The sequence below is a fragment of the Lutra lutra genome, chromosome 8, assembly GCF_902655055.1.
Source record: "Lutra lutra chromosome 8, mLutLut1.2, whole genome shotgun sequence".
Lineage (NCBI taxonomy): Eukaryota > Metazoa > Chordata > Mammalia > Carnivora > Mustelidae > Lutra > Lutra lutra.
In genome coordinates, this window is record NC_062285.1 from 47311946 (window position 1) to 47384034 (window position 72089).

Sequence of the window (72089 nt, forward strand, 5' to 3'; positions counted from 1 at the left end):
GCAGCCACTGTGGGAACAGTATGGTTCCTCAAGAAATTAAACAGAAATATCATATGATACAACAATTCCACTACTGGGCATTTATTCAAAGACAGCAAAATCACTAATTTGAAAAGATATATGCACCCCCATGCTTACTGCAGCCTAATTTACAATAGTCAAGATACAAAAGCAGCCTAAGCGTCCATTAATAGATGAATGGATAAAGAAAACATGATGTATAAATACAATGGAGTATTGCTCAGCCATAAAAAAGATAAGATCTTGCCATTTGCAACAACATGAGTGAACCTAATGGGTATTTATGCTAAATGAAATGTCAGTCAGAGAAAGACAAATACCATATGATTTTACTTATATGTGGAATATAAGAAAAAAACAAATGAATAAGTAAACAAAAAGCAGAATTAGATCTATAAATATAGAGACAAATGGATAGGGGAAGGGGGTTGGGAGATGGGCAAAATGGGTGAAGGGGAGTAAGAGATACAAGCTTTCAGTTATGGAATGAATAAGTCATAGGAAAAATAGATAAAGAATTGGGAAATAATGGTATAGTATTAGTATTGTATGGTGACAAATTGTAGCTACACTTGGGGTGAGCATGGCACACTGTAAAGAGAAGTTGAATCACTGTGTTGTATATATGAAACTAATGTAACATTGTCTATCAACTACACTGCAATTAAAAAATTATAAAAATTTTTTAAAAAGACAAAGATTGTCAGTCTGGCTAAAATAATCCAGCAATATAAGGAAAATATTGAAAATACTAGGAAACAATAAAGTTTCACTAAAAACATGGCTTGTGTTGTTCAGTAAAAAAGTGGGTTAAAGTTAGTATTAATATAGAATATTTGGACCATACAATTAATGTTTGACTAAACTGACATATAAAATACAACACAAGCTATGTGCATTTCAAGTGCATATAGAATATTTATAAAATTGGACCACATAATGAACCATAAAGAAAATTTCAAGCAATTTCAAGCATTTGAATCAGCTAGAGCACATCCTCTAACCAAAATATAATTAAGTCATAAACCATGACATAAAAAGTGTTTTAGAAAAGCCTTGTGTCAAACTTTTTTTTTTGAGTAAATGCATTTTATTTTTAGACAACCTACATGACTTTTTTTTTTTTCTTAAAAACAATGCCTCCACTCTAGATAAATCAAGGTCAAAATAAATGAAGAGCTCAAGATGACATCTGTCCCATTTGTCTAAATCCTGGCATCTGGATGAAAAGCAACAGCCAGTTCTGACAACAGGTGGTACCTTCAAAGTTAACAGCCAAATTAATGAACATTTTTCCATTTCTAAACCATCTTTAAAGAAAATCATATATGGGGTCACACCACCCTCACAGAGTCCAACAGAGCAACCATGCCATCTAGATTCATGTTTTCACCAATAAAGAACTGGTAGTTTTTGAAATTAATGAGGATGTGCTTGATTTGTTCTGTAATCCCGGCCGCAAGAGATTTTACTCTATCTGGCCTCTTTTCTTCAAGTTTGACTTTGACTGATTCCATAGAATCTTTGTTGTACTTCTTGTAGGCTACTTTTGTGAAGCTGGTTTCCTGCAAGAGCTGGTTCACAATGATATCAACACCAGTGACTATTGTGGTTTTGGTACTTTGGTTTTGTCTCCTTGGACCTTCCGTGGAGACATTTTCATCAATGAATGAGTCATCAATGTTACCCTCTGTCCTACTGACCATCTTTCCCTCCACCTCCAGGCATAGGCTGTCTGGGATCTCCCAGATGTTTTAGATGTCGGAGAACATCTCACCATGGCTCATGAGGTCCTGGTAGATCATCATACCTGCTGCTGGAGGGAGATGATGGTGGTGCTAGTTTTGCAGGAGCCTGAGCTCCAGCCAGAGTGGCATTCAGCAGGGGGTGGGAAAAAGCTGTGACAAACGTTTTAAAAATATACTTTTAAGTAACTTGTGTGTCAAAGAATACATTTTAAAAAGATTAAGAAAATATTTTAACATAAAAGGTAATTCAATATAGTTCATATAAAACCATTTGAAAAAAAATCTGAATGCTCAGCAATATGGAGTAGATTGTAATAGCTCAACCATTCCATTGACAACAAATAGGAAAATCTGGAATAATTTTCTGTATTTATTTATTTTTACAGGTGGGTGGGGGGAGGAGCAGAGGGAGAGGGACAAGCAAGCTCCATGCTGAGTGCAGAGGCCAGCCAAGGGCTTCATCCCACCACCCTGAGATCATGACCTCAGCTGAAATCAAGAGTCCAAGGCTTAACTGACTGAGCCACCCAGGCACCCCAGAAAATCTGGAATAATTATAAAAATCATATATGTAATGTCTACACACAGCTGAAGGAGAAATAAGGACTACAAGGAGTAAAACTCGACAGAGGTGATAAACTTTGAGAGATGAGCTGATGTTCTGCAGCTGTCGTTGGAAGCATTCTGACTCTTCTGGTTGCCTATCCTGGCTGCATGTTAGAAACTGTGAATCTAAGCTTGACCCAGGCATAGGGCCACTTACAGGAGCAGAGAAACCAGCCATGTTTCTGGTGGTCACACAAGGCAGGAGTGATATATTGAAAACTCCAGGGGCTTAAACCTCTTGACTGATTACTATCTCTATGAGGATTGTCAGGGAAAATACAGGACACCCAATTAAATTTGAAACTTAGGTAAACAGAAAATACTTTTTAAATGTAAGTATGTCAAATTTTGAATGGGACATACTTGTAGTAAAACTTTAAATGGCTATTTATCTAAAATTCAAATGTATTGGGTGTCCTGTCTTTTTTTTTTTTAATATTTTGATTAATCTGGAAACTTTTAAGACATTTGCTGAATTCCTAAGAGCTGGGAAGACAGAAACAAAAAGAAAACACTAACTAATACACTAGGTGTAAGATAATTGTTCATCTTATTTTTGTAATGTCTGAAAATCTGAACTTGCTTAAAAAATAAGTTTAAAGAAGTGCAAAAAGAAAGAATCATTAATCATTTCACAAGTCAGAAATTTATGGCACCACATCCATCTTAATAAACACACCCAGGGACGCCTGGGTGGCTCAGTTGGTTAAGCAGCTGCCTTCGGCTCAGGTCATGATCCCAGCGTCCTGGGATCGAGTCCCACATCGGGCTCCTTGTTTGGCGGGGAGCCTGCTTCTCCCTCTGCCTCTGCCTGCCATTCTGTCTGCCTGTGCTCGCTCGCTCTCCTCTCTCTCTGACAAATAAATAAAATCTTAAAAAAAAATAAAAATAAAAAAAAAATAAACACACCCACCCCAGGTAATGTCAAAATTAAGCACAACAAAGAGAGAAAATAGAGTGAAGAGTGCTGAAGCTAGTCCAACTAAGGATGTTGGACTGAAACAAATATTCAAGGTTTCATTCACATTTTTTTGTAGAATATGACTGAAATGGAAACAAAATAAATATTTTACAATTTACATACTACTATTTATTCAAGAAAAGTTTTTATTGTAATTCATTTATAAATAAAAAATGAAATACTTTTATTTGAATATAATTTTTAACATTAAAAACAATGGAAGAGACATTTATATACCTGTATCAGAAAATAGCTGAACTCTTATTACCAGGAGTTATCGTCATAATAGTTCATTTTTTTTTTCACTCTTTAAACACCTTAAGTGTAAGAGGCCTGTTTTTTTTTTTTTTGTTTTTGTTTTTGTTTTTTTTTTCCCCCTAATAGAAACAAGAGTACCATATTCAGGTACTCATAATAATATTTGTAAACCATACGGGACTCTTAATCTTAGGAAACAAACTGAGGGTTGCTGGGTGGGGAGGGGTGCGGAGGTGGTGGACATTAAGGAGAGCATGTATTGTAATGAGCACTGGGTATTATTTAAGACTGAAGAACCCACACAACTGTACCCCTGTAATAAATGCTACATTATATGTTAATTAATTGAATTTAAATTAAAAAATTATATTGGTATCCTATCTGGCATCTTCCTGTACACACACACACCCACACACAGCAAGAAAAATTATAATGGCACAGAAATTGCCAAGTAAGGATAAATAAGAAGGAATGATCTTTAAACTACATTTTAACTATATGTGTAGTCACAGATTTACAGATACACTACTAAAATGGTCAGTGGCACTTCCAGAAAAGAACAACATATTTATATATTTAAGCAAACTTCAAACAAGGGAGGTCATTCTTTACTAGTTTCTTGGCATTTTATGTGGTTTTACAATTTGGATCAAAAATGGGGATGAGGGGCGCCTGGGTGGCTCAGTGGGTTAAGCCGCTGCCTTCGGCTCAGGTCATGATCTCGGGGTCCTGGGATCGAGTCCCACATCGGGCTCTCTGCTCAGCGAGAAGCCTGATTCCCTCTCTCTCTCTCTCTCTGCCTTCCTCTCCGTCTACTTGTGATCTCTCTCTGTCAAATAAATAAATAAAATCTTTAAAAAAAAATGGGGATGAAACAAACATCACATGTTAATTAGATTTTCAGGAAACATTTTATAATATTTGGCACCAGAAGTTGATGAGTAAGATGTAAAGATAAATAAGATGTAAAGTCAAGGAGTCAGGAAAATTGACAGATTAGATTGAAAGCTGATGGAGAGCCAAAGAACAAGAGGTAAAGAAAAGATCAAATTTCTTAAAAGTCACCTTGAGGTTAGTTTGGCTAAGGGGCTGATATTTGTAACATATAATATATAATTGTAAGACCCAAAATGACATTGATATCAGTTAGCCCTGATTTATGCAATCTAAGAAAAATTTCCTATAATATTCTTTAAGAATATCTTATAATAACAAATTCCATTTATTAGTTTCTTTTTTTTACAATAATTTTTGAGCTCCTCTACCAAAACTAGGCCCTATTGTAAGCTTTGATCACAGCAGTGAATAAGTCGGGAACATTCCTGCCTCCTTGGGGCCCCTTTCCATTGAAGACATATATATATTAATTTTTTATATTTTTAATTTTTAAAGAACATCAAGAAGAAAATAAAGAGCTAAAGGAGAAAGCACTGGACGTGCATCAGGTGTAGAACATTACTTTAGATGGTGTACTCAGGGAAACTCTGTGAAGAAGTAAGTTTGGGGTTGAGGCCTGAATGATGACAGGTGCTCAACCATGAAAAAGTTGAAGAAAGAATTTGAGGGGCAGAAAAATTAACTGGTCCTTAGCCACTGAAGTAGAAATGATCTTGATATCAAACCACAACTGTCCTATATTTTTCAAAAGATTTTATTTATTTATTTATTTGAAAGAGAGGGAGGTGGCGGGGGGAGAAAGGGAATCCCAAGCAGGCTCCATGCTGAGTGCAGAGCCTGTCTCAGGGCTCAATTGCATACCCTGAGATCATAACCTGAGCTAAAACAAGGAGTTGGACACAACCAAAGGAGCCACCCAGGTGCCCCCCTGTTCTACCTTTTCATGAGGATTTTTACCTAAGAATATTCACTCATGATAGTTATTACTACTTGATTTCACATAAATTTTGTGGACTTGTGACTCTAGAAATGCAATTATAACTCATACAGTGACAGCTGCCTTGTCTGTCTTGATATTCATCAGACAGCATGTCTTGATTTGATGACTGGCTGCACTGAACAATCTTAGGAGAGATTTTCTGTACTAAAAGATTACTGAATATCAAAATTAAATTTTATTCTCCTTATAAAGACATCTGAAATTTGAGACCAAAAAGAAAATATATAGATTCACAAAAATGACAGAGATGGCAGTCTAATTTAAGATATAATTTTTATTTTGTCATTCATTTCATGTTTTGTTTCTCAAATACAATTTTTCAAGGTACTTCTTACTTAAAAATAAATAGAATACCCATATCTTATAGAAATGAATATTCAATGCTTATAATCAATTTCCTTTCATTTATAAATTTAATGAACAACTCATTTATAGAGATAATGGACAAATCTACATAACAGCTACTATATTTTTAAGTAAAAGGACATTTAAGGGTTCAAATTTATGGCAATGATTTTTTTAAAGATCTCAATAGTCTGCCCATTATATGTATTCTCTAATTTCCTCTTCAGTCAACAAATTTCATTTATATGTCTCCAACTTACATGATTCTAAGTCAAATATTATGACTGAAATAAAATAGGAAAATAAAGAATAGTTGGCACAAAGAGATCTGGAAAACCCTCGCCTTTCATTATCTTCTATAAAAAAGTAGAAAAAATTTTCTCTGAATATCCATCACTGCCACACAGTCTCACACACATGAAAACAGACAACACTGTGTGATGATTCTTCATTTTCTCAGTATAATCGAGGACGCTGTCAATCTTGTCTCTTTCATCTCTTACCTTTCACATATGGTTAACTATTAATTATCAATATGTTTATCCCCTATATATTTTTATTCTGTCACTTTTTTTCTACCCCTACTTCAGTTGTCCTTATTTAGGAACTTACCATCTCCCATCTGTTGGTCAACATGCTTCTCATGTTGTCTTACCTCCCTATTCCAAATCTGCTCTTTGGAGCACTGTCAGAAGAGTCCCTCCATATGAAAAATTATTGTGTTTCATTCTTGCTTAAATTCCTCCAGTAGTTTCACAAGCTCAAAGACTAAAATCCAGACCTTTTAATGTGACATACAAGACTATACAGAATCTGTAAGGAAGCACTGCCTGAATGAGTTATTTTTTTTCCTCTCAAATTAAGGCCTGTGATTGATCCCCTAAACATTCACAGGTAAATACTCAGAGTTCTCTAAGTTCAAGGCAAGTTATGAATTTCCTAGATGACAACTTAAAAGCATATGTTGAGCAGAAAATTCAGTATCATGATCTGTGTGCTAGAGGATTTAACGAATACATCAGTGATAGGGTCGGTGAAAGCCCTATGGGAACACAATTCTTGAATTGGTACTTCAGATTTAAGGGATCAGAGAGGCATTTGGAGAAACTGTATTTAAGCTGTAATCAGAAAGATATTTAGAAACTTTTTAGGAAGAGTTGAGGAATGGTGATACAATGGAACAAGTTCTAGAAGACGAAAAGTGTATTTTCAAATAAATAAGAATTTAATATTTATGCATGTGCCCAGGTTGTTTTTGTATTTATACCTCCAGAAACTTTTTATCTTATAATAATTCATATTACTATTTGCATAATTATAGATTAAATGTTTGAAATTTAAAGCATTGTTTAGAAAAAGGATATAGAGATTCAAGCTCAAGTCCAAGAATCCTCTTTGTAAATTAGGAAAACATTATTGAGCCTTCCTACATTGTTTATGTTATAAAATTTATTTCTAAATAAAATTCCACGATAACAAAATATTTGAAAATATTTGACTATTAACATTAATTTTTATTTATTTTTTATTTTTAAAAGATTTTTAAAAATTTATTTATTTGACAGGCATAGATCACAAGTATGCAGAGAGGCAGGCAGAGAGAGAGGAGGAAGCAGGCTCCCTGCCGAGCAGAGAGGCAGATGCAGGGCTTGATCCCAGGACCCTGAGATCATGACATGAGCTGGAGGCAGAGGCTTTAACCCACTGAGCCACTCAGGTACCCCTACTAACATTAATTTTTAAAAAGACATCAGATTAATAAACATGATAATAACACTTAGGAATCTTTCAAAACTGAAAATACCTTCTGAAGGGATACTAAATACCTCTTCATCTTTGATCTTTATTCTATTATTTTTCTATTTATGATTTTTCAAAAGTTAATTGTAGTTGACCAGCTGCAAAATCATCAGAAAATATTTAGAAAGAAAGGCAATTTAGGAAAAGACGTGTAAAATATAAAAATACTGGGTGGTCAGAAGATACGTTCTAAAATAGTAAAGATAAAAAAAAGTTCTCATAATTGGACTTTACCTTTGAAAGGACAGAGTCTGATGAAGATGGTAAAAACCCTGAGAAGTACAAATGGAGAAGAAAAAGAAGAAAGGAGATTTGTAAATCAACTAATTTACTTTTCAAATGGAAACTAATTTATTTTATTTAAAGTTCTCAGGCACCTTTCTTCTACTGGTATTTGTTTTTCCAGCTCATTACATTTCTGAATGATTAATCTTTGCTCTCTAAGGAAAGAGAATGAAATTATTTGGTGAAGTGTGGGAGAGCTAAAACCCTCAGGACATGGCTTAATCCAACAAGAAGAAACTCAGGGCTAAGGCTGTCATGACATTCTTAATAAAAAAACAATGATAATATTTCTCACTTAGTTTTAGTACACTATAAACACAGAATGAGACATGCCACTTACCTAGTGGTCTGGAGTACACATACATACATACATATATATATGTATCTATCTATCTATCTATCTATCTATCTATCTATCTATATTCTTTTTTTCAATATAATTAGCTCTATTGGTTCATTCTGGAATTGGAAAACCAATGCAAAATTCTCACAGAAAATACACTAGAATTAAGATAACCTATTATTGTTATGCCTCATTTGTAGGGAAAAAAAAAAATCAGGAAGTCAGATTTTCTCTCAAAGTGACATGTTCAGGTAATTAAGGCCCAGATCTCTAAGTGCCATATAAAAATGCAATTTTACAAAGTAATTATTCCTAATACAGTAAAAATTACCAGGCCTTTTTTGATAAGTCAAATTGAAGAATTTAAAAATGTATTGAATTATCAGAAGTTAAGATCTCCTTGCATATAGTTTAAGCCCGCTTACACCTAGTTATTATCTTAACCACTGAGATTGTGGGGATATACAACAATGGAGAGGCCCTTAGCTAAATGCATATTTAACTGCCACCTTTAGGATGTTCCATCTGAATACTTTTATCTTGCTTCAACAATTCTCCATAGATGACAAAATTCTTTAGGGTCTCTATCTCTGTTTCTCTTTCTCTTTCTTTCTTTCTCTCTCTCTCTCTCTCTGTCTCTCTCACACACACACACACACACATCCCTAGAAGAACTGCACATTACAGAGTAGCCCTAAGTAGCTTTTCTCTGGGCTTTATAATGATTACTACTAGTTCTTTAAGTCAAAGACATCTCTCAAAAAAACAGCACATTCTATCCAAAAATTTGTTCCTAAAATGTTTTGGCTCAAGCACCTTGATGGCATAGGAGTTAAGGATTATTTTCTCTCAACTAATACCTAACAGAATTTCAATTCCCTGAGATTTATAATAGAAGATTATATGTTTTATTGATGCAACTTAATGAAGCACAGACTACGTATACTGCAAAGTGTCTATCAATGACTGGTAAGAACACACTGGTTTATGGGCTGGGTATCAGCTTCATGATATTTATTGTTATTTTCCCCATTTCAGAGATGAGAAAACTAAAGCATAGGTGATTTATTTTGCTCCAAATCAGAAATTTGGCAAGTGGTAAAACAGGAATTCAAACTAGTTAATCTGATCCTAGAGCCTGTACTCTATATCCCCACATTAACCCTTCATTCCCCCTCCTAGACCTGGCTGTCAGAAGCAGGGACTAGAGTTGGGCAATGTTGAATATCTTAATTTGTATGGAAAGTCTTGTCTAATATGAGTTTTGCTGTCTGATGGCATCTTTTCTTACTGAAGAAATTGATTTAAAGAGCATTGAGAACCAGGAATATGATTATACAATTTATTGCTTATACAGTATAAATTAATGTTTTCTTAAATAATTGAAATAAACAATGAATAACTACTGAATTACTGAAATTGTTAAAGTATATACAAATGCAAGGATATATAAGAATATAAAATCAATGTTGCCATACTTTCTAAAATCTTTTCTGAGTTTTTCCTTTAAAATCTTATTTATGGGCATTTAGCAATCAATAAAAGTGTGGTGTACTGCAGGTATCTTTTCCTGATCCTTCAGGCCAATGGTAGGAAGTTTCTCATGGATGGAATTCCACAGACTAGTAAATTCCTTGTATCCGGAAAAGAATGGATATATTGAGATAAGATTTAGAAGCTCAATTTCATCTATCAGATCATCATTGTATTACCATAGTGTGATTTTATTTGTCCAAGGAAGGCATTTAAAGGAATGTTGAGAGCCACCAGGTGACTCTGGGACATTAAAAAAATACCCTCTATGATGGAGACTGTTTTCTGACTTGTTATGGATGATTCATTATTTTTTTACATTCCACTTTTTTTTAAAGATTTTATTATTTATTTGACAGAGAGAGAGATCACAAGTAGGCAGAGAGGCAGGCAGAGAGAGAGAGGGGGAAGCAGATTCCCCCCCAAGCGGAGAGCCAGATGTGGGGCTCGATCCCAGGACCCTGGGATCATGACCTGAGCTGAAGGCAGAGGATTTAACCCACTGAGCCACCCAGGCGCCCCTACATTCCACTTTTTGATACTTGACACATGGTATTGTTGTCATTGTCAAGTTTCAATCAGCAGGAGGATAGTATATATAACAATCTGAAAGACAAAAAAAGCGTGACTTTCAACTTTCCTTGTAGAGTTAAGTAGCAATTAAGTTATTTCAGCACTCCACAAATAATTTTAGGATTTTGGAAAACTTTTGGGTGCTTTAAAACTTACGTGTGAATTGTGTTTCATTTTGTGATTGTATTAATAAACTCTAGGCTTTTCTATCTTATCCTTCATGAACAAAGGTCCTTTATTATTTTTAATGGGTCATAAAACTGGAGTCAAAATTCACTGGAATATTTCACAGAAATCAATGGAAGACAAAATGGATTCCATATCGAGTCTGATCAGATGTCTCTCAAACCTCTCATATAGTCTCTTCTGCTGTGTTGAAAGGACTAATTTTAGAAGGGGATATAATTGTTCCTTATGATCTTGACCTCACAAAAATGAAGAAAGAGCCTGCGCTTTTCTATTGTGCTACCAGATGAACACAGAAGTTTTGTCCTGATGGTCAAAAGAGAATTTTAGAATTGAGAGGAATATTGAGAAAAATGTAGTCAAGAACTTTCTGATCAGTGTGTCTTGGCAGAATACATCAGTTGGAAGTGCCTAGATTAGAGATATGCCTGAAATTATTTTCCCTACCTGTGCCATTGCAGGGAAGCAGGGGTAGCCAGCAGCTCTTGGCCAGGTGTTTCTCACACAGAATAGCCTGTTCAATTATTTCATTTTGCTGTGAAAATATCCCTACTTTCTACATGTGTCATGAGGAGAAAAAGATTGGGAAACACTGTCTAGGTAATTCCCTCTTTATGTGGTGAAGCTTCTCTGTTCTCTGAATGTTCTTTTAAAAGCTATTTCACAGATCTATCATGCATGAATTCATATAAATCCTTTTGAATGTGTTTGCATTTTGATGTTTTTACATATACTTCTTTTTTATTTACCAACATTCATTCCACTTCTCTCTTTCTAACGTCACACTTCGGCACCTGCCAACCTCATCCTTATGTCCTACTATAGTTTGTCTGGGATTATCCCTAAGCGTACTTCTTGGGTTGTGTTCTTACTGCCTTTAAGCTAATCAGATCATCATAGCCGCCTGCTCATGGCAATGGGTACTAATAAGTCATCAATTAGGGTGAACTTGAGAATTTTGCTGACAATAGTGGTGCACAGACCTCTCAGATGGTTGTCTAAAATGTCTAAAACCATGTTTACTACCATTGGAAAAGAGTAGAAGACAGAATCAAAGCAATGACAAAGATATGAACCTTAGATCAAATAAAGTTAATCCCATCTTGTAATTTTCAGTTACTTGTATAGATAAGTTTTCTTTTCACCAAGTCACTTTGTTTTACATTTCAGTTTTTTATAAATGAAATATATTTTAATATATTTTAATATGTGATCTTTTATTTCCTGTTTAAATTCCTCATTCTGTATTAATAAAGAGAGCTTGGATAGGATTAATGGAACACAGGATTATTAACTGTTGTCTTAAAAATCATATATGGCAAATATTTTTAAGAATAAGAATCTTGCACCCTGAAAGTCAGTCTTCCTTAAGTCTGGGGAGGAAATATAAACACAAAGGTATGCTAGATCAAGTATGGAATATTTTAAAATGTAATTTATATTGTCTACCAGGCTTAGAGCCAAAGTAAGCAATCTGCGTATTTTCCACAACAATTAAACCAGAATAAAATATTAAAAAAAAGAAAAAGTGATGAAAGGTAGAACATTCCTGCCAATACTAGACAGGATCTAAGAACAAAGACAAAGAGAGCTATACTCAAAGCCTACTATGAAGTTATCTTGTATGACCTTACTTAGCAAGTATCACAAAGGGGAGCTTTGGAGCAATATCACAGTAAGCAGGGTGACCAAATATCTTTTTAAGTAGAAATGAAGGGCCAGAAAAAAAAAAATGGCTAGGAATTCCCACAGGCTCTTTTCTCTTTCTCTCTTTTATATGGAATGGAGGAAAGAAGAGTTCAAACAATGAAATAATTGAAAAGAGAGTCCTGGATTTGTCAATTAGAAAGTCATTGATAATGTTAGTAAGAGTAATTTCAAAAGTAACATACCACAGTGAAAGAATGATTCAGATTACTATGTATACAATGATAAATGAGCATATGTTCATAGTGCTGAAGGTACTAATAACTCAATTTCTCTCTCCTCTGGATACCAAATCTTAAAGAGTAATTACAAGAGGATCAAAGTAGAATATTAATTTTATTAGTGACATAAAAATGGACAGTATAACTCATATATAGAACAGAGAATAAAATGAGTTTTCCTAATATATCCTCAAAAGTCTTGATATAGGCACCTGTCAATAAGAAAATATGGATTTGGAATGGACACTCCAAAGTCCTTATCAACCTGTGGATGGTCCAAATCATGGAGGGTCATGATTTTATTTTTAATTAATAGTATTTATTTCTTAGGACAACTTTTGGTTTACAGAAAAAAAATGAACAGAGAATAGAGTCCATATACTCTCTCTCCCTATATCCTATAACTTCCCCCATTTAAAAAAAATTATTTATTTATTTGAGAGAGAAAGAGAGAGAGTATGTGTGTGCAAAAGAGGGAGGGGCAGAGGCACGGAATCTGAAGCAGGTTCCACACTGAGCATGGAGCTCAGCACCAGGCTCTATCCCATGGCCTTGAGATCACAATATGAGCATAAACCAAGAGTCCATTCAATTGATTGAACCAACCAGGCACCCCAAGCTTCCCCCACTTTTACATCTTGCACTAATGTGATACATTATTTCTAATTGAGAGATTAATATTGATACATTGTAAACTATAAAGTTATGGTTTATACTAGGAATGATTCTTGGTGTCAGAGTTCTTTTTCTTTTTATTTCAGGATTTTATTTATTTTTTTGAGAATGAGAGAGAGCACGAGAGAGCAGCAGTCGAGGGAGGCAGAGGGAAAAGGTAAAGCAGATTCCCTGCTAAGCAGGGAGCCTGACTTGGGGCTCCATCCCAGGACCCTGGGATCATGACCTGAGCTGAAGGCAGACACTTAACTGACTGAGCCACCTAGACACCACCATGTCAGAGTTCTGTGGGTTTGCCAAATGCATAGAATCCACCATTACAGTAACACATAAGTAGTATCATTACCCTAAGAGTCCCCCATGTATAACTTTTCATCTCTTCTATCCTCTCTGTCCCCATAATCCTTGGAATACACTAATTTTTTCTGTCTCCATAATTTTGCCTTTTTTCAGAATGCTATATAATTGGAATCATAACATCTGAAGGGCTTATTTCACTTAGCAATATGTATTTAAGATTTTCCCATGCATTTTCATTGCTTGATACCTCATTAATTTTTATTGTTAAACAATATTTTACTGTATGGTTGTACTAAGGTATATTTATCCACTGCCCTATAGAAGGACATGTGGTTGATTATAATTTTTGGCAATTATGAATAAAGCTGCTACAAATACTCATGTATGGTTTTGTGTGGGTCTATGTTTTCATTCATTTGGGTAAATACCTAATCGTGCAGTTGCTGGATTATATTGTGAGAGTATGATCAATTCTGTAAAAAATTACCAAACTTTGGCATTCTCAGCAACGATGAATAGGAGTTCTTTTTGTATGACATCCTTACCAGCATTTGGTCTTGTCAATGTTTTGGATTTTGGTCCTTCTAACATGTGTGTAGTCATATCTCATTGTTTAATTTGAAAATCCTTATGACATATGTTGAGCATCTTTCATATGCTTATTTGCCATCTGTATATCTTCTTTGATGAAGTGTCCATTCAAATCATTTCTGCCTATTTTTTAATTGAGTTGTTTTCTTTGAGTTTTAAGAGTTCTTTGTATATATTGAAACATGTCTTCTATTCGTTTCCTACTCTGTAGCATGTACTTTTATTTTCTTTACAATATATTTTCTAGAACAAAAGTTTGGTGTGGGTGTGTGTGTTTATGAAGTCCAAATTATACATTTTAACTTCATGGATCATTCCTTTGTTGTATTTAAAAATCTGTTGCCAAACCCAAGGCCACCTAGATTTTCTCCTATATTATCTTGTAAAAGTATTATAGTTTTCACTTTACATTTAGGCTAATGATTCATTGAGTTAATTTTTTTTTTAAGATTTTATTTATTTATTTGACAGAGAGAGATCACAAGTAGACGGAGAGGCAGGCAGAGAGAGAGAGAGAGGGAAGCAGGCTCCCTGCTGAGCAGAGAGCCCGATGCGGGACTCGATCCCAGGACCCTGAGATCATGACCGGAGCCGAAGGCAGCGGCTTAACCCACTGAGCCATCCAGGCGCCCCTCATTGAGTTAATTTTTTAAAAAGATGTAAGATCAGTGTCAATTCCTTAATTTTTTTTATTTTTCATGAGACTGTTCAGTTGTTCCAGGATCATTTATTGAAAAGATCATTCTTATATTTTGGATTGCCTTGGGCATTCATGAAAAATAAGTTGAATATATTTGAGTATATTTGAGTAGGTCTACTTTGGGGCTCTATGTTTTGTTCTGTTGACCTATTTGTTTACTCCTGAAAGAGTACAACATTGTCTTGATTACAGTAGCTTTATAGTATGTCTTGAAGTTAGATAGTTTCAGTCCCATGAGTTCATTCTTCTCATCAATATTCTGTTTGTTGTTTTGTCTTTCCACATAAACTTTAGAATCAGTTTGTTGGTATCTACCAAATAATTTTCTGGTTGTTTGAATGGGATTGCACTGAATTTATAGATCATTTTGAGAAAAACTGACTTTTTAAAAAAAGATTTTTATTTATTTGACAGACGGAGGTCCCAAGTAGGCAGAGAGGCAGGCGGGGGCGGGGGGAGCAGGCTCTCTGCTGAGCAGATAGCCCAATGTGGGGCTTGATCCCAGGACCCTGGGATCATGACCTAAGCTGAAGGCAGATGCTTTAACCCACTGAGCCACCCAGGCGCCCTGAAAGAATATTGAGTCATTCTATCCATGAACATGGAATATTTTCCATTTAATCTTTGATTTCTTTCATTGGTTTATATAATTTTATTCATATAGGTTTTATAAATATTTTGTTAGAGTTATACCTATGTAGTTTATATTTTTGGTGCTAATGTAATGTGTTTTTATTTCGAGTTGCAACTGCTTGTTGCTAGTAAATAGAAAAGCAATGGACTTTTGTATATTAACCTTGTTTCCTGCAATTTTGCTATAATTGTCATTATTGCTAGGATTTTTTTGTTGTTGTTGATTCCTTGACATTTTCTACATGGACAACTATGTGATGTATAAACAAAGTTTTATATCTTCCTTCCCCATCTGTATACTTTTTACTTCCTTTTATTTTCTTACTACATTAGCTAAAATTTCTAGTACAGTGCAAAATAATAATGGTGAGAACAGACATTTTTTTTCTTTTGATCTTTTGGGAAAAAAATATAGTTTCACACCATTACATATGAGGTAAGCTATAGGCTTTTGTAGATGTTATCTATGAAGTTTTAAGAGTTCCCTTATAATCCAGGCTTCATGAGAGTTTTTACCATGAATGGGTGTTGGATTTTTTCAGACATTTTCAACATCTACTGGTGTGATAACATGACTTGTTCTTTAGCCTATTGATGTAATGGATTACATTAAATAATTTTTGAATATTTAATCTGACCTGCACTTGATTGAGGTATATAATTCTTTCCATGCAATGTTGGATTAAAATTGCTAAGATATTATTGGGAACTTATTAAACTTTCATAAAAGTTTCATAATGTTTATGAAGCTTTCGTAAAGTTTCATAATGTTTATGAAAGATATCCCTGATAATTTTTCTTTCTTGTGATGTTTTTGTGTAAAGTATTAGGTTAGTGCCTCATTAAATGAATTAGGGAATATTACCTCAGATTTTTATTTCCTGAAAGACACCATAGAGAACTAGTGTTATTTTTTATTTAAATATTTTAATTGACCACAGGACCAAGATGGCCCTGGTAGGACCAAGATGGACCTGGTGCTTAATGTTTTAGAAGATTAATAATCATTGATAGGCCTATTTATTTCTCCTTGGGTGAGTTTTGGAAATTGTGTCTTTCAAAGAACTGATCTTTTTTAATGCAAGTCATTGAATTTGTGGGTCATACATTATATTACTCCCCTGTACTCTAGTTTTTTTTTTTTTGTGGTAAAATATGCATAACATAAAATTTGCCATCATAACCATTTTAAAGTGTACAGTTCAGTAGCTTTAAAAACATTCATAATGTTGTGCTACCATCACTACCTTGCATCTCCACAACTCTATCATCTTATAAAACTGAAGCCCATTAAAAAATAACTCCAATTCTCCTTTCCCTTAGCCCCTAGAAATCACCATTTTACTTTCTGTCTCATGATTTTGATTCTTCTAAGTATCTGCTATAAGTGGAATCATAAAATATTTGTCTTTTTGTGACTGGCTTATTTCATTTAGCATAATGTCCTCAAGGTTCATCCTTTTGTAGCACATTGCAGAATCTATTTCCTTTTAAAGGGTGAATAACATTCCATTGTATGTATATAACACATTTTGCTTCTCCATGCATCTGCTGATGGATATTTGAGTTGCTTCAATGTTTAAGTAATTAAGAATAATGCTGCTATTAACATGGTTATACGATTATCTTTTTTTTTTTTTTTTACCTGGTTTCAACTATTTTGGATATATATGCCCAGAAGAAGAATTGTTGTATTATATGATAGTTCTGTTTTTAATTTGAGGAACATTATGCTGTTTTCCATAGAAGCTTTTATCATTTTACATTTCCACCAATGCTGCATAAAGATTCCATTTTTTTCCACATCCTGTCTAACACTTGTTTTCTGTTTTTTGATAACAGCCATCCTAATGGGTGGAGGTAGTATCTCACTATAGTTTTGATTTGGATTTTCCTAATGCTTGGTGAGGCTGAGCATCATCTCATGTTCATTGGCCATTTGTATATTTCATTTGAATAAATCCCTATTCAAGTCTTTGAATGCATTTCTGTTTTTGTTATCAAGTTTTAGGAATTATCTGTATTTTCTGGTTATTAATCCCTTATCAAATATATGATCTGTAAATATTTTTCCCATTTTATGTTTGCTTGTTTGCTTTGTTGGTAGTGTCTTTGGATGTATGGAATTTTAAAAATTTTCAAGAACTCCAATTTGTCTATTTTTGTTGTTGCCTATACCTTTGATGTCATAACCAAGCAATCATTGCCAAATCCACTGTCATGAAGATTTTGTTCTATTTTTCTTCTCTGAGACTTTTATGGTTTTAGCTTTTAAGTTTAAATGCTTGATCCTTTTGAGTTAATTTCTTACATGTTATTGGGTAAGGGTCCAAATTTAGTCTTTTGTATGTGAATAGCCAGTTTCTCCACCACATTTGTTAAAAAGACTGTCCTTTCTCCATGGAATGGTTTTGGTAAACTTACAAAAATTATTTGTGTGTATGTGTATATATATATATATATATATATATATATATATATATATGATTTTTTCTGTGATGTCTACTCTATTCCTTTACTCTATTTGTCTGTCTTTATGCCAGTACCAAACTGTTTTGATTACTATAGCTTTGTAGTAAGTTTTGGAATCATAATCATAATCATGTGTCTCAGTTTTGTTATTTTCCAAGATTGTTTAAGCTTTTGGGGTCCTTTATCCGTATGAATTTTACGTGGATTTTTCTTTTTTCTTTTTCTTTCTTTCTTTTTTTTTTTTTTTTTTCAAAAAATGTCACCGGAAACTTGACAGGGATTGCACTGAATCTGAAAATAATTTGGGTAAAATTGGGTACAAAGTTGATCTAACGAGGTCTGTTTCTAGAGGCAACAATGGTACCATTAATTGTGGCAGCATCTAGTAACCAATGATTTTGCTGGTAGTGTATGTAATGTCTATACCTAATAAAGGTATCAATTACTAGAGAAAATTTGCATTCTAATTTTGAACTTTTAATTCACAGAGTACACTCCAAACCAGTTTCTTTGAGAATTGTAACAATTCTGAGACTCTCCCCCAAATTTTCTTTTTTTTTTTCTTTTTCTTTTCCTCTCCTCTCCTCTCCTCTGCCCAACGTGGGACTCAAACTTGCAACTCTGAGATCAAGAGTTGCATGCTCTACTGAGTGACCCAGCCAAATGCCCCCCCCAAACTTATTTCTATTGGAATAATTTTCTATTGCTGGAAGCTGCATACCAAGATTGATATGGAAAATTTTGCCCAGGTTTTTTGGATAGAGGAGTTAGAGGGATTCTGTGGTTGATTTCCTTGAAATTTTAGGGCTGAAGACAGTGAAAATACAGCTATTCTTAAGGGTTAAAACTTCAGAAAGACCTCCAATTAATAGAACAAAATTAGTCATATGTAGTCATTTGGAAGGAAACATCTACTGATCACAAAGCTTTGGAGGTGGCCAGGAACTGTTGCTATAGAGTAAATGAGGGTCCAGATAAATTTCAACAAATGTGGAGGTCTTTGCTTTTTCCCTACTCTAGCAACCATGGAAAGCTTAAACAAATAGAAATATAAGCCCAGATTTCCATAGCCTTGGCTCATGTCATACACTGACAATCAAAACTTCATATTACTGTGCTACACTTTTTTTCTTTCTTTTTTTTTTTTTTAAAGATTTTTTATTTATTTATTTGACAGACAGAGATCACAAGTAGACAGAGAGGCAGGCAGAGAGAGGGGGAAGCAGGCTCCCTGCTGAGCAGAGAGCCCGATGCGGGACTCGATCCCAGGACCCTGAGATCATGACCTGAGCCGAAGGCAGCGGCTTAACCCACTGAGCCACCCAGGCGCCCGCTACACTTTTTTTCTTGAAGCCATAGTTTTTAGGTAGACTAAAATCAAACTCACATTTTAATCCTGCACTTCACTGAATTTCAAAAGGCATTTAAATCCATAGACTCTCCAGGTTACTAATACGGCATGTTCACATTGAATGGCAAAAAAGTAGAGTGGAGATATTTTTATAATTAAAGACCTGAACTCTCAAATTTTACTGAAAGATACTTAGCGGCTGAAGCAGCTCTTCTTTCCATATTTGATAAGACTTTCCCTTTCCAGTCTGAAGGGGCTGATACTATAAAAGGAGAGGTCAGTTCTCTTCATAATGAAAACTGGCCATCCTTTGTAACCCCTATTTAATTACAGTAAAGTTATACTCATGCTGCCTGAAAGAAGTGGGAAGGGTAATTACAGTGTCAAATCCTGAACAAAATACTATACACTTGCAAAGACAAATGTATTTTGAGAAAGTACATGCAAATTAAAATCACAAGGATACATAAGGAAATTGGTGCTCTGGATGTTCAATCAAATATAGAAATGTACAATTTTTGAAAAAAAGTGAAATTATCAGCATGGGATTTCTATCAGATGTACTGGTATCAAAGTGCTCAGAGGAGTGGCTGAAAGAACATGCACTTGTTCCTTTCGCATGGTTGTTGGAAACCTAGATTTATAATAGATAAACTTAAGTCAAGTAGGCAGAATTCTCTGGCAAAGGTACAGGATATAATTTAGAGATTTAGGTAAGAATATTTTAGTGGAATTATTAAAAGCAATCTGTGAACATGCTTTCAAACGTTATTGCAGAGTGTCCATAATTATACTTTCCAACTAAGTAATGAATAACATGTTGGTGAAGGTAGAGCTGTGTCTCTGAAAAGCAAAGACTGATATTGCTAGGCCAGGGCTGCTGGTGAAAGATGCCTTAAGTGGGTTCTCTCATTTCAGTAGGAATGCTGGTTTCACACTGAGGAATAGAACAAGTAATGGTATTTCAGTTCTGAATGCAAAATGGGTTTGGTTTTCATAATGAGAAGAAGGATTCTTTGTTAATCAGGATGTTCTGGACTGCAGAAGTTGTTTGTCTTGTGGTCCTAGGATTGCAAGCCACTAAGTTAATATTAAGTTTTGCACTGGAAAAAACACAAATTAAGTGTGAATGCATAGGTCTGACTTGAGCAGATATAAGAGAATTACAGCTTCTCACCCAATTTCCAAATATGTCAATTCATAGATCTAATACTTTTTAAATAAAGTGAAGCTCAAGGACCTTTAAAATACAACCTCAAAATAACACAAGTATATCCTGTGGATCTTTTCCTTAGAAGTTTCAAAACTCTTTGTTTTTTTTTTTCCAGTCATCAGATAAGTAGTTGTCCACAGATGTAGTCTTATGATATAGGTAATGGCCATTCCTGTCAGTAAATTAGAGGTGGTAGTTGATTGAAGGTAAACACCTTCTGCACATTCTGATAGGTAACTTAACTCATTTAGGCTGTGGGCACAGGATATTATATCTGTGGGATTGAAGCAGTCAGCAGCAGTTTCTCATCTCCTACAAGGTTCTTGTTTTCAGATTTTTCTTATAGTGGCCTTTGGTAAAAATATTTATCTGGTTAATCCTGGTTTTTTGGCTATTTCTCCTCTTGGACAGTCTCCCAGGGACTGCTTATGATTCTAATAATTCTGGAGCTAAAATGATCACAACTGAAAAACCAGGACTAAAACTTTCCTAAATTTATAGAAGACTTAACTTTCAAAACTTAGTAGTAAAGGGAAAATGTGTGCATTTGATTTTACTGATGCAACAAAGTGAAAAATAAATATATTTATGTAATTGATAAGTTTCATTTTAACACATTCAAATTCTGCTATGTGTCTATATCATTGTCTTAGTCTGTTCAGGCTGCTATAATAAAATATTACTGACTGAGTAGCTTATAAACAACAAAATTTTATTGCTCAGTTTTGGAAGGTAGAAAGTCCAAGACCAAGATGCCAGCATGATGCCATCTAGCAAGAGCTCCCTTCCTGGTTCATAGCCAGCACTTTCTGGTTATATTTTCATATAGTGGAAAGGATTGGAGATCTCTCTGGAGCTTCTTTTGTGAGGTGCTAATTTCATTTATGAGACCTCCACCTTTATGACATTATCATCTCCCCAAAGGCTCACCTCCTAATACTATCATTACTGGTGGTTAGGATTTCAATATAAGAATTTGCAGGGGGGGCCAAGATAGAAACATCCAGATCATAACAATCTTTAATAATAAATCACCCTAGAGTATCTCTTCCCAAAGTACAACATGAACAACCATAGGTATTGGTTTTTACATGTGTACATTAATTTTCCTAAGCTATGTAAATCAAAGAAACTAATTGTAATCTTTATGCTTTTTCAACATAAAGCAGTGGTATTGTTTTATTTATTATTATTATTTTTAAAAGATTTCATTTATTCATTTGAGAAAGAGAAAGAGAGAGCATAGCAGGTGGAGAGGCAGAGAGAGAGAGAGAGTGAAGCGGACTCCCCACTGAGCAGGGAGCCTGACATGGGGCTTGATCCCAGGACCTGGAGATCATGACCTGAGCTGAAGGCAGACCCTTAACCATCTGAGCCACCCAGGTGCTCCAGTGATATTGTTTCATTCTTCCTTGACAGTTTTGAAACTCAGAGACTATTCTTTTGTATGACATAGACTAGAAATGCACCTTTAATTGCATCTTTGTTCAAATAATTTTGTTCAAATAAATTCTGTGATTAAACATACAAAAATGTTATCTGGTACTAATATATTAAAGGTCCCTAATTAAAAAAGTAATTTATAGTATTATCATGGATATTAAAAAATTATATACTATTTCCACATGCAAATTCAGAAAAACAAAATAACAGAGGACACTTATTATTCTTAAATTGTTTAAATGTATTGTAATGGCTATTTATAAATTAAGTATGTACAATAAACCCAAAATTATAAATGTGCATGATTTAGACCTCTGAAGGGAAATCAGCTACCAGGCAAGTAGTTATGACTTAATTGACCATTTTTATGGCCTTTAACGTGAATGTTTACTTCTCCATTGAAAAGAATTAGTAGAGGCTGAAGCAGGTTATCAATAATTTAACAGGGCTTTGCCTTGTTTATGTTTGTGCATAGACTGTAAGGCTAATAGAGTCAATTTGAGTTCTTTTGTTCTGTGATGCCTTGCATATTTATTTTGCTCATACGCATCTATAGGAATTGAGAACAACCTTCATAGTAAATATACGTATGTTAGTTTCAGGCACAAAGCCTGGGGATTTTTATTTAAACATGTCATATCATAACTAAAATCAGGTAGCTGGCAACTGGATGAGTATAAATAATGGAAGACTATATTCCTACCAAAAAGATCAAGAGACTTACCTACTATCTTTTGAAAATCTGTTCCCTACTAAAATTAATTCATTTTTAAAGCAAAACTAATACATTTTTAGATTTAATTTCTGAACCTTTGTAGATAAAAATAATGTCTAGTCATAGCTGTGTCTTTTCTGGAGATCATAGAACATTTTTGTCACTGACATATTGTAGAAAATACAGACAAGTCATATAAGCACCTTTCTGAACCTCCCAAGTGAAAAAGGGTTTTTTAAAAAAAAATGAAAGATAGCCCCCAAATGTCTTATTATCCTTATTGATCCGATTTTTGTAAACACAAATGCTTGAATACTACTAAAGAATAAAAATAATAAAATGACTCCCATAACAAAATAAAATAAACAGATATAAAAATGTTACTTATTTAATGAGAGGATCCATAAAATGTTTCAAGTGGTTAAAGGAAAATTAAAGTATCACATATACCTAGGCAGAAGAGGAATACTGAAATGAATTTACTTGTAGTGCGAACAGGTCTGTCCACAGGACAATAACTACTACATTGGAGACAACTAATTTGTTTTTCTGTGAGCACAATTAATATGCATTATTTTCCATTTTCTGTTATTTACACAGTTGTAAAATAGATCAAAGACAATAAAAGGTAGAAATAATTCAGACAGTACCCTAGAAGGCACCTAGTTTCCCAAATTAAAGAAACCAAATACTCTTTTCAACTATTCCCAAGTCTTCTACAGTTTTTTTTCTAATAAACAAAACATACTATTTCACTTAGAAATACTATGTTTTCATAGAATTATCTTGCACTAAGCAACACTGTTTTCTCCAAATCTTTTCATCAGTAGATTTAATAGTTCAAGTTTTTCATCTATTCCTATGGATCTAGATTTGATTCTATATATCCGTATCCCATATTATTCTAACATTTTTTAATGTTTTCCTAAATGACCAGATCATGTTGACAAATAAAATCCTGGTAAAGACAACTTTTTTTAACAGATGTCTTGAATTATAAACAGGAAAACACCTTTCTTTTGAGGACATCTCAGTTGCTAATGTTACTACAATACCAGTCTTGTGTAGTTAATAGTGCTAGAAAGTGGATGTTTTAAAGGAATAAGAACCAGAGCAGGAATCACAAAGTTAGCTCATAATCAAGATAAGACTTTTTTGCTCTTTGCTCTTTTTGGATTCTTTTGTAATCACTCTACTCAAACAAATCTCTGTTCCAAACTTCTCAATTTCTACTTGTGTATATATCTTAAGGAAGACACTTAAAAAAAAAGATAAAAAAGATTTTATTTATTGAGAGAGAGAGAGAGAAAGCAGGGCGAAGGGCAGAAGGAGAGAGGGAAAATCTTAAACAGACTCCATGCTACACACAGAACCTGACACAGGGCTCCATCTCATGACCCTGTGCTGGACCTGAGCTGGAACCAAGAGTTGGACACCCAACCAACCAAGCCACCCAGGCTCCCCAAGCAAGCCACTTTTTAAATTTAGCTTGATGTTGTTCATTTTGGGGATTTCCAAGTGGTCAAAGTTAGGGTGCTCTGAGAGGGAATGCCCAGGTTTGGAACTGTTTCACAGGTATAGCTTGAGGAGTTTGATTTGGGAAATGATCTTATACATCACCTACGATAGTGGCCTTATTTAAAGAAGGAAAAGCCAAGGTTAGGATAATATAAATGTCTTAACTCAAGCTTCCTGAATTTCACTTGAATATCCACTACACCAGCCAAATCAGAAGAATTCTCATTTGAATAACCATGGAAGATTTTATAAGGAATGCATTAATAGAACATTCAGAAGCCATACTAAATTTTTCCTGTTTGCTTGTTTGTTTGTTTGTTTGTTTAAGATTTTATTTATTTGACAGACAAAGACACAGCAAGAGAGGGAACACAAGCAGGGGGAGTGGGAAAGGGAGAAACAAGCTTCCCATAGAGCAGAGAGCCAAATGTGGGGCTGACCACAGGACTCTGGGGTCATGACCTGAGTGGAAGGCAGATGCTTAAGGACTGAGCCACCCAGGCGCCCTGAGGATATGTTTACATTTTTTCCACCACACAATTACATACATACATTTACTCACATTCATAAAAGAACACATAAATACCGGAGGGTCATGCATATACATACTTTAATTTCTTTTATCTTAAGTTTTAAGTTATAGCTTATCTCCCATTGAATAGAAAAGCTTACTGATATCATTGAAATACTAACTATACAGACACAAACATTCTGCTCATTATTCAAGGACATTGTATTAGAACCCCGTGCATGTAGAGCAAAAGAAATAAAAACCAGTAAGAATATTAGTGAAAATACAATATTCAAGAAAATAAATGATACATTTATAACTTAATAAATTGAAGAGAAAAAGAATGGTTAGAAGCAAAGTAATAAATGTCAAAAGTTGCTATCAAACAAAAGGCTGCCCTTTATGGGTCTCATAAGATTAAAAAAAAAGAAAAGTCAATGGTGTGTCTACTAGCATCTCTGTAGGGTTACTACAATGTAATTTCTATCTATAGACTTCATTATATTTTGTTGGATACCTAATTCTATTCCTATGATGGAATTTGAGATAAAATAATATTACAATAACAGATAAAGAAAAAATTCAATTCTGAGTAATCTGGAAAACTCATCCCAATCAAATACCTTTTCTTCCTTCCATATTCTTTCCTTTAGAAAATTCTGTTATAATACCATAATATTCGGAATGGAATGGATATACAAACTACACATTGATTTAGCAAACTCTTCCTACAAAACACATTACAAATATTCATTTGGAAAATAAAAACAAATCCCCTCCACCTGGTCCAGTCCCTCTCATGTGCCAAGTTATTTTTGATGTGATCATATTTTTAATGTAATGATTAGCTTGCTTAAGACTAGGCAGGCCGAGTGCAGGTGTATATTCCTTTCAATGGAAATCATATTAAAATTTTATTTCCGGTTATATATTCATACTTTTTGGGAACTTTTATTTATGTATACAATGTATACATGTAGCTTTATTAAATACAAAGGGAATTTAGCTCTATATTGGTGAGTTCTTGTAAGGAAAAGATATAGTAGGGTATATACTTTCACAAAATATCCAAAAAGACATTTGGGCTAAAAAGGGAGTTTAAAAAATTATTAACATTTTGGTCAGTTTATGTCCTTATTTTCATTTCACATGGGTAGTGATAGAATACTGTATAGCATATGAACCTCTCAAAATTATTAATACTAAATTTACTTTAAAATTATTAAAATTTCAGAGGAATATTCACATTAATAACATCTTCAAATTTTTATTTTAAACATCTAGAGATATGGTATGATCACAATGTTACATGAGTTTATAATCAGATTTGACATATGGATTTCTTATGTATGATATTTCTTTTTTTTTTTTTTTTAAAGATTTTATTTATTTATTTGACAGACAGAAATCACAAGTAGGCAGAGAGGCAGGCAGAGAGAGAGAGGGAGAAGCAGGCTTCCCGCTGAGCAGAGAGCCCGATGCGGAGCTCGATCCCAGGACTCTGGGACCATGACCTGAGCCGAAGGCAGAGGCTTTAACCCACTGAGCCACCCAGGCGCCCCATGTATGATATTTCTATAAATATGTTACTTAAAGAAATAATTGCCAAAGTTCTGGTCAGTATAAAATGAATGGATCAGCCCATTTTTCCTATGATACCAGATTGTTTTAGACTTGGCAATATATTCATTCAAGGTCATTGCTGTTTTTCCATTTCTCCATTTTATTCATTGAAATATCCATTTCTTATAGGCCAATGGAATAAATTATAAACTCTTTAGTAATATGCATATTTGACAAAATTGTTAAATGACAACTGGTTGACATCTGCCATTCTGCAAATTTGACAATTTGAAGCCAGATATATATGAGTTTTATTTTTTAATTAAGCAACAATAATTTGAAAGCTTAGTTAAAAAAAAAGAATGCTCCCAATTTATAAAGTATTATGGTCAAGATCTAATTTTTCTGTTTGCTGGAATAATATTTTGCTTATGAGACATTAAATATCAAGTTATTTTTATTTAATTTTTTAGCAAGAGACATTAATCATTTAATATAATAATTCTATAACATGTATATAGAAGACTGGTACTTGTTCCAGTATAATCCTGGGGTTTATTATGGAGCCAGTTGATTTCTTTACTTTATAGTAAATATTGTCTACAAGTACAATATAAAGTCGTGTATAAACATCAATAATGAAGAGTTGCTAAGGGAAAATGACCCATAGATGACTTACCACTACATGCAAGTTAATTAGATACTGATTATGTTCCTAAGGGGCCTTGAAAATATGATTAAATACTAATAGAAAATGCGGGAGATAAAACAACATAATTGCAAAAAAATAGGGAAAATTGGAAAACATTTAAAAATGGTAATAGTCACGCGCCTTAGAAGTCAGCTAATTTCTCTCTCTTAGGATATGTAGTAATTTTTTTAGTTTAAATAAACCTTTTATTTATAATAGTTTTAGATTTATAGAAAAATGAAGATAGCACAGAGAGTCCCCACTCATGTCCATATACAGTTTCCCTGATAATTAGTGTATGTTTGTCATAATTGAGCCAATAAACCGATACATTATTACTAATTAAATAAAGTCCATATTTTGTTGAGATATCTTTAGTTTTTCCATAAAACACTTTTTTGTTGTTGTTGTTCTCGGGTATCACCCAGTACACCATAAACATTTAATTGTCATGTTTTCTTAGGCTTTTTTGGCTGTGATAGTTTCTCAGATTTTCCTTGTTTACAATGACTTTGACAGTTTGAGTTGTACTGGTTAGAATGTCCTTCTATTGAAATTTGCCTATGTTTTCCTCATGATTAAACTAGGGTTCCATGTTTTGGGGAAGAAGAGGAAGATCACAGAGATGAACTACAATTTTCATCACATCATATCAAAAGAATATATTATCAACATGACATCATTATTTTTTTTAAAGATTTTATTTATTTATTTGACAGACGGAGATCACAAGTAGGCAGAGAAGCAGGCAGAGAGAGAGAGAGGAGGAAGCAGGCTTTCCGCTGAGCAGAGAGCCCGAGCAGGGCTCGATCCCAGGATCCTGGGATCAGGACCCGAGCCGAAGGCAGAGCTTTAACCCACTGAGCCACCTAGGCACCCCGTGACTTATCATTATTGATTTGACCTTGTACATCTGGCTGAATTAGTGTTTGTCAGTTTGTTCCACTACATTATTACTTTCCTCTCCCAGACTGTATTCTTTGGAAGGAAGTCACCATGCATAGCCTACACTTTAGGAGTAGGGAGTTACACTCCTTGAGGACAGATTATTTATGTAGATTATTGTATACTCCTTATGTATTTATTTGTTAACACACTTTTATACTTGCAACACAGGGGTTCATTGATCTTGATTTGTTTTGTTGCTCAATTTGTTGTACCTTTGACCTTTAGGAGCCCTTACTGCTGATCTGTGTCCCTTTGATATATACCCATTGTTATGGACTGAATTGTGTCTCTACAAAATTCATATGTTAAAACCCTAATCTAATAGAATAGTTGTCTTTACAAAAAGAGGAAGAAATACCAGAAAGCATTTTGTCTTTCTTTATTTCCCTCTTTCCCACATGCATATAGAGAAAAGGCCATGTGAGAATAATAAGTTGGCTGTTTATAAGCCGGGAAGAGAGCTCTCACCAGAAACCAAATTAAATGGCACTTTGATCTTTGACTTCGGGCCTCCAGAACTGTGAGAAAATAAATTTCTGTTGTTTAAGCCCCCATTTGGTATTTTGTTATGGCAGACCTAGCAGACTAATACATCCATCACTGTGGATCTCCCCCCGCCCGTTGAACACTACCTTACTTTCTGGAATTAAAAGGTACTCAGGCTCATCTTTTACATCCTTCACTCCAGTCCAAGAATCAGCCATTTCACCAAGAAGTCCTGGTTCCTTTTATTGGAAAGTCGTATCAGAAACCTAGATCTTAGGGAGCCTGAGTAGCTCAGTTGGTGAAGGAACCTGCTCTTGATTTCATCTCAGGTCATGATCTCAGGATGCTGGGGTCAGGCTCCGTGCTCAGCCAGGAGTCGGCTTAAGAATTCTGTCTCTTGGGGCGCCTGGGTGGCTCAGTGGGTTAAGCCGCTGCCTTCGGCTCAGGTCATGATCTCGGAGTCCTGGGATGGAGCCCCGCATCGGGCTCTCTGCTCTTACGGGGAGCCTGCTTCCTCCTCTCTCTCTGCCTGCCTCTCTGCCTGCTTGTGATCTCTCTGTCAAATTAAAAAAAAAAAAAGAATTCTGTCTCTTTCTCCTTATCTCTGTCCCACCTGCATGCATGTGCTCTCTTCCTCTCAAATAAATAAATGAATCTTTATATATAAAAAAAAAAAACCTATATTGAAATACAGCATCTCTGCTATGAAGTGTGTAAACCTGGTGATTCACAGACCTGTACCCCTGGGGCTAATAATACATTATATGTTTATAAAAAAAAAAAAAGAAATACAGCATCTCTCTTTTGATCAGTAAAAAACTGACACATAAAGGACACGTCAAAAATAATACACATTGGGGCGCCTGGGTGGCTCAGTGGGTTGGGCCTCTGCCTTCAGCTCAGGTCATGATCTCAGGGTCCTGGGATGGAGCCCCGCATCGGGCTCTCTGCACAGCAGGGAGCCTGCTTCCCCCTCTCTCTCTGCCTGCTTCTCTGCCTACTTGTGATCTCTCTCTCTCTCTGTTGAATAAATCAATAAAAAAAAATAATACACATTGAGTCTAAACTTTGATAATAAAATTATTTTTGAAACTAAGCTAAAATTAACTTTACCTGCAATAACTAATATAAGCAATTAAGTAAGCAATAGATAATTAAGGACAAGAGATACACATATCTTGGAAACTTGATATTACACTTGCTCTAAAAAGTACTTTCTTTATCTAGTTTAAATTGCTTTCAAATAAAATTTTAGGTAAACTATTACTTCAAATATCTTTCTTTTTTTTCTCTCCTTCCTTCCTTCCTTCCTTCTTTCCTTCTTTCTCTCTTTCTTTCTTGATAAGGTATAATCAGGAATATTATCAAACAAGAGATACCATGTTTAATTCAGCAAAATAACTTCTTTCAAGCTTCTTAGAATATTAAGTATTCCTCAGTATTACAATTTCCTCAATATTGCAAGCCATAGTTTATTAAGAAAAGTTACTCTAAAGTTTAAATAATTTAAAAAATGTTTTCATTAAGGTTTACCATATAATAGTAAAACAAGAATATACTATTAATCACAGACAAATGCATTTTTCCATATGTATATTCACAAAAATATGGAAGTATATCCCAGAACATTTCCCGCTCCTTCAGAATCTTGCCTCATGCTCCTTTTGAGTCAATACCTAACCCCCCTTCATATCCATTATCTTGACATCTGTCACTATTGATGAATTTTACTCATTCTTGTATGTTACATAAGTGAAATTATAGTATATGTCATTTTGTGTGTGCCTTCTATCATACAACATATTTTATTTGAGATTCATCATGTTGTTTGCTTTGTTGCTTCTTTGAATTTTTGTAGCCACGCAGTAATAGCTATATGGTATTCATTGTATAGATATACTATAACGATTTTTTAATTTTATTTTTTCAGTGTTTCAAGATTCATTGTTTATGTACCACACCCAGTACTCCCTGCAATACCTGCCCTCCCCAATACCCACCACCAGGCTCACCCTACCCTCACTCCCCTCCCCTTCAATACCCTCAGTTTGTTTCTTAGGGTCTGTAACAATTTTTAAAAATTATCCTTTTATTTTTTATTTTTTAAGTTCTTTTTATTAACATATAATATATTATTTGCCCCAGCGGTACAGGTCTGTGATCATCAGGCTTAGTTTGGTTGTTAATAAATAACACAGCTATGACCATTCTTTTATTTGGATTTTGCTGGACATAGACACTGTCAAGAACAGCAAACGTCTGAGATTTTACCCGTCTTCCAAGGTTTTGTTAGCTTGTCACAGTTTCATGGTCAGAAGTGAAAGATGGTTTATTAATCACAATAAGAACAGTAGCCAAAATATTAGCTTTTTTTTTTTTTTTTTTTTTGCATTGGTTCTCTGAGTCCCAGTTCCCACAGAGCACCATGAAGAGGGCCATTTAACAACTGTACATGCAGTGGAGTGTGTTACAGCAGAAGAACCCTAAACTTAGGGAACTCAAATCTTTTATAATCAGCAATAAGCTTGTATCTACTTTACTTCAGAAGGAGACATTTTATTATGATTGTACTGGCATATAAGAATGTCTTTCACAAGACAGATACTATTTGCAAAAGGAGATATTATCTTTATTTTGCAAAGCTTTTGGAATGCAAATAACCCATAAAAGTAGCCTAGGACAAAGGGCCGTCAGAGTCTCTACTTGCAAGATATATGTAGAACTACAGGAGACCCCTGGTTAATTGTTTTCTCAACTATATCCACTCTTTTTCCTCTATCACCTTGGATTCTGGTGAATTTTCTGGTGACCAAAAGAGGATGGGGCCAAGGCTAGCATTTAATTAATGTTATTATCGAATAGGCACAGAACAGGATGAGACCTATATGCAGTACTGAGTTCAACTTTGAAACCCAGAGTCCAGGATACAACCAGCAAAACAATTCCCATAAATCATCAATGTCTACCTTAGAATGCCAGGTGGCTTTCTCCCTCCCTTTCTGTATTATCTTTTCTACTTGGCCCATGAATTAAAGCCCAAAATATAGCAAGGTATATTATGGCCTGCAAGAAGGAAATCCAGGGAAATTCTCTCAATTCTATCAGCCATAACAACTTGAGACAATGAGACTGCCATGAATGACTTTCAGGTCCAAGATTGAGGCACCGATCACTTTAAAAACAAATTTTGTACCAATTATTTATTAGTATAAATCCAATTAAAGCCACAATAAAAATACCACTACATACCCATTAGAACGAAAAAAAAAAAAAAAAAAGTACAGAGGTTGGAAACCCAAGTGTTGACAAGGATGTGATCCAACTTAAACTCTCATACGTTGCTGGTGGGACAGTAAAATTACAAAACTAGTTGAAGATATTTTAGCAGTTTCTTACAAAGCTAAACATACCCCTAGCCTATGACCCAGCAAACACATGTTTAGGATTTTATCTGTGAGAAATAAAAGTGTAAGTCAACACAAATGTTCATAGCTTTATTAGTAAGAGCCAATCTGAAAGTAATACAAATATCCATCAAGAGGTAAATGGCTAAAAAAGTTGTTCTCTATTCATAGAATGGAATACCATTTGACAACAAAAGACAATAAACTACTGATGCATGCAATAACATGCATGAATCTCAGAACCATTATTTGTGCAAAAGAAACAAAAGAGGACATGCAGAATAATTCCACTGGTATGACATTCATTTCACAGAATAGGCAACTCTTGTTAGTGTTGTATCAGAGCTGGCTCATATCAGCTGTAAAATTTTCAGGATTTCTGTGAGCCAGTTGAACAAACCAACTATTACAATTTGACTTACATAGGTTTATAAGTAATATAAAATAAACACTCAAAACTTACCATTTCTTATCTATGCTGTTTATATATTTATACTGTATTTGAAAGGTAGAAATAATATAATAGTGTATCGCAGTGTGCTATTGCAAATTTCTTCCCAACTCTACATTCAGTGATGTTACCTTGGTAGATTAAAGTCAGCCATGGTGCCATTGTAGGAGAATTTACACTATCAAAATTGGCAAACTTTACAAAATAGGGTTGTTGTTGTTTGAGACAGTTTTTAAGTCCACACACCACTCTGTCTAGTGCAGAGTGGATAGAAATCAGACAGATGGTTGTCTGAGAAAGTGACAGGTGAGGAATAACTTGCAAAAAATATAAGAGAACTTGTGGGGTTTATGGAAATATCCTCAATCTTGTTTGGGATATGATTAAACAAATGCATAAATTTATCAAAACCGATCAAAATAAGGAAGGCATAGGTAGGAGCTGTGATGTAGCAATAAAATAAATGACCAGAGAAGTGTAAGTTTTTGGAGATTTATGCTTATATGCTTATATGGACACTGAAAGTATAGCCAGTTTGGCAAGGTACAGCAAGGAAACACACAGATATTAATATTTGTTTTAAAAAAATATTGTAACTCATCAGATCCCTTATTAAACAATGGGATCCTCCAGAACTGAGTAATCACATAAGCCTATAACTGAATTTTTGCTAGAATTCTACTAAAACAAATTTCCTATGTTTGTGATACTTTTCTAACAGAGGTCAACAGCTAGATAAGCAGACTTAGTTTTCAGAAATAAGCTTGACTCTAAGAGAGGGAATGAATTTTAAGATAATTTGATAAAAATATCAGAAAAGAGAATGAAGACAAAATCCTAGTCAGTTCAAAAAATGGATTTCTAAAATAGTATATGCAGGGCATTCAATGAGAAAATAAAATTGCCACACTATTGTCATGCTGAGACTGCGAGTCTACAAAGATGGTAGGGCTAGATTTTCAGTTCTACTTGCCATTGTTTAAAGCAGAGATGGAAAATTAGGTAAAGGCTAATATTACTTTTTTATTGAATGATAGTTATTAGTTTGATGGCACTCAAGGAACCATTCCCTAGCTCTATTCATGCTCATTTGTAGTCCACACCCATATTGATTCTGGGTTTGGCCATGTGACTAGCTATGGCCAGGGAATATGAGCACGCCTGATGAATGTGCAGGCTGGACAGGAGCTTAATTGTTGGTGTCTGTGCACTTGAAATGTTCCCTCTTGAAATTAAACCATTATGATGTGAGGAAGTCCAAGAAATCATGTAGGGAGGCCCACGTATAGAAGTACTAAGGCTACTGATCAATAACCGTCCCACCTGGAAGCCAGCTCCAACTGTGAACTTTTTGAGTAAGGCCATATTTAGCCTTTTGGCTATCTGACACTCCATTAGACACCAAGTGAACCCAGTCAATACACCAAAACATGAGAAATATTTTTGTCATTTAAAGCCACTACATTTTTGATGATATGTTATGCAGCAGTAAAAAACAGAAATGATATATCTCTATTTGAGAATTGTTTTTATCCTTACTCCTATTATTAATATACTTGCCACTATTCAATGCATTCAATGTACAGTATAATATTAAGAAATTATTTACCTAAAACTATAGGCAATATTTTGATATGTACTCCATATTAGTTTATGCTTTCGGAAAAAAAATGATCAAGAGCAAGCATTGAATAATTCCTACAACCATTTTCCATAAACAAAAACACTGACCCTAAAAACAAGTATTGTACAATTTCCCAAATGTTTAGAAATAATTTTCTTTAAAGGCATATCAATAAATGTTTTCCAAACAAAAGAAATAGTTGTTATGCCTAACTGACTAAGTCGCCCAGGTGCTGCCCCTCTTTTTTACATATTTACTATTTTATTTATTATTTATTTATTTATTTATTTATGTGGATTCCATGCCCACGGTGCTTGACCTCATGACTCTGAGAGCAAGATTTGAGCTGAGATCAAGAGTCAGATGTTAGAAAGAGTTGTTGTAGATGAGTGTTTAGCTTGTGAGAGAATGCAAACATTTAAAAGGAAGGCACCCTTGATGCCTAATATATTTTGCGCCAATTGAAATAAATTTTAAGAACTCTCATGTTCCAGGTTCATGTCATTTATGTAGAACTGTATTAGGGAGTAATGATTGAGAGCATACTGCCTTCAACTACAATCCTTGGTTTGAATCTTGGCTCTACTCTTACTAGTTGAGTGACCTCAAATTATATAACCTCACTATATCCAAGTTTTTGCATCTATAGATGATAATAAAAATTGCACAATTTATACTATAAAGACAAAAGGAGTTAATATTTCTAAACTACTTCCAATAGTAAGCCCCTACTCCATGCTGTATAAGTATTTTTCATTATTATACATTAACATATACTTCAAAAGTAAGATTATAAAATATGTGCATACATTTTGATAACAGTAGAACTTCTAGGGATCGAATGCTGAAGTTGACTCATTTACAAATCCAAGAGTCCATTAGGAAATTAGGAGAGAAAAATCTTAAATACAAAGGCAAATGAATTCAGGACTTTATAGGCAACAATATTAACTTTCTATAGTATTAAAAATTCAAATAATCTGATTAACCATTAATCATACAAATAATTTAGTATCCCCTTTAATTATTCAGAAATAGATTTCTGATCATGAAATGGGTTGTTAGCTTAATAATGTCTATAAGTTAACATGCTTTTAAATAAACAAAATTTCATTTGTTGTATATCTAAGTTAAGTGTGCAGAATTGAAAATTCTGATTTCACTTTGTTAAGCAATAAACTAAGTTGTACTTACTATTATCTGAAGCTATAAAAGCTATAAACCTGTACACATGAAAGACTAACATACTTCCCTATAGAAGGGTTTCTTTGAACATCTGGCTTTTTAAATTCAGAGGAGTATCCCTTGAATTTATTTTGTACACCTCTTAGGGTTTGGTCTTTTTTCATACATACAGGAAAAATATTAGGAAACAGCTGGAAATGATGAAAGCAGAAAACAGAAACCAGAGATGGAAAAGATCCGCTGAACCAAGTGCTTTGTTCCCGTGTTGCTGCAGGGACTGTAACTGATCAAGAATGAAGAGCAGGAAGAGAAACAGGATAGAGATATTAGAGGTTTATTACAAAGCCCAGTCAGCTGGTAGAGTATTCAATATGGCACACTCCAGAGCTGAAACCCGTGTTTGTACATGCTGATTGGCATAACAGACTTTAGGGTCTTTTAGAACCACCACCTGACCCAGGATCAGAGAATATTTTAGCTTTAAGTTTTTAAGACATACTGGTTTCACTTGCAGGCAGAAGTAAGCCCTGTGTAACCCCACTCAAGGAGATGATTAGTGTGTTAATTCTTCAGATATACTCATGTATTTATTTTTAAACATCTGGCCAAAGAAGGGAGCTTGAAAGTCACTAAATCTTCATTGTTCAGATATTTTACTGAAGTTGGGGCATTTTAACAATGATTTTCTTGCTTTTATTCTTTAAAATTATTCAAATTGCACACATTTTAAAGGGTCACAACAGGATTCATTAATACCATCTAATTATTTCTTGAACTTACAGTTCTTGAAGAAGAATGTACTAATTTTCTAACTGCTAAATCAAACCTCCCTTCAATCTGTAACCCAATAAATGCTTTTAAGTATCTATTACGGTATTTGTGTTATGAACTGGGCATACATGATGATTACAACAGACACTGTACCTACATTCACTGTATTTAAAACATAAGGGTAAAGGTAATAAAACTAGTGATAAAGGCAAAGTGTTATAAATGTAATGACATATAGGAGAAAACTCTAACCAGGAAACCTAGTCAAAAGTAGTTCTCCATAAATGAGTCATTAACCATCATTTAGTCTTGTTTTTAAAATTAAATTTGATAACTAGAATACTTAAAACGTTTCCTGGAACATAGCAAGAGTTCAATAAACATTTGTTTGTATTAGTATTACTATTTCTTAAGCTCTGAAGCTTTTATAAAAATGGAAGTTTTGGCAGGGTATATTAAAACAGTATTAAGAAGGTGAAACTATCTGATATTTCAACTTAGTTTCCAGAGATAGTATTTAAGAAAACAATGTATCTTCACTTAGAAAATAGGAAGGGCGTATGCAATTTTTGGTCTTAAATTTACTATCTTGATTGGCATATAGATAACCACATATTCCTTAGCACAAATCTAGAGCTGGGGTTCCTAAGTGATACTTCTTTTTTTTAAGATTTTATTTATTTATTTGACAGAGAGAGAAAGAGAGAGAGATCACAAGTAGGCAGAGAGGCAGGCAGAGAGAAAGGGGGAAGCAGACTCTCCGATGAGCAGAGAGCCTGATGTGGGGCTCAATCCCAAGACCCTGAGATCATGACCTTAGCCGAAGGCAGACGCTTAACCCACTGAGCCACCCAGGTGCTCCCTGAGTAATACTTTTTAATGTGATGCTCTCACACATCTTAAGTCAACTCCTACGGGTCTCTTTGAATGTTCATAGATGAGGCACTCTCAGTAAACCACTTCCTGGATCTCTTACTACTCTGCTGAGTGAATTGGCTCAACATTTCATTTCAGAGAGCATCACTAAAAACTTCAATGATGTTGAATCTGGCCAGGCAACTTCTAAAAGAGTTTTGCCTTAACTTCAGCAATCAAAAGGCTATACACATAAACCCTAAATCACCATAGCTAGCAGAACCAATATTGCATTTTAGAAATTAAGTTCAAAATATCAGTTTTAGAAAGCTATGACCTGATTTTATTAATTTAATATCTATATGAGGAGCAATAGCTTTTTTCTTAAAGACCAAAACCCCAAATGTAGATAGAGCTGAATTGTCTAGGAATGCCACAGGCAAAACGTGTATTACATGCATGGATCAGTAATTAAAATTAAGGAGCAGGTCTACTGGGTTTGATCTCTGGGATAAATGGAAACCAATGATTAAGTTTCACCATAATTCTACTTCTCATACCTAATTCAGAAGGCTTATTCTGTGAAAATTAAACAACTGTGTTTTTAAGAGAAAAATTATAAGTTAAATTGGATAGCTCCATTTATGGAAATGAGCCAATTTAATCTCATCTCTTACTGGGGCCCAATCATGTTTGTTATCTAAGACTAATTATATTAATGAGACTGTTAAAACATAATTTAAATTATCACAAAATATTCTTTGATGATTTAATTGAATTATTATTTTACGATTTAATGGAATGTTCAGCAATAAACTACAAAATCATATTGCTAGGTATTACAAAAAGAAATACCTGCAAATTGGTAATAAAACATCTGTATGTAATAAAATGGTTCAACCCAATCTGCTTTGCATGCTGCATACATTTGATTTTATCATTAAAATATCAAAATATGTTTTCCAAATTCAGATGCATGATGATTAAGCATGGATAATAGGAGGGGTTTTGTTCATTAGATCAGAAAAAAGTTTCATTGAAAGGAATTAGTTGTAAAAGTTTTATCTTGCAGGCAGTTTTCTTAGAAATGTATTCAGAAACATAAAAATTAATTTACTTAAAAATACTACCTTTTTAGGGGCACCTGGGTGGCTCAGTGGGTTAAAGCCTCTGCCTCGGCTCAGGTTGTGATCCCAGGGTCCTGGGATCGAGCCCCGCATTGGGCTCTCTGCTCAGCGGGGAGCCTGCTTCATCCTCTCTCTCTGCCTGCTTCTCTGCCTACTTGTGATCTCTGTCTGTCCAATGAATAAATAAAATATTTTAAAAAAATACTGCCTTTTTAATAGTGTTAAAGAAGATTTTCTGAATTACCTTTTTGGCCAATAATTAATCAATCTTCAAGAAATTCTAGAGATCATGTGATTTAATATATATTCTTTTTTACTTGATAGTTCAGCTTCTCAGACTTCACTGAGGTTGTAGGCTGTTGTATATTGGTGGGCTTAATAACTACTCTCTGGTACTCATTCATCTTATTATTTGGAAGCATACTTTCTTGCTCCACAATTCTGTAGGGCTGCGCCTTTTGGGGGTCATGAGAGAAAGAGATAATTTCCTCTACAATGAAGGGAATGCCTTTTTCAGGTAAAGACTGTGTTCTGAAGCAAAGAAGACTGAGTGGAAAATGTTTTGGAGGTTTTTTTTAGAGTCAGGATACTGAGAGTTCCCTAAAACTTCTCAGTTTTATTTGAGAGATAGAAATTATACTCTACTGATTATTATCTTTTGTTTGACAACTAGCTTTTTTAGTATATCAAATTTTTCATGCCTCTTTCTTCATCATGAAGAGAAGCTTTAGTCCTCTTACAAAAATAATTATACTGGAACCACACCACTGGAGAAATGCGTTAAAAACAGTCCAGAAATATATTCAGAACAGTAATGTTGAATTTCCAGAAATGTATTCAGTAACAGTCATGTTGAATTTCCTTGGAACACAGTGTAGAAAACCCTGAATAAACTGGTTCCTGTTTACACTTCTGATTCACTTTTTATACCTTCCCTTTTTACATTCTACAATTCAGAAATCCTATACAACTTATAGTTCATAATTATACTGGGCTTTTTTACTTGTTCATAATAAGTCTTATATCCTATTCTTGTCCATGTAGCAAAGTTCTGATCCATTCTTCAAGAAACTCAATAGCTGTCTTTTCTGCTAACTTGTCTCTGAATTCCCTAGCACAATTATGTGATTTTTCTCCTATGTTTGGCAATTGATACATGATTTAATTTTCAAATTTTTATTGTTTTTATTAGCTTTCTTTTTTAATGTCTGTGGCTTTTTAAAATTTGAGTTCTTTGAAGTTGGAAGACATGTTTATCCTTAGCCTGAGCAAATTCCCTGCACTTTAGTACATGCCCTATAAGATTTTATTAAATGAAGGAATGAATTCATAAAAGTGGAAGCTTATGAACATATTTTATTTCAAAAAAATAAATGTCATTATCTTTTGTAGACATATATCTTTGCACTCAATCTTTTTTCTTTTTTTTAAAGATTGTGTTTATTTATTTGACAGAGAGAGAGAGAGAGAGATCACAAGTAGGCAGAGAGAGAGGCAGAGAGAGAAGAAGGGAAGCAGGCTCCCCGCTGAGCAGAGAGCCCGATGCAGGGCTCGATCCCAGGACCCTGGGATCATGACCTGAGCTGAAGGCAGAGGCTTTAACTCACTGAGCCACCCAGGTGCCCCTGCACTCAATCTTAATAATAGATTTTTTTTTGTTTTTGTTACTTTATTCCCATTGTCACTGTTGGAATTCATCCAACAAACATATTTGGATATATTATTTTCTTAAAGAAACACTGAATTACTCATGCCAACTTTTACTTTTTAGAGATATTTTTCAAAAATCATTCTATTATTATTTTGAAATGTAAAGAGAACAGAATATCCAAGAACTGTGGGACAGTTTCAATATGTGTAATAGCACTATCAGAAGCAGAAAAAAAAAAAAACAGAGCAGAAGAAATATCTGAAGTATTAATGGCTAAAAATTCTTCAAAAGTAATAACAGACAGAATAATAGATCCAGGAATCTTAGAGAACACCAAGCAGAATAAAAAAACAAAAACAAAAACAAAACCAAGTAATCAACCAACCAATTAAACAAACAAAAAATATCACATTCAAACTGCAAAAAGTCAAAGATACAGAGAAAAATCTTGGAAGAAGTCAGAGGGAAGAAAAAATACCTCCCATACCTGTAGAGAAACAAGTCAGAATTATACTGGACTGATAGTCAGAAACCGTACAAGGAAGAAAATGCTTGAATACAATATTTCAAGAATTGAAAAGGATAAAAAATTTCTTACCTATTATTCTATGTCTAGTGAAATCTTCCATCAAAAGTGAAGAAGAAATACTTTCTCAGACAAACCAAAACCAATGGAATTCATTGATAGCAGACTTTTCCTGAAAACAAAACAAAACAAAACAAAAACACTCAAGTTCTTCAGAGAAATAGAAAATGATATATTTAGAACCTACATAGAGATAGGAAGAGTTTTTATCAGTGTTCCACATTGATATAAATAAATTATTAAATAATTTAATAAATGAAGAGACAAATTTTCAGTGCAAAACAATTACAAACAATTTATACGGATATTCTACCCCAAAAGAGGGGGAGGCTAACTCCTCACTTCTTAGTGTGGGTGATGCTTAGTGACTTCCATCCAAGTGTACAATATGGGAAGTGGGGATGAGTAACTTTAAAGTGGAGAAACCTGGAAAATATTACCTTGTCCAGGTGATTAAGATCAACATCAATAGTTATAAATCATGTTGATAGAATATTCTCTTGATATAATGTTTCTGTGACCCTCTTACCTATCTCCCCAAACCCAGCCTAATCACGAGAATAATATTAGAAAATTCCAATGGAGGATCATCCTACAAAATTCTGACTATTAATTCTCCAAAAACAGTCAAAATCATGAAAAAAAGAACAAGGAAAATTTGTATAAAATATTATAGCCTAAAGCAGCCTAAGGAGACACGAAAATTAAATATAATATGGATGCCTGAATGAGGGTCCTGAAACAGAAAAAGGACATTAGGTTAAAAACAAAAGACATCTGAATAAGGAATGAGTTTTATTAATAATGTATCAATGCTGGCTTGTTAATTATAATAAATGTACCATGCTAATGTGAAATGTCAGTAAAGGAGGAAACTGGGTATGGAGTAGATAGGAAACATTTTTATTACCTTCATATTTTTTCCTGCAATTATAAAACTGTTCTAAAAGTAAATTCTTTAAAAAAAAAACAAAACCCCACTTCTGACCATGCCATTTTCTGTTTAAAATCTTCATTTAAAATAAAAATTTTTAAGTTATCAGGCACTCAATAAATAGTGACACCAATTACCATTGACTATGGTTGTCATGCACTCTGGTCTATATTTCCAATAAGAAGTTGTTCTTCGTGTTGTTGATTTTAGCCATTCTGACAGGTGTGAAGTGATATCTCATTTTAGTTTTGATTTGCATTTCCCTGATGATCAGTGATGTTGAACATATTTTTGTGTGTCTATTGACTACCTGTATGTCATCTTTGAAAAATGTCTAGTCATATCTTCTTTTCATTTCTTAACTGGATTATTTGTATTTTGGGTGTTCAATTATATCAGTTCTTTATATATTTTGGATACTAATCCTTTAGGAGAGATGTCACTTGTAAATATCTTCTCCCACTCTGTAAATTGTCTTCTTTTAATTAATTAAATTATTAACATACAATGATTATTTGTCTTAGGGGTACAGGTCTGTGAATCATCAGCCTTACACAATTCATAGTACTCACCATAGCACATACCTTCCCCAATGTCCATCACCCAGCCACCCTATCCCTCCTCCCTTCTCTCATCCAGTAACCCTCAGTTTGTTTCCTGAGATTAAGCATCTCTTATGGTTTGTCTCCTTCCCTGGTCCCATCTTGTTTCATTTTTCCCTCCCTTCCCCCCCCCGAACCCCCCTGCCCTGCCTCTCAAATTCCTCATATCACAGAGATTATAGGATAACTGTTGATTGCCTTCTTTTAGTTTTGTTGTTTCCTTCTCTGTGCAGAAGCTTTTTATGAAGTCCCCATAGTTTATTCTTGCATTTGTTTCCCTTGCCTCAGGAGACATTTCTAGTAAGAAGAAGTTGTTATAGCCCATGTCAAGATGGTTACTACCTAGGATTTTAATGGTTTTAACACTCACATTTAGGCCTTTAATACATTTTGAATTTATTTTGGGGTATGGTGTAAGAAAGTAGTCCAGTTTCATTCTTCTGCATGTTGCAGTCCTTTTTCCAACACCATTTGTTGAAGAGACTGTCTTTTTCCCATTGCATATTCTTTTCCACTTTGTTGAAAATTTATAGATCATATAGCTGTGGGTTCATTTCCGGGTTTTCTGTTGTGTTCCATTGATCTATGTATCCATTTTTCTGCCATTACCATACTGTTTTGATCATTACAGCTTTGTAATATAACTTGAATTTTGGAATTGTGATGCCTCCAGCTTTGTTGTTGTTTTCTTTCTTTCTTTCTTTCTTTCTTTCTTTCTTTCTTTCTTTCCTTCTTTCTTTCTTCCTTTCCTTCTTTCTTTCTTTCTTTCTTTCTTTCTTTCTTTCTTTCTTTCTTTCTTTCTTTCTTTCTTTCTTTCTTCTTTCCTTCTTTCTTTTCTTTCTTTTTCCAAGTCTGCTTTGGCTATTTGGGTTCTATGAGCTATTACCTCACACCTATCAGAATGGCCAAAATCAATAACACAGGAAACAATAGGTGTCAGCAAGGATGTGGAGAAAGGGCAACCCTCTTGCACTATTGGTGGGAATGCAAACTGATGTAGCTGCTCTGAGTGACTCCTAGGGTTAGTTCAACTTCTGTCAGAGATGGTAAAATACCAGTTTGACAGTATCTGAAGAACTTGACATCTATAGAAATATGGACTGTCACCAGCTTCTGCTGAAATATTCAGTTTTCTATTAGCCTAGTAGCATGGTGAATAGTCTTGCTTTCATTTTCATAAGGAATAACACATTCATCATTTTTGGTTTCCAAATTCATTCTCCTCTGTGAACACTCTTTAATAGCTATGAATGGGAAAATCATGTCTTTAGGAACCAACATGAAACTAATTTTGTAGTGTGTATCAAGATCACATGAGTTAGTGTCCTTATAATTTAAAATACTAAAATATACAATCATTTTTGTGACCTAAATTAAAAACATATTGTGGTGTTGATGTGGTCAGAGGAAGCAAAAGATCAACAGACATCTGATAATAGGAACAATATCAGAGAAATTCTGAAAATGGGCAGGTGCTATCAAAGACAAGTTTTGCTTACATCTCACCTCAAAGACCATGTCCTTGACCTTAGAATCAATTCTACCTGATGTTTCAGAGTCTTAAAAGCAGAACTCAATTTCTCACATCTAAGAACTTTTATTAATCATTAATTTTTAAAATTATTTCATGCATAAGTCTTTTTTCTAGGCTAGCCTCTGGAAAAAGCTTGTTTTAGTACTTACAGAAAGAGATTGTTTTAATGCTCTCAGAAGCTCTCATAATGCATAATATTTCCAAGTGATAAAGAAATTTTAAAAAATCACTGCATTCCAGGAATGGATTTTTGTTTTCAGTCCATGCATCCTTCATCATATCCAGTATTTTCAAATAATGCTTTTTTTTGAAGAATATATCTCAGTTTCTGGATCATTTTGCACATGAATAAATTTCCTGAAAGATGTACAACTTAACTAATAAAATCCTTACCTGATGATCTATCTACAGTCTTTATCACTGTATTTTTCTGCCTGTGTTTGCCTCTCTTTGAGCACAATGTGACAACTTTAAAACATTATGGTCACAACTTTCATCATCCTTGCGTCAATCAATTGTTCTGGTGTGCTGTTTCCCAAAGTAAATTAAACTAAATCCTGGGTTTATGAGGAGGGAGTATTGCAAAACAGTCAACATTCTAATCTCTAGATTTAAATTGCCTTCATTCAAATTCTAGCATCTCCTCTAACTGTATGACTGAAATAAACTGCTGAATGAATTTGACCATAGTTTCCTTATCTGTACAATGGGGCTAATAATAGTGCCTACTTCAAGACCCTGGGATCATGACTTGAGCCAAAGGCAGACACTTAAAGACTGAGCCACCCAGGTGCCCCCTGTGGCTTTTTTTTTTAATTTTATTTTTTATAAACATATATTTTTATCCCCAGGGGTACAGGTCTGTGAATCGCCAGGTTTACACACTTCACAGCACTCACCATAGCACATACCCTCCCCAATGTCCATAATCCAACCTCCCCTCTCCCAATGCCCCTCCCCACATCAACCCTCAGTTTGTTTTGTGAGATTAAGAGTCACTTATGGTTTGTCTCCCTCCCAATCCCATCTTGTTTCATTTACTCTTCTCCTACCCCCTTAACCCCCCATGTTGCATCTCCACTTCCTCATATCAGGGAGATCATATGATAGTTGTCTTTCTCTGATTGACTTATTTCGCTAAGCATGATACCCTCTAGTTCCATCCACGTCGTCGCAAATGGCAAGATTTCATTTCTTTTGATGGCTGCATAGTATTCCATTGTGTATATATACCACTTCTTCTTTATCCATTCGTCTGTTGATGGACATCTAGGTTCTTTCCATAGTTTGGCTATTGTGGACATTGCTGCTATAAACATTCGGGTGCACGTGACCCTTCGGATCACTACGTTTGTATCTTTAGGGTAAATACCCAGCAGTGCAATTGCTGGGTCATAGGGGTAGTTCTATTTTCAACATTTTGAGGAACCTCCATGCTGTTTTCCAGAGTGGTTGCACCAGCTTGCATTCCCACCAACAGTGTAGGGGGGTTCCCCTTTCTCTGCATCCTCGCCAGCATCTGTCATTTCCTGACTTGTTAATTTTAGCCATTCTGACTGGTGTGAGGTGATATCTCATTGTGGTTTTGATTTGTATTTCCCTGATGCTGAGTGATGTGGAGCACTTTTTCATGTGTCTGTTGGCCATCTGGATGTCCCCCTGTGGCTTTTTGCCTTAAAAACCAACACTAAACAATAGCACTTATAAACAAATAAGGGGCAAAATTGGGAATTGATTATGTAGCCAAATTAAGTGTAAGTTGCATTTTGCCTGTGTCTAAAGTTTGTGATTTTTGATATACCATTACGCTAAAATCCAGTCATACAGTTTGTGGTGAAAACCATTATCACTTTCTGATTTTAATGTATGCTCCATGATTATTAAGTTATTATTCTTATTAATAAGAATTAACTTATTATTGGGGCGCCTGGGTGGCTCAGTGGGTTAAGCCTCTGTCTTAGCTCAGGTCATGATCTCAGGGTCCTGAGATCGAGCTTGCATCAGGCTCTCTGCTCAGCAGGGAACCTGCTTCCTCCTCTCTCTCTGCCTGCCTCTCTGCCTACTTGTGATCTCTCTCTCTGTCAAATAAATAAATAAAATCTTAAAAAAAAAGAATTAACTTATTATTAAGTTAAAAAGTTCAGCCACTGAAAAATGCAGGTGGAGCTGGATTCTTTTTCTATTAACTTTTTTAAAAAAATATTTTATTTATTTATTTGACAGAGAGAGAGCATGAGTGGGGGTGGGGGCAGGGAGACGAGCAAAGGGAGGGGGAGAGGGACAGGTAGGCTCCATCTGAGCAAAGAGCCTGAGGGGGGGCTCCTATCCCAGGACCCTGAGTAGAACTCAGATGCTTAACTGAGTGAGCCACCCTGGCATTCCTTTCTTCTATTAACTTTTGAAATCAACTTGAGTTATAATTTATATAAAATATATTTTTAGTACAAACTTTGATGAGTTCTGGTAAAAGTATATCCTCAAGTAACCATCACTGTTATCAAGACATAAATATTTTCATTATCCCCCAAATTACCTTGTGTCCCTTTGCAGTTAAACAGCTTCAGGTGATAATCTGTGTTCTGTCACTCTGTGTTAGTTTGCTTGCTTGATAATTTCAGATTTATTCTGTTACATATATCAATAGGTTCTCTCTTTCCAAGTAGTATTCTATTGTTTGGAGATGCCATTATTTTTCTATATAATCACCTACTGATGAGAGTTTAGGTTGTTTCCAATTTGAGACTATTATGAATAAAGCTGCTTTAAATATTCATATTGAAGTCTGTCTGTCTGTCAGTATATGCTTTCATTTTTCTTGGCTATATACCAAGACATGACATTGCTGGGTCATACTGTAAATGTATATTTAACTTTATAAAATAACTTGCTTTACAAACTAGCATTTTATTTCCACACTGGTGATGTATGAAAGTTTTAGCTGATCCATCCAATTCCTTGCCAAAACTTAGTATTGCCCATTAATTATTTATTTTTAAAGATCTTACTTTTTTATTTGACAGAAAGCACAGGCAGGGGGAGCGGCAGGCAGAGAAAGAGGGAGAAGAAGTCTCCCACAGAGCAGGTGGAATCCAATGTGGGACTTGATCCCAGGACCCCAGATCATAACCTGAGCCACAGGCAGCTTTTCAAGGACTGAGCCATCCAGGCACCCACCCATTAATTAAATTTAGTTATTATAATGGGCTTACATCTAGTTATAATTTTAATTTCTATTTCCATAATAACATTATACTGAACATAGCCTAATTTACTTATTAGTCAGTTGTATATCACCTTTGTGTTTTTTCAAACATTTTGCACATTTGTAATTTGGTTTTTAAATTGAGACTGAGTCATAGAAGGTCTTAATATACCCTGGATATAAGTCCTTTCTCAGGGATATGTAGTCGAATATTTTATCTAAGTCTAAGAATTACCTTTTAATTTTTATGAAGTGTCTTTAAAGAAGAGATGTACTTTAAGTTCAGTTCATCAATTTCATCTTTCTTGAACTTTGTTTTTCTTTTTATCATGTCTAAGAAATCTGTCTACTCCAAAGCCATCAAGATTTTCTCTTAATTATTTTTCAATATATCTTAAAGATTTAATTTTGTATGTAGGTATATGAACCATTTCAAGATTTTGTGTTCGTTAAGAGTCAAGACTTGGGGCCCCTGGTGGCTCAGTCGGTTAAGCATCCACCTTTGGCTCGGGTCATGGTCCCAAGGTCTTGGAATCAAGCCCCGCATCAGGCTCCCTGCTCAGCAGGAGGCCTGATTCTTGCTCTCCCTCTGTCTCTCCCCCTGGCTTGTGCTCTCTCTCTCTCTCAGATAAATAAATAATAATAAAAATATTTTAAGAAAGAAGTCAAGACTTATTTTTTTCTTACAGATTGCTAATTTTTCCAGAACTATTTGATGAAAAGACTATTTTCTCTCATTGAATTACATTGCTGTTATTCGTAAAAAAAGGAATTAAGCATACTATGTGGTCTACTTCTGGACTCTCTGTTTCACTGATCTCTGCTTGTATATCCTTGTGCCAGTATGCTGCCCTGATTAATATAGCTTTGTAGTAAGTCTGGAAATTGGGCAAATATCTTCCTGCCTTGGTCCTCCATTTCAAAATCATTTTAGCCATCTAGGTACTTTGTATTTCCACATAAACTATAAGACCAGCTTATTAATATCTACAAGAAAGTAAGACTAATAGGATTTTCATTAAGATTGCCTTACATGTATAGGTCAATTTGGAGATATTTGACATTTTAATATTGAAAATTTCAATTCATAAAATAGAATATCTCTGAATATGTTTAGGTATTTGGTCTCTCAGCAATGTTTTATATAATTTTCAGCATTATATCTTAATATATTTTGTTAAATGAGTTCCTAAATATTTTTAACTTATTTGATGCTATTACAATTGGGATTTTTATAAAACTATTTTCCAATTGATTTTTTAAAAAAAGATTTTATTTATTTATTCATTTGTTTGACAAAGAGAGCAAAGGAGCACAAGCATGGAGAGCAGCTGAGGGAGCAAGAAAAGCATGCTCCCCGCTGAGTAGAAGATCAGTGTGGGGCTCCATCCCAGAACCCTGGGATCATGACCTGAGCTGAAGGCAGATGCTTAACAGACTGAGCCACCTAGGAACCCCTATTTTCCAATTGTTTGTTGCTGCTTTATAGATATAGAGCTAAATTCACTCATCAACTCTTGTAGCTCTATTTGAGTTTCCTTGTGATATTCTATATAAATAACTGCAAATTTGCTTGTTCCTTACCAACTTGTATAGATCTTATTTCCTTTCCCTAAGCTTACTCTAGTTTGACTAAAACAACTCAATACCTTTTTCTTAGGACTTTTAGTACAATGTGGACTAGAAGTGGTCAGAATGAATTTTTGTCCTGTTTCTGGTCTTAGAAGAAAAACATTTTACTTTTATCATTAAGTATGGTATTAGCTGTATGTTTTTGGTAGATGCTTTTCATCAGGTGAAGGAAGTTGCTTATGAGTGGATGTCGAATTCTGATGAAATTCTTGTCCTGTATCTACTAACATAATCATGATTTTTCTCCTTTTTTCTGTTAATATAAGAAGTCATGCTGATTATTTTTTATATTAAAGAAACCTTGCATTCTTTCAGTCTCTGGATTCTCTCTGATCAGAATTCAAGTATCTCCCAGGTCTTGATGAGCTCCAGAAATTATTCCTTTTATAACTATTTGCTCTTTGCCTGGTCTTGTGGAGTCTCAACCAACCCATTTGTACTTTAACCTCTCGAGACCCAAGGTATTTAATATTGAGAGTTTTTTCTTGATGTGGCCTCTTCCTTACTAGTACTCAACCTATAAATTTCAGCTTCTTTAGGCTCCCCAAGTTCTCAACTCTGTCTTCTCAACTTAGTGTGAGCGCCACACTCAGCTTTGGTTCTCTCTTTGAAAGAAGGAAAATCATTTTTTTTCCCCCTTCTCTCAGGGATAACCACCCTGTGTCTTTCATTGACCAATATATAAAACAGTTTGCTCATTTACTTCATCTATTTTTGCAGTCAAATGCTCTACCCCTGAGCTGCGCCCCCTCTTAATCTATTTTTGTAGAAGACAATGATTGCAATGCAAATCCAGTACTAGTTATTTCATTCTGTCCAGAAGCCCAATTTCATCTTAACATTTTAAGGAGACTGTGTTTAAATGGAAAATTCACTTCTTTTGGTAAACTTTTTCTCACCTTATAGAAAAAAAGCCTGGACTAATAAACAAACTATTGTTACAGTTCCTATTCTGATCCACCAAATTCTATTTTTCTAATCTTTCAGAAAGAATAGTTATGAAAATTTACATATGTATAGCTGGTTTCCAAAATCTTAGATTTTTGAGAATTCTTCTAACTCTAGTTTGACTAAAACTAGTCAAAAATACACCACCATCAAATGACTAGATAGCTCTCCCACCAAAACACCTAGAATTTTAACTGTATTTTATGGAACATATATTTATTGGCCCATTTCCTTCATAATCTATGTGTATATGTCAGGACATGTCATTCATGCAATACATAGTTATTACTGTCCTTTTCTTTTTTTTTTCTTTAAAAAGTTACAGATACATCTTGGGTGTAGATATTTACTAGAAGAAGAGGAGTATAAGATTTGTCTTACTATGCAGCTTTTTTTTTTGTAGAAATGATAACAATTTCAATAGTAGAAAAGAAAATTCTGTGTTTTTACCTTTCTTTTATCAGGAAAATGGACTCCATTTTACCATTGTAAAAAATTTAGGATGGACATGGAATTGAATTATTGGGGCAATATAATTTTCAAAATAAAAGTAATATATTTTAGTAGAAAATCATAATTTAGTAAAGAAAGAATTCATCTTTAATGAAACTGGTAAATCTACTAAATATTTGTGATTTCCATTCAGGAATACTCCATCAGAGCTAACATAAAAGCTTCTCTAACTAAATGTAGTCATGTCCAATTTTTAAAAAGATTTAATTAATTAATTACTTTAGAGAACGCTTGAGTTGGGGAAAGGAATAGATGGAGAGGGAAAGAATTTCAAGCAGATTCTCCACTGAGCATGGAGTCCAACATGGGCCTAATTCCCTAATTCCATTTAAAAATTTACCTATTGTAAAATCAAGAGTCAGATGTCTAACTAACTGAGCCACCCAAGCACCTGCATTTCCAATTCTTAATGAAAAAAATACTTCCCATGTTAATTAATGAAATGTAATTTTCTTTTGGGAGGTAGAAGTCATTTTATTCTACATAAAACTTTGACACAAGTTTACAAGTAGATGTCTTTAATTTTATTTTGGCATTGTTTGAATTTGTGAAATATTACTGAAATGCTGACAAATTTTAATAAGATAATATAAAAATTACTAAATATCTTTTAGTAGAGATTCTTTAAACAAAACACAGTATACCTCACAGCAGCAAAAACTGATGCATCTCTGAGAAAATGTTTTCAGAATATTATTAAGTGAAAAAGGGGTTGAAAAAAGATATTTGCAGTGTAGTATATATGATTTATCAGATATCACACAACCATGTTATATATTGGTATATGTACGTACATACATTATATATATGTATACTACATATAACTGTGCTTTCTATATATATACTGGATGGCTAATCACCAAATTAATGGTAGTAGTTTCCTCTTGAGAGGAATAAGGGTATGTGGATGAATATAAAAGAACCAAAATCTTTATCAGTTATGTTTTATTTCTTAAAAATTAAAATAAATTATTAAACATAAATCTTAAAATTATAGAAATACATAAAATTCTACAAAATTATAGAATATTGTAAAATGTTCTATTTTCTGGTGTTTTGAAAATGTTCCCCTAAGAACTATTTTTAAATAAATAGTTATTAGTTAAAGAAATTAACTCAGTTTTTTCAAAACTCCTTTAAATTAAAATTTAAGATTGTAATACTTGCTGCCTTATGAAATACCTTTAAATATATCAAAATTGTTGGGGTGCCTGGGTAGCTCAGACATTAAGCATCTGACTTCAGCTCAGGTCATGATCCCAGGTACTGGGATCGAGCCCTGCATCAGTCTCCCTGCTCGTTAGGAAGCCTCTTTCTCCCTCTCTCACTTCCCCTGCTTGTGTTCCCTCTCTCACTGTGTCTCTCTCTGTCAAATAAATAAAATCTTTAAAATAAAAAAGTTAAAAAATACATCAAAATTGTTGACAGTTATTGTTATTTCTGTTCTACTAGTGTAAGATAAATTTCTGTGGCAATATATTTTAAAATTCTATATAATACATAGTAAATATTTTAATTATGCTGGTACAAATACATTTTTTGATAGGGAAAGACTGTTAATATACCACAAGACACATGTAATTTGAAAAAGACTTTAAAATAAAACAAGGAAAAATCATTCTGCATAACTTCAAATCTAGTCTCCATAACTTTGTAATCATTACCAAAAATTACCAATATCACTTTACAATCAAAGAGTTACTCCTTTATGATATGTTTTGTGAACCGTATCTATAATACATCATTATTCATTCTCTCAACAATTCCATGAAGTATTTTCAATTGACAGCTGGGTAAGGAAACTGAGGTAGAAAGATTTTAAGTAATTAGCTGAAAGTTAGAAGCTATTATGTGGTAGGTAGCACCAGTATTTTAACTAAGTCTTTTAAAAAATGGTATCTGTACAAACATCATACTCCACTGTCCATTAAACTGCATCTAAACAAAAAAGCAACATGTATTCAACAGGTACCTAGCTTACATGAGAGAAGCAGTTTTTTGTTTGTTTGTTTGTTTGTTGTTGTTTTGTTTTTTTTTTTTTTTTTTTTTTTTTTTGGTTTTCTGTGTTTCCTCCTTCAGTCACATCCCTCTCCCAAACCTCAGGAGGAAGATACTTTCATTAAGTTTGTGGTAATTATTCACTTGATTTCCTTTATGGTATTATCTCATTTGTTTGTTTCCATAAACCTTAAAGAACTTAGTTTTATTTGATATTTTTCATGAATTAAGCCATTACTTACATATTTCTCTATGACTTATTTATTTAGGGTTCAATTTTATATTCATTCATAATGATGTATGAATCTACAGTTCATTTTTGCTAGGCAAAAATCACATATTTTCACTTTTAAAAATGTTGCTGATGCTAAGTACTTTTTTATACATACATCTGTTCATATGTAGATTATTTTTTGCAATGTATTTGTCCATGAGTAGAATTTCTAGTCATCAAATAGGGATATTCAACTTTAAAAAATAATGCTGAACTATTTTCATTTTCCATGGTAGTAGAATTATTTTCACTCAAAACATAATTTTTAACCTTACAGGTGATTTTCACCAAAATTATGAATGCAGGGTGCCTAGGTGGCTCAGTTGGTTAAATGTCTACCTTTGGCTCAGGTCATGAACTCAGGTTGCTGAGATCAAGCCCCATGTCCTGCTCAGTGGGGAGTCTGCTTCTCCTCTTTCTGCTTCTCCATCCCCACTTGTTCTCTCTCAATCTGCCCTCTCTCAAATAAATAAATAAAATCTTAAAAATTACTAATATAAAGAAATTTATTCAAGTGGCTTATCCTCTGACCTATCATGTGCTTCTGTTTCTCTTTATTCTTGATTCTTCACTTTAGCTTACCCATAATTTTTTGTGGTTTTTATATAATCCATGTTGAATGTGAACATTGATGTCCCCTGAATTACCTCTTATTACAGCTTGCAAATTACCCTGTAATATTCATTGTTCATTTAAGTCAATGCATGAATTAAGTAAATAATTTTTTATATAGGATGACTTCAGGAATATAAGAAACTTTCTGGTATTCCCTAGATTTCCTCAATTCCAAGGGCTGAAGTCTAAAATTATATAATCATACTTATTATCTGTAACTGCAACTTTGATACATATTAGAACAGAAATCCAGAAAGGCTAAATGAAATAAATAATTAACTGGAAGGGGAAAAAGTTGTACATGCAGATCTAAGGAGATGCAAGCAGCAGAAAATCTGTGTCCATAGAAGGAAAATTGACAATTTGAGGGTAAATTTTGAGAGATTAACATGGACTTGGCTTATTTTTATGCTTAATATCTGTACTGAGATTTAGGATGTTAAAAATCAATATTTGTCAATGTATTTTTATTATATAACATGTCTCATTACTAAAACTTATATATTTCCCCATATTTTCTCCACAGTTAATCTGTTCAGGAAGCAACTGGATACATAATTTCTCAAAATGGCACAGAATACCGAAAAAGATTTCCTGTATTTATTTTTTATGGGTACAACTATTTCACTGAAATATGTCTAGCAATGCTTTAAACTAAAATAATGACTAAATATGAATAGTTTAGGAACAGAAGCTGACAAGAAAAAGGAATTCTTTGAAGGGAGCAGAGACTTGCCCACTTTTCACAAATGATAAAAAAAAAGTTTTAAAATTACTCATGCTCACAAAAATAAATATAACTATACTTGAATATGTCCATAAATTATAACTATTTGCTTTCTTATCATTATCACTCTTCTTGGAATAAATGCAATGTCTTTAATTTTCCTGTTTGCTTTTAAACTTTTCAATATATTATTGATTTTTGGCAATTTGATCATAATGTGCTCTGGTGTTATTTTATGTCTTCATTCTACTTGACATTCACTGAGCTTGAAACACTGGGCCTATAATTTTTATGGAGAGAGAAACTATTAGTTCTTCATATTTTTAAAAAGATTTGTTTGTTTATTTTAGAGATAGAGAGAGAGAGTGCATGGGGGCTTGGAGCAGAGGGAGAGGAAGAGAGGAATTCAAGCAGACTCTGCGCTGAGCATGGAGCCCAACTCAGGGCTTGAACCCACAGCCATGAGATCACGACTTGAGCCAAAACCAAGAGTCAGACACTCAACTGACTATGCCACCAAAGTGCCCTTAGTTCTTCACATTTTTATAATCCAATCTTCCTCTTCACTTATTCTGGCACTTCAATTACATGTGCATTAACTGTTTGGTATTGTCCTATGTGTCATGTTGTCCATTTCTTTCAACTCTTTTCTCTTTATATTCAATTTGTATAATAACTATTGCCCTCTCTTCAAGTTTACCCATCTTTTCATTTGAAACGTCTGATCTACTGTTAGGTGCATTCAATAAATTTGTCATTTAAAAGATTATACTTTTCATCTCTAGAATTTCTCATTGAATATATCAGCTTACATCTTTTCTCTTACATTTTCTCTTACATCCCATTAGTTTCTCACTGTGTTCAGGTTTTCCTTGATAGCCTTAAATATATTCTTAAAAGGTGTTTTAAAGAATTTAGTAGTTCTAAAATTTCTGACACTTCTAGTCTCTATTTTTTGTTTTGTTTTGGTTATGAGTCACATCTTCTGCCTCTTCCATTATCTAATAATTTTTAAGGACATTATGGATGTTATAGGGTTTTATTTTTCAAAATTTTCCTTTCTTTTTAGAGTATTAAACTAACTTACTTCCAGATCGCTTTGGTCCTCCAGAAGCTTGTTTTTGAATTGTGTTAGAATGGATCTAGATTAGTCTTTATCCTAGGACTAGATTACCCTATTTCTCAAAGTATTTATCTTTCTGGGGCACATACAAAATAACTGGTAATCCCAAGAGATCTCTCCACTCTCACTAGTTGAAAATCAAATATCTCACCACCTCATCTGAGCTCTGGTAGCTGTCCAGTTTACAGTTTTCCAATAGTTGTTCTTTCTATTGCAAATATTTATTAAATGTTAAGTTGTTCTTTGTTTGATCTCTTAGAATCTTTTTTTTAAAGATTTTTTATTTATTTATTTGACAGAGATAGATCACAAGTAGACAGAGAGGCAGGCAGAGAGAGAGAGAGAGAGGGAAGCAGGCACCCTGCTGAGCAGGGAGCCCGATGCGGGACTCGATCCCAGGACCGTGAGATCATGACCTGAGCAGAAGGCAGCGGCTTAATCCACTGAGCCACCCAGTGCCCTGATCTCTTAGAATCTTGACCCGAGCATGAGTAGTATATGATGGAATATTCAATGGAATCCTTAAAAAATTTCTGGAGCTTTAAGAAAAAAATCTCTCTCTGGTACAGTATTCAACAAATCCCAACTGATTCATTAGTCTCAAACTCTAATATTTTTCTCTCATGATAAAACCATCATGCTCAGGTCTGCCTGGGTGGCTCAGTTGGTTAAGCATCAGCCTTTGGCTCAGGTCATGATCTCAGGGTCCTGGGATCAAGCCCCTTTTGGGCTCCCTGCTTAGTGGGGAGTCTGCTTCTCCCTCTGCCTCTGCTGCTCCCCCTGCTTGTGCTCTCTCTCCATCCCCTCTCTCTGTCAAAGAAACAAATAAAATCTTAAAAAAAAAAATCATGCTCTGGACTTGTCTTCCTTTATCACAATTTGGACAGGACTACTGAAAGCCAGAACAATTGTCTGACTTAATGTCAAAAACTGTGAGGAGTGTGGGATTCACCCTACTTGCAAGTTAATCAGTTACCCTGCCATAGTTTCATGTATGCTGTTAGAAGAGACTAGTCCCATTAGGTCAGAGACAAAGGAATTTATTACTCATGGTTTAGCAGACATAATGATTTTAATGTTCATCTGAGAGTCTCTCACTCCCAGGATAAATGGCTATGACCCATATGTGGACCAAGTTTGTCCACATGTACTGAGTTTGTGTTAGAACTCAATCTTTATATGGGGTTTGCAAGTAAACTTGCCCAATTTTTGTCCGGAAAGGAGATATTATCTCTTACTTTCAAGGCTACTTATTATTCAAATGTCCTTGAAAAGGAGGATTGGGACAAAAGCTGTTAATATCTTTGTTGACAGTTATGTGCAGAAATGTGAGTCACCCAGGGAGAACTGACTCCCAATATTTGCCTTGTTTTGCTTTTATTAGGGAACACCATCCTGTGCTGCTTGTTGATTAAAATCTGAATACCATTATTTCCTAAGTTATAATTTACCCACTTTTATAGTTATTTTTACAGAGAAACCAGTCAGGTAATAGTCACATCAAAGAAGTTCCAGTTAATATTGCTTTGAAGTTAGCATTTTAAAATAAGGTAAAATGTAGTTCAGATAATGATAAGCCTTTTGAAAAATAAAAGTTACAAGATGTCCCCGGTACAGTATTCTTACATGAATTGAAAAGTTTAAATCTATTTCTTTCAATTTTAAATATTATGCTTTATTAGGTATTTGGTAATTATGCCTAGAGGTAGGAAATCTGTTATAGACCCACTAAAATTATAATAAAAACCCCCTTTTCTTTCACAGAATATGTTTTCTTCCTAGAATATCCTGCCTTTTCTACTTGGCTCATGACTATCTGTACTTTAAAACCAAACTTAAATGTGACTTTGTTTTTACAACACATAGCACTGAGTCCTCAGTTTGAGCCAGACTATAAAATTCTTAGGTGAATCTCATGGACACCAACATTTGAGAATCACTGATCATTGTGATGAAGAATCTCTAGTGGATGTTAATGAGCAATACTGCATTTTAGAGGCAAAACAGAGAACGTTTGGAGAGAAGATGAAGAAAGGCTGTGAGAAATTTGACGGCAGGAGTTGGTAAGGAAATGCAGCAGTGGGGATTAGGTCACATGAAAATGTAGTTAGAGGTGAGTGACAACGTGACTGGATATTTAAGAAAGGAGAGACAGCTGGGCTTAGGGATTTCTTAGATGTGGGCAGTAAGTGAGAGAAAGGACTGTAAGTCGAATGTGAGGTTTCACTTAGTTCCCTAGGAAGAAACTACTTTATCCAGTTATAACCTTCGCCAACATTGATTATAAAATAATACATCTTTAAAAAGATTTTATTTATTTATTTGACAGAGAGACAGCGAGAGAAGGAACACAAACAGGGGGAGTGGGAGAGGGAGAAGCAGGGCTTTCTGCCTAGCAGGTACTAGTGATGTGGGGCTCAATCTCAGGACTCTGGGATCATGACCTGAGCGGAAGGCAGATGCTTAAGGAGTCACCCTCATGCCCCTGATTCAAGTTTTTATTTAAATTCTAGTTAGTTAACATACAGTTTTATATTGGTTTTAGGAATAGAATTTAGTAATTCATCACTTACATACAACACCCAGTGCTCATCATAAGTGCCCTTCTTAATACTCATCACCCATCTAGCCCATCCCTCCACCTACCTCCCTTCCAGCAATCCTGTTTGTTCTCTATTGTTAAGAGTTTCCTATGGTTTGCTTCCCTTTTTTCTCCTCCCTTCCCATATGTACATCTATTCTGTTTCTTAAATTACACATATGAGTAAAATCCTATGATATTCATCTATCTCTAACTTATTTTGCTTAGCATAATACACAATAGCTCCATCCAAATTGTTGTAAATGGCAAGGTTTTATTCTTCTTGATGGCTAGTAATATTCCATTGTGTGTGTGTGTGTGTGTGTGTGTACCACATCTTCCTTATCTGTTCATCAGTCAATGGACATTTGGTTTTTTTCCATAATTGGCTATTGCTGGTAATGCTTCTATAAACACCAGGTACATGTGTCCCTTCTAATCTATATTTTTGTATACTTCGGGTAAAAAACTAGCAGGGCAATTGCTGGATTGTAGAGCAGTTCTATTTTTTATTTATTTTTTTTTAAATTTTAATTCCAGTGTAGTTAATATACAGTGTTACATTAATTTCAGGTGTACAATTTAGTGATTTAACAATTCCATATATTACTCAGTGCTAACCAAGATAAATGTATTCTAAATCACCTTCCCCTGTTTCACCTGTATCTCCCCACCCCTCTGGCAACCAACTGTTCTTTATTGTTAAGCATTGGGTTTTTCGGGGGCACCTGGGTGGCTCAGTGGTTTAAAGCCTCTGCCTTCGGCTCAGGTCATGATCCCAGGGTCCCGAGATCAAGTCCCACATCGGGCTCTCTGCTCAGTGGGGAGCCTGATTCCTCCTCTCCCTCCCTCTCTCTCTCTCTCTCCCTGCCTGCCTCTCTGCTACTTGTGATCTCTGTCAAATAAAAAAAAAAAGAGTTGGGTTTTCCCCCCTTTGTTCTTTTGCTTCTTAAATTCCATGTATGAGTGAAATAATTTGCTGTTTGTCTTTCTCTGACTGCCTTATTTTGCTAAGCATTATGCTGTCTAGATAGTCCATGTTGTTGCAGGTGGCAAGATTTCATTCTTTTTTTTTATGACTGAATAATATTCCATCGTGTGTGTATGCCATATCTTCTATATCCATTTATCTGTCAGTGGTCACTTGGGCTGCTTCCATTACTTGGCTATTGTAAATAATGCTGCAATAAACATAGGGGTGCCTATATGTTTTCAAATTAGTATTTTTGTATTCTTTGAAGAAATACCTAGGAGTGCAGTTACTGGATCCAATGGTAGTTCTATTTTTTTTTTTTTTTATTTTGGTTGGTTTATTGGGAATACATCTTTTGCATGAAATGGCTTTAAAAATATGTGCAATTATTAAAGTTTGATATTCATTTAAGTGATTTCATTACCATCATTTTTTCATGGTTTATTAAAAGAATGACTTAGCATAAAGTATACACATACCATATTCATAATTCACATGTAAATATGCACATTCATATACAAATATATGTTTGTATATATTCTCAAGGTCATACTTATTGGCTCTAGTTTCTGCATCATTTTTTTTTATTTTTTATAAACATATATTTTTATCCCCAGGGGTACAGATCTGTGAATCGCCAGGTTTACACACTTCACAGCACTCACCATAGCACATACCCTCCCCAATGTCCATAACCCCACTCCCGCTCCCAACCCCCCCTCCCCCCATCAAACCTCAGTTTGTTTTGTGAGATTGAGAGTCACTTATGGTTTGTCTCCCTCCCAATCCCATCTTGTTTCATTTACTCTTCTCCTACCCCCTTAACCCCCGATGTTGCATCTCCTCTCCTTCATATCAGGGAGATCATATGATAGTAGTCTTTCTCCGATTGACTTATTTCGCTAAGCATGATACCCTCTAGTTCCATCCAGGTTGTCGGAAATAGCAAGATTTCATTTCTTTCGATGGCTGCATAGTATTCCATTGTGTATATATACCACATCTTCTTTATCCATTCGTCTGTTGATGGACAACTAGGTTCTTTCCATAGTTTGGCTATTGTGGACATTGCTGCTATAAACATTCGGGTGCACGTGACCCTTCGGATCACTACGTTTGTATCTTTAGGGTAAATACCCAGCAGTGCAATTGCTGGGTCATAGGGTAGTTCTATTTTCAACATTTTGAGGAACCTCCATGCTGTTTTCCAGAGTGGTTGCACCAGCTTGCATTCGCACCAACAGTGTAGGGGGGATTCCCCTTTCTCTGCATCCTCGCCAGCATCTGTCATTTCCTGACTTGTTAATTTTAGCCATTCTGACTGGTGTGAGGTGATATCTCATTGTGGTTTTGATTTGTATTTCCCTGATGCCGAGTGATATGGAGCACTTTTTCATGTGTCTGTTGGCCATCTGGATGTCTTCTTTGCAGAATTGTCTATTCATGTCTTCTGCCCATTTCTTGATTGGATTATTTGTTATTTGGGTGTTGAGTTTGCTAAGTTCTTTATAGATTTTGGACACTAGCCCTTTATCTGATATGTCATTTGCAAATATCTTCTCCCATTCTGTCAGTTGTCTTTTGGTTTTGTTAATGGTTTCTTTGCTGTGCAAAAGCTTTTGATCTTGATGAAATCCCAATAAATCATTTTTGCCCTTGCTTCCCTTGCCTTTGGCAATGTTGCTAGGAAGATGTTGCTGCAGCTAAGGTCGAAGAGGTTGCTGCCTGTGTTCTCTTCAAGGATTTTAATGGATTCCTTTCTCACATTGAGGTCCTTCATCCATTTTGAGTCTATTTTCCTGTGTGGTGTAAGGAAATGATCCAATTTCATTTTTCTGCATGTGGCTGTCCAATTTTCCCAACACCATTTATTGAAGAGGCTGTCTTTTTTCCATTGGACATTCTTTCCTACTTTGTCGAAGATGAGTTGACCATAGAGTTGAGGGTCCATTTCTGGGCTCTCTATTCTGTTCCATTGATCTATGTGTCTGTTTTTGTGCCAGTACCATGCTGTCTTGATGATGACAGCTTTGTAATAGAGCTTGAAGTCCGGAATCGTGATGCCACCAACTTTGGCTTTCTTTTTCAATATTCCTTTGGCTATTCGAGGCCTTTTCTGGTTCCATATAAATTTTAGGATTATTTGTTTCATTTCTTTGAAAAAATGGATGGTATTTTGATAGGAATTGCATTAAATGTGTAGATTGCTTTAGGTAGCATAGACATTTTCACAATATTTGTTCTTCCAATCCAGGAGCATGGAACATTTTTCCATTTCTTTGTGTCTTCCTCAATTTCTTTCATGACTACTTTATAGTTTTCTGTGTATAGATTCTTAGTCTCTTTGGTTAGGTTTATTCCTAGGTATCTTATGGTTTTGGGTGCAATTGTAAATGGGATTGACTCCTTAATTTCTCTTTCTTCTGTCTTGTTGTTGGTGTAGAGAAATGCAACTGATTTCTGTGCATTGATTTTATATCCTGACACTTTACTGAATTCCTGTACAAGTTCTAGCAGATTTGGAGTGGAGTCTTTTGGGTTTTCCACATATAGTATCATATCATCTGCAAAGGGTGATAGTTTGACTTCTTCTTTGCCGATTTGGATGCCTTTAATTTCCTTTTGTTGTCTGATTGCTGAGGCTAGGACTTCTAGTACTATGTTGAATAGCAGTGGTGATAACGGACATCCCTGCCGTGTTCCTGACCTTAGCGGAAAAGCTTTCAGTTTTTCTCCATTGAGAATGATATTTGCGGTGGGTTTTTCTCAGATGGCTTTGATAATATTGAGGTATGTGCCCTCTATCCCTACACTTTGAAGAGTTTTGATCAGGAAGGGATGCTGTACTTTGTCAAATGCTTTTTCAGCATCTATGGAGAGTATCATATGGTTCTTGTTCTTTCTTTTCTTAATGTGTTGTATCACATTGATTAATTTGCGGATGTTGAACCAACCTTGCAGCCCTGGAATAAATCCCACTTGGTTGTGGTGAATAATCCTTTTAATGTACTGTTGAATCCTATTGGCTAGTATTTTCGTGAGAATTTTTGCATCTGTGTTCATCAAGGATATTGGTCTGTAGTTCTCTTTTTTGATGGGATCCTTGTGTGGTTTTGGGATCAAGGTGATGCTGGCCTCATAAAATGAGTTTGGAAGTTTTCCTTCCATTTCTATTTTTTGGAACAGTTTCAGGAGAATAGGAATTAGTTCTTCTTTAAATGTTTGGTAGAATTCCCCCGGGAAGCTGCCTGGCCCTGGGCTTTTGTTTGTTTGGAAATTTTGACGACTGTTTCAATCTCCTTACTGGTTATGGGTCTGTTCAGACTTTCTATTTCTTCCTGGTTCAGTTGTGGTAGTTTATATGTCTCTAGGAATGCATCCATTTCTCCCAGAGTGTCAAATTTGTTGGCTTAGATTTGCTCATAGTATGTTCTTATAATTGTCTGTATTTCTTTGGTGTTAGTTGTGATCTCTCCTTTTTCATTCATGATTTTATTTATTTGGGTCCTTTCTCTTTTGTTTTTGATAAGTCTGGCCAGGGGTTGATCAATCTTATTAATTCTTTCAAAGAACCAGCTCCTAGTTTCGTTGATTTGTTCTATTGTTTTTTTGGTTTCTATTTCATTGATTTTTGCTCTGATCTTTATGATTTCTCTTCTCCTGCTGGGTTTAGGGTTTCTTTCTTGTTCTTTCTCCAGCTCCGTTAGGTGTAGGGTTAGGTTGTGTACCTGAGAGCTTTCTTGTTTCTTGAGAAAGGCTTGTACCGCTATATATTTTCCTCTCAGGACTGCCTTTGTTATGTCCCACAGATTTGGAACCATTGTGTTTTCATTATCATTTGTTTCCATGAATTTTTTCAATTCTTCTTTAATTTCCTGGTTGACCCATCCATTCTTTAGAAGGATGCTGTTTAGTCTCCATGTATTTGGGTTCTTTCCAAATTTCCTCTTGTGATTGAGTTCTAGCTTCAGAGCATTGTGGTCTGAAAATATGCAGGGAATGATCCCAATCTTTTGATATACTGGTTGAGACCTGATTTAGGACCGAGGATGTGATCTATTCTGGAGAATGTTCCACGTGCACTAGAGAAGAATGTGTATTCTGTTGCTTTGGGATGAAATGTTCTGAATATATCTGTGATGTCCATCTGGTCCAGTGTGTCATTTAAGGCCTTTATTTCCTTGTTGATCTTTGCTTGGATGGTCTGTCCATTTCAGTGAGGGGAGTGTTAAAGTCCCCTACTATTATTGTGTTATTGTTGATGTGTTTCTTTGATTTTGTTATTAATTGGTTTATATAGTTGGCTGCTCCCACATTAGGGGCATAGATATTTAAAATTGTTAGATCTTCTTGTTGGACAGATCCTTTGAGGATGATATAGTGTCCTTCCTCATCTTTTATTATCGTCTTTGGCTTAAAATCTAATTGATCTGATATGAGGATTGCCACTCCTGCTTTGTTCTGATGTCCATTAGCATGGTAAATTCTTTTCCACCCCCTCACTTTAAATTTGGACGTCTCTTCGGGTTTAAAATGAGTTTCTTGTAGGCAACATATAGATGGGTTTTGTTTTTTTATCCATTCTGATACCTTGTGTCTTTTGATTGGGGCATTTAGCCCATTTACATTCAGGGTAACTATTGAGAGATATGAATTTAGTGCCATTGTATTGCCTGTAAGGTGACTGTTATTGTATATTGTTTCTGTTTCTTTCTGATCTACTAGTTTTAGGGCCTCTCTTTGCTTAGAGGACTCCTTTCAATATTTCCTGTAGAGCTGGTTTGGTGTTTGCAAATTCTTTCAGTTTTTGTTTGTCTTGGAAGCTTTTAATCTCTCCTTCTATTTTCAATGATAGCCTAGCTGGATATAGTATTCTTGGCTGCATGTTTTTCTCATTTAGTGCTCTGAATATATCATGCCAGCTCTTTCTGGCCTGCCAGGTCTCTGTGGATAAGTCTGCTGCCAATCTAATATTTTTACCATTGTATGTTACAGACTTCTTTTCCCGGGCTGCTTTCAGGATTTTCTCTTTGTCACTAAGACTTGTAAATTTTACTATTAGGTGACGGGGTGTGGATCTATTCTTATTGATTTTGAGGGGGTTCTCTGAACCTCCTGGATTTTGATGCTTGTTCTCTTTGCCATATTGGGAAAATTATCTCCAATAATTCTCTCCAATATACCTTCTGCTCCCCTCTCTTGTTCTTCTTCTTCTGGATCCCAATTATTCTAATGTTGTTTCGTCTTATGGTGTCACTTATCTCTCGAATTCTCCCCTTGTGGTCCAGTAGCTGTTTGTCCCTCTTTTGCTCAGCTTCTTTATTCTCTTCATTTGGTCTTTATAGCATTAATTCTTCTGCCTCATTTTTCCTAGCAGTGAGAGCCTCCATTTTTGATTGCACCTCATTAATAGCTTTTTTGATTTCAACTTGGTTACATTTTAGTTCTTTTATTTCTCCAGAAAGAGCTTTTATCTCTCCAGAGAGGGTTTCTCTAATATCTTCCATGCCTATTTCGAGCCCAACTAGAATCTTGAGAATCGTCATTCTGAACTCTAGATCTGACATATTACCAATGTCTGTATTGATTAGGTCCCTAGCCTTTGGTACTGCCTCTTGTTCTTTTTTTTTTTTTTTTTTTTGTGGTGAATTTTTCCGCCTTGTCATTTTGTCCAGATAAGAGTATATGAAGGAGCAATTAAAATACTAAAAGGGTGGCAACAACGCCAGGAAAATATGCTTTAGCCAAATCAGAAGAAATCCCAAATCTTGAGAGGGGATAAAGGGGACTAAAAGGTTCAGAAAGAAAAAAAAAAAAGAAATGAAACAATTAAAAAAAGAAAACCAATAAAGAAAAAATATAAAAAGGAAAAAATATATATATATTTGATAAACTATTTAAAAAATGTTAAAAAAGAAAAGGGTAAAAGTTTAAAAAATTTAAGAGAAGAAGAGAAAAAAAATTGAAAAAGAAATAAAAAATTAAATTAACTGCAAGGCTAAAGAATCATGGAGAGAAACCCATGAGGTCTGTGCTTTGCTTTCTCCTCCTCTGGAATCCCGCTGCTCTCCTTGGTATTGAAACTGCACTCCTTGGTACGTGGACTTGGTTCTGGCTAGGTTTCTTGTTGATCTTCTGGGGGAGGGCCTGTTGTAGTGATTCTCAAGCGTCTTTGCCCCAGGCGGAGTTGCACCACCCTCACCAGGGGTCGGGCTGAGTAATCTGCTTGGGTTTGCTTTCGGGAGCTTTTGTTCCCTGAGCGCTTTCCGTAGAGTTCCAAAGGATGGGAATGAAGATGGCGGCCTCCCAGTCTCCGGCCTGGGAGGAGCCAAGAGCCCGGGGACCCACTCCTCAGTGCGCCCTCAGAGAACAGTGCCCAATTACTCCTGTCACCCTGGCCTCTGGCCGCGCTCTCAGCTGACCGAGCCTGCAACCGATTCAAGGTAACCCTGAGTTTAGAGCTCACTCCTCGGCTCTGTCTCTGTAGCTGGCTTCCCCATTCTAATACCTGTAAGCTCTGCGACACTCAGACACCCCTGATCCTTTTGTGACCTTGCGGGACCTGAGGCCACGCTGACCCCGCATGGGCTTCACCCCGGTTAAGCCTCTGGAACGATGTCCCTCAGTGGAACAGACTTTTAAAGTCCTGATTTTGTGCTCCGTTGCTCCACCGCTTGCCGGGAGCCGGCCCCTCCCCCCATGGTCTATCTTCCCGTCGCTTTGGATTCACTTCTCCGCCAGTCCTACCTTTCAGAAAGTGGTTGATTTTCTGTTTCTAGAATTGCTGTTCTTCTTCTCTTCGATCTCACGTTGGATTTGTAGGTGTTTGCAATCTTTAGATAAGCCAACTAGATGATCTCCCGCTACCTGAAGTAGTCTCAGCCTGCTACTTCTCCGCCATCTTGACTCCTCCTCGTTATTTTTTACTTTTTGAGGAAACTCCATACTGTTTTCCAGAGTGGCTGCACCAATTTGCATTCCCACCAACACTGTAAAAGTGTTCTCCTTTCTCTGCATCCTTGCCATCATCAGATTTATCCTGTTTTGTTAATTTTAGCCATTCTGACGTGTGTGAGGTGGAATATCTCATCAGTGTTTAACTTGTATTTCCCTGATGATCAGTGAAATTGAAATGATATCTATTCATGTCTTCTGCTCATTGCTTAACTGGATTATTTGCTTTTTGGATGTTTGAGTTTGCTAAGTTCTCTATAGATTTTGAATACTAACTCTTTATCAGATATGTCATTTGCAAATATCTTCTGCCATTCTGTGAGTTACCGTTTAGTTTTGTTGATTATTTCCTTCACTGTGCGATGACTTTATCTTGATGAAGTTCCAATAGTTCACTTTTGCTTTTTATCCCCTTGCCTCAGGAGATGTGTCTACTAAGAAGTTGCTACAGCTGAGGTCAAAGAGGTTACTGCCTGTGTTCTCTCAAAGGATTTTGATGGTTTCCTGTCTCACATTTTGGTCTCTCATCCATTTTGAATTTATTTTTGTGTATGGTGTAAGAAAGTGGTCCGTTTTCATTCTTTTGCATATTTCTGTCCACTTTTCCCAACTCCATTTGTTAAAGAGATTTTCTCTCCTGTTTTGTCAAAGATTAGTTGACTATAGATTTGTGGGTTCATTTCTAGGTTTTCTATTCTTTTCCATTGATCTATGTGTCTGTTTCTATGCCAGTACCATACTGTCTTGATGACGACAGCTTTGTAGTACAACTTGAAGTCCAGAATTGTGATGCCTCCAGCTATGCCTTTTTTTTTTTAATTTTAAAAGATTTTACTTATTGATTTGACAGAGAGGGGGTGGAGAACACAAGCAGCAGGAGTGGGAGAGGGAGAAGCAGGTTTCCCTCGGAGCAGGGAGCCCAATGTGGGGCTTGATCCTGGAGACCTGGGATCATGACCTGAGCTGAAGGCAGATGCCCAACGACTAAGCCACCCAGGCCCCCAGCTATACTTTTCCTTTTCAAGATTGCTTTGGTATTCAGGATCTTTGCAATTCCATACAAATTTTAGGATGGTTTGTTTTACCACTATGAAAAATGCTGGTGATATTTTGATAGGGATTGCATTAAATGTGTAGATTGCTCTGGGTAGTATAAACATTTTAACAATATTTCTTCCTCCTCCTCCTCTTCCTTCTTCTTCTTCTTCTGCCAACCCATGAACACGGACTGTTTTCCCATTTCTTTGTCTCATCTTTAATTTCTTTCATTAGTGTTCTATAGTTTTCAGAGTACATATCTTCTTCTTCTTTGGTTAGGTTTATTCCTAGGTATCTTAATGGGTTTTGGTTGTAAATGGGATCAATTCCTTGATTTCTCTTTCTGTTGTTTCATTATTGGAGTATAGAAATGCAACAGATTTATGTATGTTCATTTTGTATCTTGCAATTCTGCTGAATTCATGTATCAGTTCTAGCAAGTTTTTGGTGGAGTCTTTTGGGTTTTCTATACAGACTAACATGTCAACTGTGAACAGTGAAAGTTTGACTTCTTTCTTGCTGATTTCGATACCTTTTCTCTTTGCTATCTGATTGTTGAGGCTAGGACTTCTAGTACTGTGTTAAATAATGACGGTAAGAGTGGAAATCCCTGTCTTTCTAATCATAGAGGAAAAGCTTTGTTTTTCCCCATTGAGGATGATATTAGCCGCAGGTCTTTTATATGGCCTTTATGATGTTGAGGTATGCTCCCACTATCCCTATTTAATGAAGGTTTTTATCAAGAATGGATGCTGTACTTGGTCAAATCCTTTTTCTGCATTTATTGAGAGAATCATATGATTCCTTCTCATCCTTTCTTTTAGAAATATATTGCATGATGTTTATTGATTTCTGAATATGGAATCACCCTTGCAACCCAGGAATAATACCACTTGATTGTGGTGAATAATTCTTCTAATGTGCTGTTGGATTCAATTGGCTAGTTTCTTGTTGAGAATTTTTATATCCATGTTCATCAGGGATATTGGCTTATAATTCTTTTTAGAGGGCTCTTTGTCTGGTTTTGAAATCAAGGTAATGTTGGCCTTGTAAAATGAATTTGGAAGTTTTCCTTCCTTTTCTATATTTTGGAACACTTTGAGAAGAATAGGTATTAACTCTTCTTTAAACGTTTGGTAGAATTTCCCTGGGAAGCCATCTGACCTAGGATTTTTGCTTGTTTGGAGATTTTTGAATACTGACTCAATTTCTTTGCTGGTTATGGATCTGTACAGATTTTCTATTTCTCGCTCTTTCAGTTTTGGTAGGTTATATATTTCTAGGAATTTATCCATTAAATCCAGATTGCCCAATTTTTTGGCATATAATTTTTCATAATACTCTTTTATAACTTTGTATTTCTGTGGTGTTGGTTGTGATCTCCCCTGTTTCTTTCTTTTGTTTTTTCCCTAAGATCTTATTTATTTATTTATTTGACAGAGAGAGCAAGTGCAAAGCGGGGGGGGGGGAGCAGCTGCTAGAGGGAGAGGGAGAAGCAGCCTCCCCACTGAGCAGAGAGTCTGATGTGGGGCTTGATCTGAGGATCCTGGGATCATAGCAGATGCTCAAATGACTGAGCCACCCAGGAGTCCCTCTCCTCTCTCATTTGTGATTTTATCTGGGCCCTTTTTTTCTTTTTGATAAGTCTGGCTATAGGATTATCAATTTTATTAATTATTTCAAAGCATCAGCTATTAGTTTCATTCATCTACTGGGTTTTGTTGTTGTTGTTTCTATATCATTTTTCTTTTTTTTTTTTAAAGATTTTATTTATTTATTTGACAGACAGAGATCACAAGCAGGCAGAGAGGCAGGAAGAGAGAGGAGGAAGCAGGCTACCCGCTGAGCAGAGAGCCCAATGTGGGGCTCGATCCCAGGACCCTGGGGTCATGACCTGAGCTGAAGGCAGAGGCTTTAACCCACTGAGCCACCCAGGTGCCCCTATATCATTTATTTCTGCTGTAATCTTTATTCCCTTCCTTTGCTGGCTTTAGGCTTTATTTGCTGTTCCTTTTCCAGCTCCTTTAGGTGTAAGGTTAGGTTGTATATTTGAGATTTTTCTTGCTTCTTGAGTTAGGGCCTATATTGCTATGTGCTTACCTCTTACTACTGCTTTTTCTGCAACACAAGGTTTTGGACTATTGTGTTTTCATTTAATTCCATGTATTTTTAAAAATTTCTTCTTTAATGTCCTGTTAACCCATTCATTCCTCAGTAAGATATTCTCTAATCTCCATGTATTTGTGGTTTTCCACCTTTCTTGTGGTTGACTGACTTCAAGTTTCATAGTGTTATAGTCTGAAAACATGCATGGTATGATCTCAATCTCTTTGTACTAGTTGAGGCCTGATTTGTGACCCAGTGTGTGATCTATTCTGGAGAATGTTCATGTGCACTCAAAAAGAATGTATAATCTGCTGCTTTAGGATAAAATAGTCTGAATATATTAAGTCGACCTGGTCCACTGTGTTATTCAAAGTCATTGTTTCTTTGTTAATTTTCTGCTTAGATAATCTGTCTATTTCTGTAAGTGGTGTGGTAAAGTCCTTACTATTATTGTAGAGGGCAATTCCTGCTTGCTGCTGTTCAGGAAGTTCTCACAGAAGAGCAAACAATCCCTTATCATGTGTCCCAGGCATCCCTCAGATTGCTGCTTTTACTCTGTCCATGTCTGAGCCATCTGCCCACCCAGTGACACGGTGCTCCTGTGTTTTAGCTCAGGTGTGCTGGCTTGGTTTCAAAACTCCAAATTTTAGGGACCCACTCTGATCTTTTGTGCGGGTGTGTGTGTCTCACTGTGCTGTGACTTGTGCCAGTTCCAGAAGGTCAGTCACACAAACATACAGAGACTTGGAGTTTATGGTAAAGTGCAGCAAAAAGCTGATGTCCAGGTTAGCTGCCCTCAGCAGGTGTCTCTGCTCATAAACTAATGAACAGGACAGGGCAATGGTGCCCACCAGCCCTTTTGTCCCCTGAGAGGCAGTGCCACCTCTTCCAAATGTACTCTGAGAAGGGGAAATATCTCTCCCAGTGCGACCTCAGACCTCAGACCACACTGTCTGCTCCCAGAGCTCTACCATTCTTCTCCACAGGAGCACCAATATGCCTGCCAGGCTCTACCCTACAATGTGTAGTCTTCTAAAACTTCAGTCTTTGAGCTCTGCTGCTTGTGAAAACTTGCTATGATCAGTCCCTCTCATTTTTCCCATCGGAGGTTTTGGAGAAGAGTTTTTCTTGTGCAATGCCCTGCTCCCTGCCTGCTCTTTCTCTCTTCTCTCTATGATCAGGGTTCCCTCTCTTCCACAGCATTGGTGATTCTTTTCTCCCCCATATTATGTCTCTGCACCTCCTACCTTCCACAATGTCCTCTTTTTTCCATTTAGTTGTGCAGTTTGTTCTCTCATATCTATTTCCTGGGTGTTCAGAATAACTTGATATTTATCTAGCTATGTTTGAGGGATGCAAGTAGAGGGTCCCCCTGCTACTCTGCCATCTTAACTCCTCTTGACTCAATAAAATTTTAACAGTCTTTTATCAGTTTTCCTAATTAGTGCTCTTATTCTGAATTAAAGTATTTTCATTAAGTAAAATATGACAGAGGGGAATAAAATAATTAATCATTTTAATATGACATAAGTTACTAAGTTTAAACTATAATCTTGTCCCAACAAGGACTCCTGTTTAACTGCCATTTACTCTCTTCTATTGACACTTCAGTTCATTTTCTAAGAGTTGAAACTGTGTCACAGAACCACACCACTTATAAACAACTTTAACACAGACTTTAAAATATATTGTTTAGATTCAAACACAAAGCTTGCTTTACACACATATTGCTTTGTTTTATGATGGAATGCCACATTTAAGGGCTCCCTGGAGAAATGTAAATAAATGTTTTCAGGGAAGTATTACTTAATCATTATGAATGCATAATATCCTTCTGTTCATATTTACTGGGCTATAAGAAATAGTTCAAGTAGTTGTCATTTTTTTTTAAAGATTTTATTTATTTATTTGTCAGAGAGAGAGAGGGAGAGAGAGCAAGCACAGGCAGACAGAATGGCAGGCAGAAGCAGAGGGAGAAGCAGGCTCCCTGATGAGCAAGGAGCCCGATATGGGACTCGATCCCAGGACGCTGGGATCATGACCTGAGCCGAAGGCAGCTGCTTAACCAACTGAGCCACCCAGGCGTCCCTGTCATTTTTAACTTAAGTAAGCATACAGTCCTGGAAGACAAAGAACAGAAAATTTTTCTTATAGCTGAAACCAACTGTTGAGAAATATACATGGATCACAGAAAGATGCAAAGTAATTTGCATTGTTTTACTTATTAATAAGTAGATTTATTCTTATCTTGGTTTATCTAAAATTATCTAGAAAAATTATGATCTGTCATAATTTATTTTCTAAGAAACATATTTTGAAGATATCACTAAGTCTATACCCTATAAAATATATTTCTGTTAGATAATAGCATAAAGTAATAAAAGTAAAAAAAAATGCAGAAGAAAGTGGCTAAGCCTGCAGAATCAGATACATTTAGAGAAAGGAACAGAATTGGAGTCTATAGTGCATAAAGTCCAGGAAAAAGGGAAAACCTGAAAAAAAGGGAAATTAAAAAAAAAAGTAGTTAATATTGAATAGAGATGGGATTCAGAATCTAGATGTTCTAGATGTTTAGAATGTTTATAGTAAAGATATCCATATAATACATTAAGGTTCAGTGACTTTATTAAAAAGGTTAAATACTGAAAAAATATTTTATAAGATGCATAATATATATTTGCAATAAATTGGTTGCATAATATATATTTGTTGTAAAAGTCATAGTTGACATTCTTTTTTTTTTTTAAAGATTTTATTTATTTATTTGACAGAGAGATCACAAGCAGGCAGAGAGGCAGGCAGAGAGAGAGGAGGAAGCAGGCTCCCTGCTGAGCAGAGAGCCCAATGCAGGGCTCGATTCCAGGACCCTGAGATCATGACCTGAGCCGAAGGCAGCGGCTTAACCCACTGAGCCACCCAGGCGCCCCGATAGTTGACATTCTTTAAATAAAAAGTAGCAGGTTGCTATAACACTTGCTATAAAAACAAACAAAAAACAAAACGCAGAAGACCCTAAATAAACCAATAGATAAATTAATAATAACACTGAACAAAAAGGCTAATCTCTTAGTAATTGTTATGAGACTAGTTTCAGAAAATAGAAAATGTGGAAGAAAAGAGAAATAGACTTCTACATAAAATATACAGATTTTTATGGAAGAAAGTAAATAGAATCATCTTTAATGGCCAATTGAAGAGGTGATATTTATACTGCTATTTATTAAATGCTTAAATGATGCTAATATATGCAAACACATGTGTATTATTTTAGACTCGATAATTCCACAGTAATAAATTATCCCCTAAGTCCCAGTAGCTTAACCCAACAAAGATTTATTTTTCTTACATAACATGTCTATCTTGAATCACTGTGGCCTCTGCTATACATAGGAAAATTTGTTATCTTGACACTGCACCATCTGAAATATGTAGCCTCTGTGGCTGCTAGAGGCTCTTGTATTAGCAATTAAACACTTTGTCCCAGAAGGACATACTTTATTTATACATATATTTCATTGGCCAGCACCAGTTACTTGATCCTACATAAATGAAAACAAGCAAGTATAATCTTCCCATGTATTCAGCAGAGAACAATAGATATAGGTGTATATTAAGGTCTATCATGATACTCAGACAGATGATTAGTTAATAGTGGGGTAAAAGAATATCCAATTCCAACAGTTGTGTTTGTAGGCTGATAAATCCAGAAGGTAGGAATCCAGTTTCTTTTGGATGATGGTTTTCAACATAGCCATTTTTAAATATATATATTTTTTATTAATTATTTTGATTAACACATAATGTATTATTTGCCCCAGGGGCACAGGTCTGTGAATCATCAGGCTTACACATTTCATAGCACTCACTATAGCACATACCCTTGCCAATGTACATAGCCATTTTTTAAGTGCAATAAGACACATAAACACATTACTTTTTTTTTTTAAAGATCTATTTATTCATCTGAGAGACAGGGGTGTGGAAGGGCAGAAGGAGAGAGAGACTCTCAAGCAGACCCTGAGCTGAGCAGGGAGCCTGACCTGGGGCTTGCTTCCAGGACCCTGATATCAAAACCTGAGCCAAAACCAAGAGCCACCTAGGTGCCCTAGGAACATATTACTTTTTAAACACATAAAAGAGTAATCTTCTATAACTATAAACCATATTACTTTCAGGAATACTAAATCTCATTGTTTCTTTTTCTTGTTCTTGTTTTTAAAGTAATCCCTATGGGATGCCTGGGTGGCTCAGTTTGTTAAGCGACTGCCTTTGGCTCAGGTTATGATCCAGGAGTCCCAGGATGAAGTCCCACATCAGGCTCCCAGCTCCATGGGGAGTCTGCTTCTCCTTCTGACCTTCTCCCCTCTCATGCTCTCTCTCACTCTCT

General features: G+C 35.2%; 1 protein-coding gene across 1 annotated transcript; it reads right to left on the reverse strand.

Annotated features, from left to right (window-relative positions):
* Positions 1-1290: 1290 nt before the first annotated feature.
* LOC125107214 (translationally-controlled tumor protein-like) lies at positions 1291-30557 on the reverse strand. The gene is made up of 3 exons (XM_047742094.1): positions 30545-30557; positions 12976-12980; positions 1291-1814 (listed from the first exon to the last, which is right to left on the reverse strand). Exon 3 carries the CDS (start codon positions 1725-1727, stop codon positions 1356-1358), a length of 372 nt encoding a protein of 123 aa, XP_047598050.1. The 5' UTR covers positions 1728-1814; positions 12976-12980; positions 30545-30557; the 3' UTR covers positions 1291-1355.
* Positions 30558-72089: the final 41532 nt, after the last annotated feature.

What these genes read in the sequence shown, in the direction of transcription:
- LOC125107214 (XM_047742094.1), bottom strand. Translation starts at nt 1,727, where the DNA reads ATGGTCAGTAGGACAGAGGGTAACATTGATGACTCATTCATTGATGAA.